Source organism: Dromiciops gliroides, chromosome 4, assembly GCF_019393635.1.
Source record: "Dromiciops gliroides isolate mDroGli1 chromosome 4, mDroGli1.pri, whole genome shotgun sequence".
NCBI classification, from domain to species: Eukaryota; Metazoa; Chordata; class Mammalia; order Microbiotheria; family Microbiotheriidae; genus Dromiciops; species Dromiciops gliroides.
Window position 1 is genome coordinate 214,339,793 of NC_057864.1, and position 54,168 is coordinate 214,393,960.

At 41.2% G+C, this 54,168-nt stretch overlaps 2 protein-coding genes across 2 annotated transcripts in view; both read right to left on the reverse strand.

Moving 5' to 3' along the window:
* MRPL12 (mitochondrial ribosomal protein L12) overlaps positions 1 to 9,154 on the reverse strand; it is a 14,798-nt gene extending 5,644 nt beyond the window's left edge. Inside the window, exons 1-3 of the mRNA XM_044005404.1 lie at positions 9,008 to 9,154; positions 7,337 to 7,526; positions 6,337 to 6,420 (exon numbers count right to left, since the gene is read on the reverse strand). Of these exons, the coding sequence (XP_043861339.1) occupies positions 6,337 to 6,420; positions 7,337 to 7,526; positions 9,008 to 9,081 (348 nt within the window). The 5' untranslated portion in view covers positions 9,082 to 9,154. The remainder of the gene's footprint in view (positions 1 to 6,336; positions 6,421 to 7,336; positions 7,527 to 9,007) is intronic.
* A 14,117-nt stretch (positions 9,155 to 23,271) lies between these two features.
* Positions 23,272 to 46,096, reverse strand: LOC122726477 (mitochondrial dicarboxylate carrier-like). Its single transcript, XM_043964194.1, has 11 exons — positions 46,007 to 46,096; positions 39,182 to 39,301; positions 38,594 to 38,708; positions 38,340 to 38,388; positions 38,126 to 38,167; positions 37,306 to 37,349; positions 36,274 to 36,344; positions 35,434 to 35,526; positions 32,333 to 32,407; positions 31,776 to 31,832; positions 23,272 to 23,722 (listed from the first exon to the last, which is right to left on the reverse strand). The coding sequence occupies exons 1-11, from the start codon at positions 46,094 to 46,096 to the stop codon at positions 23,606 to 23,608; spliced, it is 873 nt and encodes a 290-aa protein (XP_043820129.1). The 3' UTR covers positions 23,272 to 23,605.
* Positions 46,097 to 54,168: the final 8,072 nt, after the last annotated feature.

Below are 54,168 nucleotides of genomic sequence, written 5' to 3' on the forward strand. Positions count from 1 at the left end.
GTACCCATTTTTTACCTTATTTTAGCATACAGTGTGAAATGTTGGTCTATAGCTAGTTTCTGTCATCCTATTTTCCAATTTTCCCAGCAGTTTTTGTCAAATAATGAGTTCTTGTTCCAAAAGCTAATACCTTTGGGTTTATCATATTACCAACTACATTTACTACAGTCATTTACTATAGTATAATTTACTATATACTAAATGTATACTATAGTATACATTTACTACAGTCATTTACTATAGTATAATTTGTACCTATTCTATTCCACTGATCTACTTCTCTGTTTCTTAGTACAAGATTGTTTTGATTATTACTGCTTTATGATACAGTTTTAGGTCTGGTACTACTAGACCACCTTCTTTCATTTTTTTCATTGATTCCCTTGATATATCCTTGAGCTTTTGTTCTTCCAGATGAATTGTTATTATTTTTTCTAGATCTATAAAATATTTTTTGATAGTTTGATTGGCATAGTACTAAATAAATAAACGTAGGTAAGATTGTCATTTTTATCATATTGGCTCAGCCTACCCATGAGCAATTAATATTTTTCCAATTGTTTAGATCTGACTTTATTTGTGTGAAAAGTACTTTACAATTCTGGTTATATAGTTCCTGGGTTTGTCTTGGCAGGTAGACTCCCATGTATTTTATATTGTCCACAGTTATTTTAAATCGAATTTCTCTATCTGTTGTTGCTGGGCTTTGTTGGTAATATATAGAAATGCTGATGATTTATGTGGATTTATTTTATATCCTGCAACTTTGCTAAAGTTGTTAATAATTTCAAGTAGTTTTTTAGCTGATTCTCTAGGATTTTCTAAGTATAATATCATATGATCTTCAAGGAGTGATTGTTTTGTTTCCTTGTGTATATCCTTTGACCTACCAATACCACTAACCAGGCACATCCCCCAAAGAGATCAAGGAAGAAAGGAGCTATATGTTCAAAAAATATTTTTAGCAGCACTTTTTGTTATTAAAAAAATTTGAAATAAAGGAAGGCTAAATAAACTATGATGTATGCACATAATATTATGTAGAATGTTACTGCAAGAAAATTATAAACATGACAGATTCTGAGAAATTGGAGAAATCTTGTATGAACTTTTCCAGAGTAAGCAGAAACTGGAGGACAATTTACACAATGAACACAATAATTTAACAAAAATAATTTTCAAAGTTAATTTGAAAGACTTCAGAGCTCAAAGTGTTAATTATCAATTGACCAAGGTAAGGTCAAAATGGGTACATGATTCAGACATAAAGGGTGATATCATAAGATAGGGGAGCATGGAAAATTTTTACCTGTCAGATCTATGGATAACAGAAAAATTTAAGATCAAACAAGGCATAGAAAGCATTACAGAATGTAAAATGTCTAATTTTGATTACATTAAATTAAGAAGGTTTTGCACAAACAAAACCAATGCTACCAAGATTAGAAGAAAAGCAAGAGGGGCAGCTAGGTGGCACAGTGGATAGAGCACCGGCCCTGGAGTCAGGAGTACCTGCATTTAAATCCGGCCTCAGACACTTAACACTTACTAGCTGTGTGACCCTGGGCAAGTCACTTAACCCCAATTGCCTCACTAAAAAAAAAGAAGAAAAGCAAGAAACTGGAGAAAACAATTTTATAACAAGTTTCTCTGACAAAGGCCTCATTTCTAAAATATAGAGAGAACTGAGTCAAATTTATAAGATTATAAGTCATTCTCCAACTGATCAAAAGATACGAACAGGCAGTTTTCAGAAGAAATCAAAGCTACCTATACTCATGGAAAAATGCTCTAAATCACTACTGATTAAAAAAATGTAAATTAAAACAACTCTGAGGTATCATCTCATACCTATCAGTTTGGCTAATATGACAGAAAAGGAAAATGACAAATATTGGAAGGGATGTGGAAAAATAGGGATGCATCTACTGTTGGTAGAATTATGAACTGATCCAACCATTCTGGAGAGCAATTGGAACTATACCCTTTAACCCAACAATACCACTACTAGGTCTAGATCCCAAAGAGATCAAAGTAAAGAGAAAAGGTCCTCCATGTATAATATTTATGGAGGGGATGCCTATCAGCAGGGGAATGGCTAAACAAGTTGTGATGGAATACTATTGTGCTATAAGAAATGACAAAAAAAAAAAAGAAAAAAAAAAGGAATGACAAGCAGGATGCTTTCAGAAAAACCCAGGAAGACTTATACAAAGTGAAATGAGCAGAACCAGAACAACACTGTACAAAGTAACAGCAATACTGTATAATGATCAACAGGGAATGACTTGGCTAAGGCAGTTCGGTTCCAAAGGACTTAGAAAAAAAACTATCCACCTCCAGAGAAAGAACTGATCGGAGTCTGAATGCAAATTTTAGCATATCTTTCTTATTCTAGTTTTCTTAGGGGTTTTTTGTGCTTTCTGTTGTAACATGGCTAATATGAAAATGTTTTTGCATGATTGCACACATATAACCTGTCAAGTTGCTTGCTTTCTCAAGGAGGGAGAAAGGAGGAAGAGAATGTGAATTTCAAATTTTAAAAAATGAATGTTAAAATAAGAAGGGGCACTGCAAAAAAAGGCAACAAATTCAGAGATGATCAATGTAATGACTAATCATGAATTTTCACAGCTTGGCAAAAAGGTGATGGACTAAAAGCTATGGAATAAAACATTTTTAGGCATAGCCAATGTGTTGTTTTGCTTGACTGTACTTAATTATTAAAAATGGAGGGGGTGTGCAGGGTGTTGAAAAGTGATAAAAAAAAAGGAAAATTAACATAATACACACAACCCCCTTTTCTGTTCTTTGTATATCGAAATGCTCATGTTTGCTAAACTGACAATGAAAGTAAAATTTTAGAAGAGAGGGACAAGATAGATTAAAGGAAAAGATGCCTAAACTTTATGGACCCAAAGACCTGGGTTCAAATCCTTCCTCTAATATATAGTATTTGTGTGAGCAGAGATAAATCCTTTGACTTCTCTGGGTTGCATTTTCTTCATATCAAACAGGAATGACAACTGTTGTGTAGCTCAAATGATGTAATGATGTGTAAATTCTTTGCAAACTTTAATGTTATATAAATGTCATTCTTTCTATTTGTACATATGCCATATTTTCCCCAGCAGAATCATAGTCTGAAGAGACCTAAAGTTGTTCAAGGTGTCAGTCAAACAGCTTATGGGCTCCATGTAGCCCACACCATTCCCCAGTGCAGCCAGAACCATATTTAAATGCAATTTTAAAATACTTAACAAAATAAATAAAAATATAATAAGATATAGATCACATTATGGGTTGGGTTTTTTTGGTGAGGCAATTGGGGTTAAGTGACTTGCCCAGGGTCACACAGCTACCAAGTGTTAAGTGTCTGAGGCCAGATTTGAACTCAGGTACTCCTGACTCCAGGGCCAGTACTCTATCCACTGCGCCATCTAGCTGCCCTGATCACATTATGTTTTAAAACTAAGTAAGTCGTCTGCACAGATCCTGATGTATGGCTTAGTGGCCCCTAATATCTATGTGAGTTTGACACCACTTGTCTAGTCCAACCCACTCATTTTACAGCTGGGGAAAGAGTCCCAAGAATCACCCCAAAATCACAGCCAGTGAAGAGCAGAGCTAGAATGTGAAACCAGCCCTGACTCCAAATCCAACACCACACTGTTACTTTTACAGAAATGATCAATTCCTGAAGCTAGTCTTTTTTTTTATTTTTTGCAATCCTATGACCTTGCATTTTGTTCGAATACAAGGCAGAATCCTGACAAATGAATTTTTTTAAAAAAAGATTTAGATACATTCCAACATCTCTTCTAATCTTGGTTAATTCAATTTCAAATCAATGCAGCATTTATTAAGAACCTGCTACTATAACCAGGATGAGATGTATGTGTGTGTATATGTATGTATTTAGAAGTTTATGTATATATAGTCATAGAATCAGAGAGGGAAGGGACAGGGCACCTAGTCCAAGCTATACACTAAAGGAATCCCTATCATAACACAACCAACAAGGAGTAATATTATCTAACACTTACTATATGCCAGGCACTGTGCTAAGAACTTTCCAATTATTATTTCATTTGGTCCTCATAATAACCTTGTGAGTAGATGCTATTATTATGCTCATTGTATAGATGAGGAAACTGAAGATAGCTAAGTGACTGAGGCTAGATTTGAACTTGGGTCTTCCTGACTCCCAGCCCACCATGTTATCCACTGTGCAAGTGGTCATCCAGCCTCCACCTGAGCCACCTCTAAGGCAGAGACACAATATATCTTGAAGCAGCCCATTCTACTTTTGAGAGGGGCTCTGACTGTTAAGATATTTCTTCCAACATCAAAACTAAATTGGCCTCTTGGCAACATCCACCTGCTACTCCTAATTCTGCCCTTTGGAACCAAACAGAACAAGTCTAATCACTTTTGCATAACAGTCATTCTATTCCTCTTGAGTCTTCTCTTATCCAGTCTAAATATACCCAGTTCCTTCAACCAGTAGAGGTACCACAGGATTAGAGAAAGGCATAGCTAATACACTGGATGAAAAGATCCAGAAAGATTTAGATTAGAAAACTTGGCTGAAATTAATATGACAAAATTTAAGAGATAAATCTCTCTCTTTTTTTTTAAATTTAAGGATAACTGGTACACTAAAGCACCGTGGGTAGGGTTGTGAATTGATCTGACCTGTAAAGAATTGTTATTTGAGGTTTTTATGACCCCATCTTTTGGCTAGAATTAAAAAAAAACAAAACACCTCAGCATGCGCACTGGCCTCTGGGGCTCTGCAAATGGCATGGTGCTCCACCCACTGGTTATAGCTGTCGCCATGGTGTTGGCACCTCACATCATCACCACTCGCTGATGCCTACATGGGCCTGGCAAAATTATAATGATTGGAAGCCTAGTGAGGGCAGTCATTTGACTGTCAGAGCAGCCATCCAATTGGCTGGGGGCTGTGTGTGGTCAGCCTGGGATCTGCTGGGAAGGGAGTTTTTCCGCCATTCTAGCTTGCAGCTGGAAGGCAACAAGACTGTGTGTTCTCAGCTGATTCCTGGGCAGTGGTGTTGTTCAGGTTGTATAATTTCCCTTTCCCCATTTTATTTCCTTTCCCTTAATCCTACTGATCCTGTTTGTGTTTTTTAAAGTTCATTCTTGTTAAATAAATCCTGCTCTGTTTTGAGGGAGGCTGCCTGTCTCTTTCCCTGCCCAATATTGCGGCGAGCCGCTTAGCTAGCACTCCCCAATTAAAAACTGGTACCCAGGGGCGGCTAGGTGGCGCAGTGGATAAAGCACCCACCCTGGAGTCAGGAGGACCTGAGTTCAAATCCGGCCTCAGATACTTAACACTTACTAGCCGTGTGACCCTGGGCAAGTCACTTAACCCCAATTGCCTCACCAAAAAACAAAAACAAAAAAAAACTGGTACCCACAGACCATTCTGGAGAGCAATTTGGAACTATGCCCAAAGGGCTATAAAACTGCATACCCAGCTCTTTGATCCAGCAATACCACTGCTAGGTCTATATCCCAAAGCGATCAAAGAAAAGAGAAAAGCACTTATATGTGCAATATTTATAGAAGCTCTTTTTGTGGTAGCAAAGAATTAGAAATTCAAGGGATGCTCATCAATTAGGGAATGGCTGAACAAGTTGTGGTACATGATTATGATGGAATACTATTGAGCTATAGGAAATGATAAGCAAGATATTTTTAGAAAAACCTGGGAAGACTAATATGAACTGAAGTGAAGAAAAGTGTGCAGAACCAGGAACACATTGTACATAGCAATAGCAACATTGCTCAATAATCAATTGTGAATGACTTAGATATTCTTAGCAATGCAAAGGTCCAAGAAAATTCTGAAGAGCTTATCAACCTCCAGGGAAAGAACTGATGGAGTCTGAAGGCAGATCAAAGCATACTTTAAAAAAAAAAAACACTTTAGTTTTCTTGGGGTTTTGGTTTTTTTGGTCTCTTTTTTTTCACATCGTGACTAATATGGAATTATGTTTTGTATGACTACACATGTATAACCTTTATCGAGATTTTTTTTTTTTTTTTAGTGAGGCAATTAGAGTTAAGTGACTAGCCCAGGGTCACACAGCTAGTAAGTGTCAAGTGTCTGAGGCCGGATTTGAACTCAGGTACTCCTGACTCCAAGAGCGGTGCTCTATCCACTACGCCACCTAGCTGCCCCCTATCAAGATATTTTGAACAGTGCTGCTAGGCCACAGGACATAATGGAAGGGGAAAGACAAAATGATGGCCAAAATCATACAGCATCAGAAGGATACTTCAGAAGAGTTGGAGAACAAAACTTACATCAGGGGCTCCCTTTGCAGTGGCAGCACTTGGTATCATGCCACCCATTGGCATGAGTCCCACATCCTGGATCTTCAGTGTTTTCTGTAGGAATATAAAAAGGAACAAAGTTTAACAACTGGCATTCTATTCTCTAAGCTAAGTAATTGATGGGAGAAACTTCCCCAAACCCAACATTCTCCCACTCATGTCTGGGAAAGACATTAATTTAACATTTACTCAATACCCCAATCAACAAATACACGGCTAACTCCATTCTCTAGGCAGTGCAACTGGGTGACATAGTGAATAGAGTATTTTTTAAAATTTTATTTTATTATTTTCCATTTACATTTTACATATAAGGATAGTTTTCAACATTTGTTTTCACTGGATTTTTAGTTCCAAATTTTTCTTTTCTCCCCCGCTCCCTTCCCTCCCTCCTCCCCAAGATGGAAAACAGGTTGTATATGTACAATCACATCAAACACATTTCTACATTAGTCATCTTGTGAAAGAAGAATCAGAGCACAAAGGAAAAACCTCAAACAAGAAGGAAAAAAAAAACCAGTCCAAAAGTAAAAAGAGTATGATTCAATCTGCATTCATAGTGAACAGAGTGGGGCAGCTAGGTGGCACAGTGGATAGAGCACCAGCCCTGGATTCAGGAGTACCTGAGTTCAAATCCGACCTCAGACACTTAGCACTTACTAGCTGTGTGACCCTGGGCAAGTCACTTAACCCCAATTGCCTTACTGAACAAACAAAACAAAACAAAACAAAACCCATAGTGAATAGAGTATTAGACTTGAAGTCAGGAAGATACCCAAATTCAAATTCTGCCTTTAGATTCTTACTAACTATGCACCCTCAAGAAAGTCACATCATTTCTCTCAGCCTCAGTTTTCCCCATCAGTAAAATGAGGATAACCTACCTCACGGGGTTGGTGTGAAATAAAATAAGGAAAATTATTTGCAAACCTTAAAGTACTATATACATATGAATAACTATTATAATTACCTTCAGTAACTCGTTGAGATCAGAGATTTCCAATAGAGTGAGGCCAGCGATGTCCTGTACTAACTGTTGAATCTTAGGAGGGTACTGCTTGGGGGCATTGTCCAGAGTGGCTCCAGCCAGAGTTTCACTTCTTCTTTGATGACAGCTGCTTCTCATTAGCCTCAGGGCACAAATACCCAATAATGGCAGCCTACACCCAACCCCATTCAAACAAGACACTGTCACTGCTCAGCAAGTGAGCAAGCGGAAATTGTAAACAGGGCCAGAATCCAACAGTTGTGCCATAAACATAGCTTTAAAAGCTAGGAGGGACACCAGGTCCAACAGCTTTTGAGTCATGGATTCTTTTGGCAGTGTGATGAAACCCACAGACCCCCTTTCAGAATAATGTTTTTACAAGATATGCAAGGTGGTGCTGGACAGGTTCAAATCCAGCCTCAAATATTTCCTAGCTGTGAGATCCTGAGGAGTCACTTAATCTCTGTCTGCCTCAGTTTCCTCAACTGTAAAAAAGGGGAACGATAACATTTACCTCCAAGGGTTTTTATGAGGATAAAAGAAGGTAATACTTGTAAAGTTCTTTGAAAACCTTAAAGTGCAATTTAAATATAAAATAAAATTTAACTATAAATGTATAAATAAATAAAAGTAGGGGCGGCTAGGTGGCGCAGTGGATAAAGCACCGGCCCTGGATTCAGGAGTACCTGAGTTCAAATCCGGCCTCAGACACTTGACACTTGCTAGCTGTGTGACCCTGGGCAAGTCACTTAACTCCCATTGCCCGGCAACCCCCCCCCCAAAAAAAACCAAAAAGTGAAAGATACTGGATTACAAAGGAAACCAACTGTGTTCAACTAAAGATGGAATTTTTCCTCCAGCAAGGACCAGAAACCTCCTAAAGTCTTAACCTGAACCCCCTCATGTTACTCAGGAGGAGAAAAAAACAAAACAAAACTAGGCATAGAAAGTTACAAACAGTACCAGCACAGTATCTTACACCCAACAGATGCTTAAGGCAGCTAGGTGGTGCAGTGGGTAGAGTCTTGGGCCAGGAATCAGCAAAACCTGAATTCAAATACAGCTGTGTGACTCCGGATCAAGTCACTTAACCGACGTCTGCCTCAGTTTCCTCAATTGTAAAATAATAACAGCACCTACCACACAAGGTTATGGATCGAATGAAACAAATGTTCCCTTCAATTTCCCTCACCCCCTTTAAGGACTGGAGAAAAAGCGCGCGGCCCAAGGTCACACTGACAGAGTCTAGAACCTGGTCTCCCGCAGCAGGAGCCCCGGGGGGGATAGGACCCCTGGCCGGGTGGTACAAAGAGTCAAAATGGAAAAGTGTCACCCTCGCCCTTTTCCTAGGTGAAAGCAAAGGTTGCCCCTCCTTCATTCAAATCACGGAGGGGGCGGGGCATGAGCTTCAAAATGGGGAGGGGGTCCAAAGTGGGGGTCTACGGGCTCCAGAATATGGCGGGGGGGGGGGGACAAGGGCTCCCAACTACTAAATTTTAGGTCGCAGGCTCCGAGAGAAATCTCCCTTGGCAAGGGAGTGAGCAGCCTGAGGCACCCCTCCCGGCCTCACGCTTCCAGGCCGCAGCTCCTATTTCTCCCCGAGGCCCGCAGGCCCAACCCCACCGGTCCCGGTCCCGGCCCCGGTTCGGGTACCTGGTCTGCAGCAGGGCCGCGGCCCGGAACCTCAAGCAGGGACCCCGCAAGGGGCGAGCAGCCGCGGCCAGCATCACGGTGGGCGCCAGAAGGTCACTCACGCGGCTGCACGAGAGGAAGGAGACACTCTAGCCCGCCCAGAGGCGCTCTCGCTGACCCGGAAGTGCCTGGGCGAGGGACGCTCTACCATGAGAGCCGGCCTCCGTCTCGTTGATTGGGGGGGGTTCTCCCACAATTCCCCAAGAATACGAGAAGGCGCCGGGGAAGTGGAGGGAGGCTGTTCGGTCGCTTCGCTTTATGCGTTCTTAGTCCCGTGGGCGTCTCGCTGTTGGGCATCCCTTTGCCGTTAAGTGTTATGTTGAAGATAAAACGTATGAATGATTTTGTTTAACATATTTTTTACTTAGCCAGCATACTAAAGTAAATGTAGTAATGTTCCGAATGTGCTGCTTTGGGCAGATCGCTCAGGCAACCATATTTTAAGGGCTTTCTACGTGCCGAGCACTGTGCTAAGTGCTGGGGACACACCCTGCCCCGGCCAAAAACTAGTCCCTCCCCACCCCCACCCCCCAGGTGACAGCTTAATGGGGGAAGACAACATGGGAACTACTAAGTGCGAGTCAAATCAAAAAAGCATTTATTCAGCAAGAGCATACGAGGGGCCAAACTGTGCTAAGCGTTGGGAACACACCTGTTATCAGAAGATAACCTGCAGACTACTATATGAACCAAGGCAAAAAACATTTTTTAGGCAAACGCCCGACCACATTCTAGGCACCTTTCTAATTCCCAGGGATACAATGGTGAATCCTCCTACCCCTTTAATTTTTTTTTTAAAGAAACAATTAAAAAGGGGAGAAAAGTCAGCTTTCAGGGAGCTAACAGCCTAATGGGGAAGACAGAATGAAAACTTTAGTTTGCTGATGTAATGGGGGGAATTGGGGTACGGTTTGGGGTAGGGGTTGGGGTTCTTGGGGTTCTTAGGAATTCCTCTTTAAAGAATTACACCCTCGCACACAAAAAATAGTTAGAATAAGGTGGTAGTTTATTTAGGAGCAAGGGAAGGGAAGGGTGGGGGGAGGGAAACCATGAAAGAAATTCTTGGACTTCTCATGGGAAGATAGGCACAAAGCATGTGGCTCAGAGGTACCAAATCTCCTCGAACAGGAGAATGGCAGGTACTTTTATAGAGGACTGATGGGGGTGGACCATCTGCCTGTGTAAAGTTCCTTTAGTGGGGGAGGACCATCAGCCACTCTTGGTAGCTGGGGGAATTGGGTGAGGAGTGGAGGACCATTCCCCCACGGGTAGTGACTAGAGGAATTGGGTGAGGGGTGGCTACAGACCTCTCTTCAGGACACAAAGGCCGCAGCCACACCCAAATTTATCTCCCCAGAGTAAGGGAGACCAGAATGAAGAGTAGGAATCCGAAGCTAGCTCAGTCTGATTTGGTTCAACTTATCTCTCTAGGCATTATCTGTCCTCTGGTTTAGTCTCTCAAGGAAAAGCTTCCTTGATATACCCCAGAGAACTTCTGGGGTGCTCTGCACCCCATGACACTTGCTTCAAAATAATATTTTATTTTCAGTTCCAAATTTTGTCCCTCCCTAGATCTGATGTAGGAAGCAAAAAGCGGTTAATAGAAAAACCTAAGTAAGACCCAAGCTCTAATTCAGATATGAGCTCTAAAAGGGATTCAGACCCCAGTTAATGGATAACTTACAAGTCAGGATGCTAAATTCTCTTACCCACATAAATCAGTACCCACAAGGGAACAGAGGGAGCGAGGCCATGAAGACCTTAGACTAAATGACAAGCTATAGAAATTTAGACTAGAAATAAATGATAAATTAAGATCTTTTGAAACTAGTCATGGGAACCAGAAAGAGACATGCACAGAAAAGGCCAAATTTGTCCCCAAATTCACCTTATGATATGTAAACCCCCAAAACGCACCTCCACAGAAAAAGGTACCCTCCTCTGGGGTTGGCTTAGGACTCCAGGTACTCCAAATTAGGATAAACCCTCCCTTGTACCTCCCAAAGGTGGAGATTATTATAACGAGACTGATAATCGATTTATCCATACTATAAATATAACTCTTTCCTTACCTAATTCGAGAGATACCTTTCCACTATTCTGGTTCTCTCCCTGTGGTCACTCACAGCATTGCAATAAAACTTGGGAAACTGAGTCACTGAGTCTTGTAATTCTTTTGGGACGACTCATGATCAATTTGACCCTAATTCCATCCCACATCAGATCCCCTCTTCAACCCACTGAAAAACAAGAAAATAAAACCCATTACAAATATGTATAGGCATGCAAAAATTCTGGGAGGAAAAGAGGGAGGAGGGAGGTGCTTCATTTTGCACAATGAATCTATCATTATCTGGAGTTTGGATAGCATGTTTTATCACGAGGTTTTTTGTTTGTTTGTTTTTGGTGAGGCAACTGGGATTAAGTGATTTGCCCAGGGTCACACAGCTAGTAAGTGTTAAGTGTCTGAGGCCAGATTTGAACTCAGGTCCTCCTGACTCCAGGGCCGGTGCTCTATCCACTGTGCCACCTAGCTGCCCCAATATCATGAGTTCTTTGTAATTATGGTTGGTGATTGTATTGACCAGAGTTACTAAGTCTTTTTTTTTTTCCAGGTGACGCAGGATCTTTTTTTTCTTTTTGCGGGGCAATGAGGGTTAAGTGACTTGTCCAGGGTCACACAGCTGGATTTGAACTCAAGTCCTCCTGAATCCAAGGCCAGTGCTTTATCCACTGCGCCACTTAGCTGACCCTATTTAAAGTTTTTAGTTCCAAATTCTATCCTTCTCTCATTCCCTCCCTCCCTCCCCTCTCTCCTCCCCAAGGTTGCAGGCAATCGGTATAGGTTATACATGTGCAATTATGTAAAACATTACCATATTAGTCATTTTGCATAAAAAGATTCAAATAAAAAAAGAGAAAGCACAAAATAGCATGCTTCAGTCTGTGTTCAATCAATATCAGTTCTTTCTCTGGAGGTGGATAATATGCTTCATCATTAGTCCTTTGCGATTTTCTTGGATCATTGTATTGCTGAGAGTAGTTGTCATTCACAACTGCTCATAGAACAATACTGTTGTCACTATACACAATATCCTCCCAGTTCTGCTCGCTTCACTATACATCTGTTCATGGGTCTTTCCAGATTTTTCTGAAATCATCCTGCTTGTCATTTCTTACAGCACAATATATAATATTCTGTTACAATCACATACCACAGCTTGTTCAGTCATTCCCCAATTGATGGACATTCCTTCAATTTCCAATTCTTAGCCACCACAAAGAGTTGCTATAAATATTTTTTGCACATTTTTCCCTTTTTCTCTTTTTCAGTTACTATTGTTAACTGTTTCCCTCCATCCTATTCCCTTCCCCATAATATTTACTCTATTATCTATCTTCTTTCACTCTATCCCTCCTCAAAGTTACTAAGTCTTTCAAAGTTGATTATCTATACAATATTGCTGTCACTGTATAAATTTTCTCCAGGTTCTGATTTTTTCACTTTGCATCAGTTCATATTTTTTCCCAGAAATCATCCCCTTAATTTCTTACAACACAATAATTATCTACCTTCATAATGACATGAGGCTAAATTAGAATATTAGGATAAATTAGGATATTGGGATAACTCAGAAGTTTTCTCCTTGAGAAGCAAAACTAAAGGAAGGACACACCTAAGAAGTAAGGGGAGATAAATCCAACAGGTGTGGCCACTACTTGAGCAGCCCCCTCCCCCAAGGGGCACAAAGATAACTCCAGAAGTCAGGACCACCACTTCTCATTCAAGCTTCTCCCCTCCCCCCCAATAAGGAACACTCCATTGTGGGCACCCCATCTATCCTCTATAAAAGCTTTTGCCTTTCTTCAGTTCTTGGAGGAAAAGGTTTCTAAGGGGTTTCCTACCTTTGAGGTTGTCTTTGACTTCCCTCTTGGTTACTCTCTCTAGTACAAAATAAAAGACCATTTTAATCCTAACTGGACTGTGTGTAAGAGTGTAATTCTTTACAGAGGAATCCCTAAGGACCCCCTGCCACACACACACACACACCTATTTCCCCCGTGACAATAACATATTGTATATTCTCATAGTGTATACAACATAGTGTATATTCTCACTTCTCTCCTCTGACACTACCACCATCCTGATGGAGGCCCTCATCACCACATGCCTAAACTATTACCATAACCTTCTGATTGGTCTCCCTCCTTCAAGTCTTCCCCACTCCATTCTATAGGAGCCATTGCCAGTAGTCTTGATCTATGTCTTACCACTGGATTCCAATGACTCCGGGCCAGAGAATGAGGCTGATGACTTTGCCCAGTTCAGCTTCACTTAAATCCAATTCACTTGAAAGCCTGAATTCAGGAGAGAGAATGAGACCCTGACTTCCTCTACCTTTCATGTCTTTTTTTTTTTTTTTTTGGTAGGGCTATGAGGATTAAGTGACTTGCCCAAGGTCACACAACTAGTAAGTGTCAAGTATCTGAGGCCAGATTTGAACTCAGGTCCTCCTGAATCCAGGGCCGGTGCTTTATCCACTGGGCCACCTAGCTGCCCAAATCCAATTCACTTGAAAGTCAAGACATCACCCTCCTGATGTCCATGGTTCTTTGGGAAAGAAGGACAAACACCACCACCACAAAAATATTCCACTACATTTATATGCCATAATATGTTCAGCTATTCTACAGTTGATGGACACCTCCTTAATGTAGTTCTTTGCCACCACAAAAGGTACTGCTATAAATTTTTTGTACATATAGGTCCTTTTCTTCTTTCTTGGATCTCTTTGGGGTATAAACCCAGTAAGGTATCAATAAGTCAAGGGGTTGTTGTTGTGTCCCACCCTTCATGACCCCATTTGGAGTTTTCTTGGCAAAAAAGTGTATGCACAGTTTAATAGTTTGGGGGGCATAATTCCAAATTGCTTTCCTCATTGAACAGTTTGACTAGTTCACAATTCCACCAATTAATTTCACCAATAATGCATTAATGTACCTGTTTTCACTAGTACTTATCAGTTTCCTTTTTTGTCATCTTAATCAATCTGATTGATGAGTGTGAAGTTCGACCTCAGAGTTGTCTTAATTTACATTCCTCTGGCTTCAAGTCCCAACTAAAATGCCATCTTTTAAGGAGAAGCCTTTCTCAACCCTTCTTAATTCTAGTGCCTTTCCTCCCCCCCCCACTCCTTTATTTCCTATTTATCTTGTCTATAACTTGATTTGTATATATTTGTTTTCACATTGTCTTCACCATTAAATTGTAAGCTCCTTCAGGACAAGGATGGTCTTTTGCCTCTGTTTTATCCCCAGTTCTTAGCACAGTGTCCATGAGGAAGTAGGCACTTAATAAATGCTTATTGATTAATATGGCTATTTATGTCTTGGATTTCTTCCTGAGAAAACTGCCTATTCAGATCCTTTGAGCATTGATCAATTGGGGAATGGCTCTTTTTCTGATAAATTTGATTCAGTTCCCTATATGTCTTAGATAATGAGATGTTATCAGATAAACTTGCTGCAAACATTTTCCCCCAGTTTCCTGCTTTTCTTCTAATTTTAGCCACATTGTTTTTGGCAAAAAATATTTTAATTTTATGTACTCAAAATTATCCATTTTGCTTTCTGTGAACCTTTCTATCTCCTGTTTGGACATGAACTCTCCCCCAATCCATAGATCTGATCAGTAATTTCTTCCATGCTCCACTAATTTTCTTATGTCACCCTTTATATCATGTACCCATTTTTAGCTTATCTTGGTATATGGAATAAGACGTTAGTCTACACCTGGTTTGTGACAGATTGCTTTCCAGTTTTCCCAACAGTTTTTGTTGAATAGAGTTCTTTCCTATATAAAAAAGTAAACTATCTGTCCTTATTTAGTCCTTCATGATTGCTCAATCATGTTTTTTTTTTTCATTTTATTTATTTTTAAGTGAGTCAATTGGGGTTAAGTGACTTGCCCAGGGTCACACGGCTAGTTAATGTTAAGCGTCTGAGGTCGGATTTGAACTCGGGTACTCTTTTTTTTTTTTCCGGTAAGGCAATTGGGGTTAAGTGACTTGCCCAGGGTCACACAGCTAGTGTCAAGTGTCTGAGGCTGGATTTGAACTCAGGTCCTCCTGAATTCAGGGCCAGTGCTCTATCCATTGCACCACCTAGCTACCCCACTTTTTAAAAATTTAATTTAAATTTTTTATGTTTCTTTTTTAATGTTTCCTTTGAATCTTGTGCTTGAATGTTAAATTTCCTACTCATCTCTGATATTTTCATCAGGAATATTTCAAAGTCCTCTGTTTCATTAAAGATCCATTTCCCTCCCTGTCAAATTATCCTGTTTTGTTTTGTTTTGTTTTTTTCTGGTAGATTATTCTTGATTGTAATCCTAGATTCTTTGCTTTCTAGAATATGTTGCAGGCTGGTGGCTGTTAAAGGTGGTGGCTGCAATTCAGAGTAAATACTAATATGAATGGGGTGGGGGGGGTGAAATGACCGAATAAACAAAGGTTTGAATTTCCAACTATATTGATTTATTAAGCAATGCATGCCAATTGCATAACAAATCAGGACCAGGCCTCCTCAGCTTTGCCACTGAACCCTGAATACAAGGGAAGATAGATTTTAATGCATTAAAAACAATTAATTAAATATAACCAATTAATTAAAGGAAAACAATGAACTAGTATGCAAATTTAGGTAATCTGATTTCTAATTGGAGGAAAGATTAGGGAGTTTCCAAGTTGGGAGGGGAAGAGCAAAAAGAAGTGTCCTCCTTCCCCCAAATGTCTGTATTCAATCAAATGAACATAAAAACAACAACTGATTGACCATTATGGGGCCAATTTTCAGTGGTGCTTGAGATGTGTAATTATGAGAAAACTCCTTGCATCAATCTTCAGATCTGGCTGGGTTTCTGGTTAGCATAACCTATGTCCTCAATTAAGGGTCTCGAAAAGATGGCAGCGAAAAGGCAGGAAGTTGCCTGAGCTCTCTCCAATTTCCCTTGAAACAACTTCAAATCAAACCTTAAAATGAATTCTGGAGCAACAGAACTCACAAAAGAACAGGGTGAAACATTTTTCCAGCCCAAGATAACTTAGAAGAACTGCAGGAAAGATGTCTCCATTGGGCAAAAGGGGAACACAATCCAGTACAGGTAGTGTCTGGGCAAGGCAGTGGGAGGCCCCCAGCCCCAGCACACATCAGTCCTGACTCTGTAGACCAGCAGCATAGCAGGCCAGCTGTAAGGACCTCACCCAGGCATAGCAGGCTAGTGGCCAGATCTGGCAGGGCCAGAGGCCCTGTTGCAGCTGGTAAGCTGCCACATCTAGAAGCCCCAGTGCAGCAATTATGACTAGGCCCAGTGATCTGCACTGCAGCGAAGCTGCAGCCCTAGAGGCCCCTCACCCAGGAAGCCAGTGACCAGACCTTTACCTCTCCCCGATCCCAGGATAAGAAGCTTGGGACAGTGTCTCGTGTGCCCTAGGAGCAGAGCTCAATGTCAAAAATCACAAAATAGGCTAGAAAATAAGAAAAACTGCCAAAGCCCTGAGCACAGAATGTTACTATGATAACAGGGAAGATCAAAACACAAACTCAAGAAGACAACAATGTCAAAATGCCTACATGCAAGGCCTCAAGGAGAAATATGAATTGGTCTCAGGCCCAAAAAGTCTTCCTGGGAAAGCTCAAAAAGGATTTTAAAAATCAAATTAAAAAGGAAGAAGAAAAATTGGGAAAAGAAATGAGAGTTATGCAAGAGAATCATGAAAAAAGAATCAGCAATAACAACAACAAAAAAGAATCAACAGCTTGGTAAAGGAAGCACAAAAAATGGAAAAAAGATGTACAAAAATTCACTGCATACAACTCCATAAAAAGTAGAATTGAGGGGGCAGCTAGGTGGCGCAATGGATAAAGCACCGGTCCTGGATTCAGGAGGACCTGGGTTCAAATCCAGCCTCAGACACTTGACACTTAGTAGCTGGGTGACCCTGGGCAAGTCACTTAACCCTCATTGCCCTGAAAAAAAAAAAGTAGAATTGGCCAAATGGAAAAGGAGACACAAAAGCTAACTGAAGAAAATAACTCCTTAAAAATTAGAATTGGGGAAAAAAATAGAATTGGGCAAGTGGGAGCTAATGATTTGATGAGGCATCAAAAATCGATCAAACAAAATCAGAAGAATGAAAAAAACAGAAGAAAATGTAAAACACCTCATTGTAAAAACAATGACCTGGAAAATAGATCCAGGAGAGATAATTTGAGAATTACTGGACTACCTGAAAGCCATGATCAAAGAGAGAGAGAGAGAAAGAGCCTGCATAGCATCTTTCAGGAATTATCAAGGAAAACTGCCCTGACATACTAGAACCAGAAGTAAAAGAGTAATTGAAACAATCCATGATCTCCTCCTGAAAAAAGTACTGCAAGCAGCCAGAAAGAAACAATTCAAATATCATGGAATCACAGTCAAGATTAGATAGGATTTTAGTAATTCCTACATTAAAGGATTCAAGGGTTTGAAATTGTTTTGCTGTTTGTCCTTCATTCTCAAAGAGGACCAATAACATCAGGAGGGTGATATCTTTGCTTCTAAGTGAATTAGATTTAAGTGAGGCAGAGCTGGGCAAAGTCATCAGCCTCACTCTCTTCCAGAGTCATTGGAGTCCAGTGGCAAGATATGTGAATCTGAATGCAGATTGAAGCACACTATTTTTGCTTTTGTTTCTGTTGGTTTTTTGGTTATGTTTCTTCTTTCTTGTGGTTTTCCCCTTTTGTTCTCATTCTTGCTTCACAACATGACTAATATGGAAATATGTTTAATATGATTGTAATGTATAACCTAAAAAAAAAAAGACATAAGACAATTGGTGATGGCCCAGAATGCAGTGGGAGCTAAGGTTTTTCTCAGGTTTCACCCATTCACTGATTAAAGACTAGGTGAAAATTGAGACAAAAGATGACCTACTTTCCCTTCCCAAAAGAATCAATCTGGGAGGGGAAGCCCCTCAGAGTTTCTGGCCTGAGCAAAAAACAATTGCTATTTTCACTCACTCTGAGCCATCAAACTCCAATGAGCTAGTGAGGTTTGGGCAGGGACCTAGGATTCAGTGAAAGCCAGAGTGATTCAGGGTTTAAAGGCATAGTCAAGAAACAACATTTGAATCACAATGGCCTTTTCCCAAGCCTGTAAAGTCCTAAAGTACCAGGGGCCAGTAACCAGTACCTCAGTTCCAGATGATATTTTGCTTTTGCAAAGGAACAATTACTTCAAAGAAACAGCCAGAACAAAGTGGAGACATTTTCTCCCCTGGGAGGGGGGAGCAGGCTTGAACCTAGCCCACCAAGTTCATGTCCAAAGGTGGCATCACAGCCAGATGAATCCTTGTATTAATTTGCACTGGACTAGGGTCCAGAAGTCACTTCCTACCTACTATGTGCCAGACCTTGTGCTAAGCACTTTATCATATGTGATCCTTCCAACAATCCTGAGAGGAAAGTATTGTTATCATACCTATTTTAAAGCTGAGGAACCTGAGGCCAGATTTGAACTCAGGTTCCTCCTGACTCCAGATACTCTATCTGCTGCATCACCTAGCTGCCCTGCCATGGTACTGGAACCCAGACTCTGGAACAAAGAAACACTGGTAAGGCTCCTGATCTTTTGAACTCATGAGGTTCTTGGCTTCAATCTCCATCTAAACTGGGAAAGAACATAGCAGAGACTAAGAAGTGAGGTTCTTTTATGAGACAAGGAAGTGGTTGAGGTTTTTCTGAATACCTTCATAGCCAATCACAGTGCCTCCTTCATATGCAGAAACAGATTTTGAATTCCAAATTCTCTCCTCTCTAGCCCCTCCCCCGCCCATTGAGAAGGCAAGAAATATAATATCGGTTATACATGTAAAGTCATGCAAAACATATTTCCATATTAGCCATTTTGAAAAAATAAAAATAAAGTGAAAAAGTAAGCTTCAATCTTCACTCAGAGTTCACCAGTTCTCTCTATATATTTGGATAGCATTTTCATCATGAGTCCTTTGGAATTGTCTTAGATCATTATGTTATGGGGTTAGGACACGGGTCTGAGGTAATTCTCCTTGAGAAGCCAGACACATCTTGAAGGAAGAGAGATAAGCCCATTTGGTGAGGCTGCTGCCTGAGTGGCACCAGGGGGATAGAGATGGTTCTTGCCCAAATTTTCCCAGTGGGGGACGTTTCACCCTTGGGTGATCACCCCTGATAAGGGAACTTTCCACAGTCATTGATTACCCCACCTGTCCCTCCACCATCCATCCTCCATAAAAACTATGGCCTTTCTCCTGTTGAGGGAGATAGGTATCTCAGAGAATTATGTCTCTGTGCCATGCCATCTCCCCTTGAGAGAAGTCCAAAAACTTTTCTCTTGGTTCCTTTCTCTAGCGCCAAATAAAATATTGTTTTATTCTAATTGGATTTATTTGCAAGAGGGTGTTTTGTTTTTTTTTGGTTTTTTTGCGGGGCAATGGGGGCTAAGTGACTTGCCCAGGGTCACACAACTAGTTAAGTGTCAAGTGTCTGAGGCCGGATTTGAATTCAGGTACTCCCGAATCCCAAGGCTGGTGCTTTATCCACTACGCCACCTAGCTGCCCCAAGGGTGTAATTCTTTAAAGAGGAATACCTGGGGCAGCTAGGTGGTGCGGTATATAGAGCACCGGCCCTGGATTCAGGAGGACCTGAGTTCAAATCCAGCCTCAGACACTTAACACTTACTAGCTGTGTGACCCTGGGCAAGTCACTTAACCCCAACTGCCTCACACACACACAAAAAGAGGAATACCTAAGGACTCCCACGACAATGATTCCCCCCCTACATAGTTTTGGCACCCCATAACAATTGTATTGGTTAGAATAGCTGTCATTCACAGTTGATCTTTGTTGCAACATTTCTGTTACTGTTCTCCTGGTTCTGCTCACTTCACTTCATCAGTTCATCTAAGTCTTCCCAGGCTTTTTTGAAACCATCCTACTCATTTCTTACTATCACAATAATAAAACCGAATTTGCTCAGCCATTCCCCAATTGATAAGCATTTGGGGGGAATTATTCCTGAGTCAGGCACTTTATCTTGGTTCTTCTCTTCAGTTCACATGCCCATACAAGGAACCCTGTCTTCCTTTGGAAAGTTAAGGCTGCCCCTCTGACAATATCTTTGGGTATTTTGGGGTCAGCTAGGAGGCAAGTGTTTACTTTTTAGGAAGTAGAGGGATTGTAACAGCTGATGCTAAGGACTCTCTTCAGTTAGAGCATATGGTCAGGGCTGAGTTTAAGCTGATGAAATCAAATGAGCAGATCAAGGAAGCATCTGCAAAATACTGGCCCTCTGATGGAGATCTATTATCACTCTCGAGAGCTTCAGTCTGTAAAACAGCTCCTGTACCACTGGCAGTCAGAGTACCCACTGTGTGTCTAACACATAGTGTTTGGTGTGCAATGGAGTATTATAAAAGGAATTAGAAGACGGTTCCTTTCTCCTTTAGTAACTCACCATTTCGTTGGAAACCAGCACAGTCCTATAATTCTGCATTTCATTTTGCCCACTTTCCCCCAGATCTGCCAAAATCTATGGTTGCTTTGTAAAGAATACTGATTCATATTAATAGTCCCTACATTTGCAAAACTTATGTCAGAGACTCTCTCCTGACACAAAGGGGTTGGGTAAACTTTGGGAACCTATCAGTTCTCTGACTCTTTGCCCCTATCCAGGTGCAACATGGGAACTTTGGTGTCTGATACTTTGAGGGGAGGCATCAGTTCCTCTTATAATAAGTGTTCAGGATTACAAGGCTTTGAGCCCCAGAACAGATTTCTTTACATAGTGAAGGCGACAGGAAGAACTTGTTTTTGAGCTCATAATCAAAAGATTCTGCTGCCAACCAGGCTGCCCTTCCCCAGGGAAGGGTACAAACCTTGTGACTTATAATATTGTCTCCTGCAAAAGGGGCTGGTGCTGAGGTTTGCTACTTCATGTCCCTGTTCAGGGGCACATTGCTTTTTGAATCAGTACCTCTTCCCTACTTGCTGCTACCTGTAGGTGTCCTACCCTTGCTGCCTTCTAATTCTGGCAGGCCCTTCTTGGGGTTATCATTATTTACTTTCCCTTGTGACTCTCCACTGTTTAATTCTCTTCCACCAGATGGCATGAGTTCCCTCCTCTCCAGGGACCAGCTGCTCTGAAGCAGCTGGACCCTTGTAGAAGTTGCAGTGCAACCTTAGTTGATGAGACTAGCCCAAGTGCTCAAGCTTTTTAAACCTGGGTTTTTTTGTTTTTGTTTTTATAATTTTTTATTGCATTTTTTTTTAAGTGAGGCAATTGGGGTTAAGCGACTTGCCCAGGGTCACACAACTAGTAAGTGTTAAGTGTCTGAGGTCGGATTTGAACTCAGGTCCTCCTGACTCCAGGGCTGGTGCTCTATCCACTGCGCCACCTAGCAGTCCCTAAACCTGTTTTGTTTTAAACGACTCACAGCCCCAGGGATGGCAACACTTCTTAGACTGAACACATGGATTTGTTTCCTGCTCCAGATCAGCTCATTGTAATACCATTCCATTTATTTCCTCTTTCTTCCTTCCTCCAGCATTTGGGGGAGAAGGGAATAATCCTACTTAAATTGGTCCCCCTCACTAAGTGTTTTGGGATTCAGAGAGGCCCATGAGTTACTTCTTGAAGGTCTCCAAAAAGGAAAAGGCAAAACAGACGACTGATCCTAGCATTGGGTACCTGAGACTCAGAGCAGTGGGAGTTACCCGACTCATTTGGTCCTCACAATAGTTGTAGGGGGTTGAGTTGTGCAAATATTAGCATCATCCTTATTTCACAGAGGGGAAAACTGCCTTTGAGAAGCTAAGCCTCTCCAAGTCCTCCTCAATCTTAGTACCTTCCCTCCAAGACGACCCCCAATTTATCTTGTCTCTATCTTGTTTGTACATCATTGCTTATATATATTGTCTTCCCCATCAGACTGCGATCTCTTGTGAGCTCAGGCAGGGGCTGCCTTTCACCTTGGTATCCCTTAGCATATCCTTGCCTTGTCTTGTAGTGAGAGCATCAGTTCACGGGATCACAGATCATCTTTTCATATCCCCAGAGCCTGCCCCCATATCTTGCACATAGCAGGTACTTAATAAATGCTTACTGAATGAATTTAGTTCAACTCCCTCATTTTGCTGAGTGAAAAGACAAGAAATGACTTGCAAAAGGTTTCAGTTGAATATGAAACATGGCTCTGTGACTTCAAATTCAGTACTCATTCTGCTCTGACACACTACTTCACCAGTTCTGAGTTCAAATCTTGGCACTACTGTTTCACTGTGTGACTATGGGCAAATCCCAAATTCCCTGCACCTACTTTTCCTTATTTATTATATTCAAATCAATGAATTAATGAACAGTTAATGCTGGGATGAACTTATACTCAAAGGATAAGAAGTCAAGATCATTAAGTTCTAGCTGAGTTCTCTGATGAGAGGTATATGTTATTAGATTAAATTAACTTTAATAGGCTTACTGGTAAATTGGATCATACCTGGAAACCAATGACCCAAAGGCCCAGGAACTCCTGTGGCTCTTAGGCTCATTTTTATGCACATTTGCCTTTGGTTTGAGCAGGAAAGCTTCATACCAGAAGTCCAATCCACCTGCGCACCAAGAGGAAGCCCCACAGATAATTCAAACAGAAAGCACAGCTGTGGAAAAGGCTACCATTTCTTGGCCTGCTTTAGGTCCCAGTCCAACAATGACAAACACCAATGAGGACTTGGGGGAAAATATATTTAGTGTTTGAATAGACAGAATGAAAATGGTTCAAATGTCAGAGACGAGCATTTAAAATGCAAACAATTTTAAGTTTGCACTCCCCAACTCCATGCATCCCTGCCCCTACCCATCACCCCAAACATGTACACACAGTTTGCCTCCAGGTCCAAGGCAGCTTTGGATATGCTGTGGCTGTGATGGGACCAATCATGACAGCCAAGATTCAATCTTCACAGCCTCTGAAGGCAGCAGAGACCCAAGCTGAAGATGGGGTGGGTTGGGGGGAAGTAAGATACCTGTCTAAAGTACATTAAGAAAGGTAAGTTAAGAGCACCCCCCACAAGTACCCAGGACTGAGAACAACCAAACTCTGTGACTGACCCTGGAACCCCAGAATTCAGCCTCTCATACCAGGATGTGATATTGCTCTCTGCAGCACAGCCACTGCAGGTTACAAGGAACCAAGGCTACAAAGGCCACAAAGAAAAAAGGCCCACCTGGGTAGAGTGTTGCACTAAGGTAAGTAGGTGGGGGGGGGGGAAGAGAAGGATCAATGGACACCATAGATTCCCCTAAGAGGCTATAAGTGTACTTGTACACCAATGAAGTGCACAAGCCAAGGCGTGGGAAATCATGCCAGGTCAATGAGCTTCTTTTTATCCTGAAATGGCAAAGTCAGAGGTATCTGGGGGCCACTCTTGGTTTTTTTGATGGACATCTTCAGCAGACTTAGGTCCAAAGGCTCTTCTGGACCTCAATCTTGACCCAAGTCACTTTTCACTGGGATTCCGAAGTTTAATCGAAGTTGCTCCAAGAAGACAAAGGTTAGAATGGTATGTGGTATCAGGCGGATAGCAGCAGGGAATGTACCCTGAAATGAGAGGGAAAAAAGATGAGGTGGAAGCAGGAGCAAGTATTCATGTATGTGATAGAATCCTTGATACTAATCTAGGGGACCCATACCCCTCAATGGCACCAACAAACTCAAATGCAATGAGACTGCTATGACCTATAGAATTATACAAGGTATCTAAGTCTTAAAATACAAAATTCTTAGCCTAGCACTTAAAACTATTCATAATATAGTTTCCACCTACCTTTCTAGTCTTACTGCATATCCCTCCCTCCCATTAACACTGTTCCTCCCAATGAAACTAGCTGGCTAGTCCATCTCCCACCTCTGTGCACCTCTGTCTTTCATGTCTGGAATGTACTCCATCTTCATCCCTGCTGCTTAGAATTCCTGTTTGTTTGTTGTTTTTTTTTCAGTTGTGTCTGAATCCCTTTGGGGGAATTTTCTTGGCAAAGATACTGGAGTGGTTTGCTGTTCCCTTCTCCAGTTCATTTTACAGATGAAGAAACCGAAACAAACAGGGTCACATGGCTAGTAAGGGTCTGAGAATTCCTAGGTTCCTTCAAAGCACAGCTCAGTTATCAGATTCTACTCTAGGTTTCACTCCTTTCCCCACTTTCCTCCACCTAATTCCCTCTACAACCCACCCCTCAACCCAACCCTCCTTATTAGGACTCTCTCCTTCTTGAAGTCACCTTGTATATACTTATTATGTGTATGTAGGTAAACATTTCCAGCAAGGAGGGTTTTTGCCTTTTTTATTCCTAGCTCCTAGTACAAGGCTTTGTAGACTTTTAATAAGTTTTTAATTTCTTGAATTCAATAAAGGAAACTCTTAACCACATTACAAACTATATATGGCACATAGAGGTTAAGGGTCACACAGTTAGTATGTGCCAGAGGTAAGGATCTGAATTAAGCTATCCACTGTCCACTAAACTAGCCTGCCTCTAACTTGTTTGCTGAAAGTATACCTCTGGGCTAACTTCCCAACTCAGACCTACAGGTTGGATCCTCCAAAGTGGGGTGATTTTCATAGGTCTTAAGATACTCTGTGTATCTATGGTACCCAAATGAGTCCCTAGAGCTGAGCTAATTTAAAGTCAGCCAGAAGAGTCTTCTGGGTAGAGGCATTTTGATCAAAGCCAAGGCATTTAATAAGATGGCACAGTAATAACAGAAGCTATAAAACTGTCCCCCCTTCCCCTAAACCTGAGGCACATTCTCCCACTAATAAATACCCAGCAGTGGGGAAAATGAGCATATACTTAGAGTCCAAGTGGTGGTGAGACAGACGCACGGAGCACCCACTCAATAGGGAAATTCCTACCTCTGGTACCGCAGAGCTCCAACATGCTTTCTTTCCCCATGGAGTTTAGGCACTGCTTCCCTCCCCACTCACATGGGCTCCCCAGCTTTGCTCCAATCAGCAACTTGACTCTTCACAGCCAGGGAAATAACTCGAAGCTGCTTCCGGCCTTAAATGCTGCTCTCTGTGTCCGTGTTTGTTTAGAGAGCGCTCCCAACTAGTGTACTGTCTCATAATGGGTCAGAAGCTCTGTTACAAAATGAGCCAGGGAAGGAGAGGAAATGCCCCTGCTAGAAGACAAGGGGTAAAAAGGGACCAGATTCCACAGAACAGTTGTCTTGAACTGCTTCCATCACTAACACTATTGTTGCTCTTAGATGCTAGGCTGGCCGTTAAAGGGCCGCCCACCACATGGTTAATTGTCTCCCAATGGCCAGCTGCCCTTCTAATTCTACCAGACCTTTTTCACAGCTCAGAAAGGGATAAAAGTCATACAAGTCTTTGCACTTAGTTTAACAACTTATAGGGGGTAGCTAGGTGGTGCAGTGAATAGAGCACCAGCCCTGGATTCAAGAGGATGTGAGTTCAAATCTGGCCTCAGACACTTGATACTTAACTAGCTGTGTGACCCTGGGCAAGTCACTTAACCCTCATTGCCCCTCCAAAAAAAAAGAAAAGAAAAAGTTTAACAACTTATATGACTTTTATTTTCAGTAATTACATCCTGGACTGGGGGCTAGGTCAGGTAGCAACTTCTCCCCACCTCAAACATAAGTAAAAAAATCAAACAAAAATTGAGTCAGGCAAATAATCGGTCAGTTCTTCTTCCTCCAACCCCTTCATTTTATAGATGACAAAAAACTGAGGCCTACTGACGATAAGTGACTTGCTTAAAGTCATGAAAGTGGTAAGTTACCAAGATAAGATTCTGTAACGATTGGAATGATGCCACCTGCTGGAGACTTACTGTAGCAAAACTCCGTCATGAGGAGAAGGCGCCTGAAGGCAAGACATGTAGCTCTTTGGCGTCAGGGAGTGACGTTTGCTTGTGGGAGGAAGAGGGGGAGAGGCGAACTCTCTCACTCTCTTTCCTCAGGACTCCGGTGGAGAAGGGAGTGAGAAATGCGCTCTCCCTTTAATAGATAGATGAATCTAGGCCTTTCTTTTTCTCTTCACCAAATTCTTCTTCTTCTCCTCCTCTTCCTCCTTCTTCTTCTCCTTCTCCTTCTCCTTCTCCTTCTCCTTTTAGTGAGGCAATTGGGGTTAAGTGCACTTGCCCAGGGTCACACAGCTAGTAAGTGTTAAGTGTCTGAGGCCAGATTTGAACTCAGGTACTCCTGACTCCAAGGCCAGTGCTCTATCCACTGTGCTACCAGCTGCCCCATTCTTATTCTTCTTAACAAATGCTTAAAAAAGTCTAACTCTTGCTAAAGCTTATAATTTATTGGCAACCACTCATTAAATATTTTAGACAGATTAGCTAGAATTTTAGCCCTTACAATTCAAACCCATTTTCTTAAATTCACAATCTTATTCCATTAAATCTCCTCCCTCCACTTGCTCCTTTGAGTACAAACATACTTTGAAGGCCTCATTTTTCAAATATATAGAGAACTGAGTCAAATTTATAAGTCATTTACAAGTCATTCTCCAAATGATAAGTGATTAAAGGATATGAACAGGCAGTTTTCAGACAAAGAAATCAAAGCTATCTATAGTCATATAAAAATGCTCTAGATCACTATTTATCAGAGAAATGCAAATTAAAACAATTCTGAGGTATCACCTCACACCTATCAGAGTGGCAAATATAACAAAAAAGGAAATTTGGATGTTGGAGGGAATGTGAGAAAACTGGGGCAATAATGCACTGTTGGTGGACTTGTGAAAAGATCCAACCATTCTGGAGAGCAATTTGGAACTATGCCCAAAACTGTGCATATCCTTTGATCCAGCAATACCACTGCTAGGTTTATATCCCAAAGACATTCCCAAAAAGAGAAAGAGACCTATTTGTACACAAATATTTCTAGTAACTCTTTTTGTGGTGGTTAAGAATTGGAAATCAAAGGAATGCCCATCAATTGGGGAATGGCTAAACAAGCTGTGGTATATGATGATGATGGGATATTTTTGTGCTATAAGAAATGACAAGCAGGATGATTTCAAAAAGGCCTGGAAAGACTTGCATGAACTGATGTATAGTGAAGTGAGAAGAACTAAGAGAACATTGTGCACAGAGACAGCAATATTGTTTGATGAGGAACAGTGAATGACTTAACTATTCTTACCAATACAACAATCTGAAACAATCCCAAAGAACTAATGATGAAGCATACTATCCACTTCCAAAGAAAAAACTTAATTTGATTGAACACAGACTGAAACATACTATTTTTCACTTTCTTTCATTTTTTTTCTCTTATTCAAGTTTTCTCATACAAAATTACTAATATGGTAATGTTTTACATAATCTTACATGTATGATCTCTATCTGATTGCTTACCGACTCAGGGTGGGGGTGAGGAGGGAGGGAAAGAGGGATAAAATTTGGAACTCAAAACTATAAATAAAAATGTTTATTATTAAAAACAAACAAACAAACACGGGGCAGCTAGGTGGCGCAGAGGATAGAGCACCAGCCCTGGAGTCAGGAGTACCTGAGTTCAAATCCGGCCTCAGACACTTAACACTTACTGGCTGTGTGACCCTGGGCAAGTCACTTAACCTCAATTGCCTCACCAAAACAAAACAAAACACAAAAACAAACAAACAAACATACCTTCAAAAAATCTTCTTTTAAATATATTTCTTCCTTGGGCTGCAGTCCTTTCACAGCCAACCTTCCTTCCCAAAAGGTGGCTCTACATTCACTACTTACATTTCCTTGCTACCTCTTCATTCCTTATAGTCCTACAGTTAGGCTTCTACTCCTATCGGTCCATTGAAACTGAACTCTTGAAGGTTACCAGTGGCTTTCTAATCGCCAAAACAAGTACATCTTTCCTCCTTGTCCTTTTTTGTAGAAATTGATCACCCCCTTTCCCTTTTTTTGAAAATTTGCCCCCTTGACCACCACACTCCATGGGAATGCCTGCTGGTTCTTCTGCCACATCCCTGTTTCTTTCCTTTCTTTATTTTTTCTTCCTTCCTCTTTATGTTTCAATCCACCAATGTTCAATTCTTGGCCTTTCTTCTCCTTAGGAACCCTCTTCCTCAGAGAACACATCCATTCTCACAGCTTCAGTAGTATTTTTATCAGATGACCCCCTAATCTTTATCTCCCATCCCTGACTTCTCAAGTGACAGTTCAACACTTCCAGTTGTCCACTGAATATTTCCATTTGGACATCCCAGTTGTCACCTTAAACTCCGGATATCTAAAATCAAACTCATTGCCTCCAAAATAGTTTCTCTTTTTGACTTCCTAATTCTGTCAGACATACTGTCACTCAATCAGTCTGAGTCACCTTGATTTCATTTCTCTACAATTCTCAGTCACCTGATCATGTTAATTCTTCATATATTTCCAATCCTCATAGGATCAAAGAATTTAGACATAGAAGAGACCTAAGAGACCAACCCCTTCATTTGATAGATGAGGAAAAACTGAGGCCTAGTGAGGCTAAGTGACTTGCTCAAAGTCATGCAAGTAGTAAGTTACCAAGATAAGATTCAAACTCAGTTGTTTTTTTTTTCTGGGTGGGGCAATGGGGGTTAAGTGACTTGCCCAGGGTCACACAGCTAGTAAGTAAGTGTCAAGTGTCTGAGGCCAGATTTGAACTCAGGTACTCCCGAATCCAGGGCTGGTGCTTTATCCACTGTGCCACCTAGCTGCCCCCTCAAACTCACTTTTTTTTGGGGGGGGAGCAGTTGGTGAGGCAATTGGGGTTAAGTGACTTGCCTAGGGTCACACAGCTAGTAAGTATTAAGTGTCTGAGGCCGAATTTGAACTCAGGTCCTCCTGACTTCAGGGCCAGTGCTGTATCCACTGTGCCACCTAGCTGCCCTTTTTTTTTTTTTTGACACTAGCTATTCTTTTTCATTTGTTTGTTTGGGTTTTTTGGTGAGGGAACTGGGGTTAAGTGACTTGCCCAAGGTCACACAGCTAGTTAAGTGTCAAGTGTCTGAGGTCGGATTTGAACTCAGGTACTCCTGATTCCAGGGCCAGTGCTTTATCTACTGCACCACCTAACTACCCCCAAACTCACTTTCTTAAATTCAAAATCCAGTTTTTAAATTTTAAAAAATGGCCTATGTTAATTTAAGGTTCAAAAGTTTATAAGCATTATCTTATTTGATAAGCTGATTTGTAAGATAGGAGGTATTATCCCCTTTATTTTTTATTATCTATTAATACGATGAAACTGAGGCTCACTGAGATAAAGGTATTTGACCAGAGTCTTACAGCTAATGTGTCTAAAGCAGAATTTTAACAGGTTGGCCTGACTCCAAGTACTCTGTCCACTAGCATGCTGCCTTCTATTCATCTCTTTCTGTCACTATCTCTGCTGCTATTATGTGGTGTCTGGTCTTCTAACTGGCCCAGTTCTAACTCCTCCAATCCATTCTATATACTTCTGTCAGATGCATCTACCTGAAACATGTTACCCTACACAATAAAATCTTCCATTGGCTTCCCATTGCCTACAGGATAAATTCCAATCTCTTTACTCTTGCATTTCAAAGCCTGCTACCAACTGGCCCTAAGGTAGTTTTCCAATCTTATCCTTCTCTCCTACTAATTCCCTACATAAGCTTTTCATTCCAGTCAAATTGGTCTGCTCACTGCACCCTGAATATTTTCTATGTAATCCCACCTCTTCAACTTTTCTCATGCTCTCTACCTCCCCTGGAAGAAGGATGACAATGACAATGATGTTGACTGAGCAGCTAGGTGGTACAGCAGACAGAGTACCGAGCCTGAAGTCAGGAAAACTCTTCCTGAGCTCAGATGTGACCTCAGACACTCACTAGCTGTATGACCCTGGGAAAGTCACTTAACCCTATTTGCCTCAGTTTCCTCATCTGTAAAATGAGCTGGAGAAGGAAATGGCAAACTACTCCAGTATCTTTGCCAGGAAAACCCCAAATGGGGTCATAAAGAGTCAAACACAACTGAACAACAACAATTATTATTATAGTTAGTATTTATATAATCCTTTAAAGACTTGCAAAGCACACTACAAATCTGATTTCATTTGGTCCTAATCACAACTGTGAGAGCTAGGTGTTACCCCCATTTTATTTAATTTTTTTTTATTAAGTGGGGCAATGACTTGTCCAGAGTCACACAGCTAGTAAGTATCAAGTGTCTGAGGCCGGATTTGAACTCAGGTACTCCTGACTCCAGGACCGGTGCTCTATTCACTGCGCCACCTAGTTGCCCCTACCCCCATTTTAAAGGTGAGGAAACTAAGGCAGACAAAGTTTAAGTGACTTACTCATGGATCACACAGTTAATGAGTATCTGAATCCACACTTGAATTTTGTTCTTCCTGACCCCAGGTAAGTCCTCTATCTACTATGCCACCTAGCTGCTACCCCCAGAATGCCATTTATTTATTTCTGCCTATCCAACATGATGCAGTGTGGGACAGTGAATAAAGGGCTATCCTTGGAGGCAGGAAGCACTGGGTTCAAGTCCTGCCTTTCACACAGAATAGTTGTATGATTGTGGGAAACTCCTTAGGGCTGTAAGTGAGAGATGAGCTGTCAATCTGAAGTGGTAGAGGAGTTTCCACACTGATAGTGTCTTATACCTATGAAATTATGGTTCTGTCCCCAATCTCCCAGGGGCAGCAGTAGATAGAGTACCTAGGCCTTCAGTCAGGCTTATCTTGAATTCAAATCTGGCCTCAAACACTCACTAGCTGTGTGACCCTGCACAAGTCATTTCACCCTGTTTGCCTCAGTTTCCTCATCTGTAAAATGAGCTGGAGAAGGAAATGGTAGACCACTCCAGTATCTTCACGATCCCAAATGGGGTCGTTAAGAGTCATACTTGACTGAAAAAACAACTGAATGACAACCATGCACAAAGCATTGTGCTAGGTTCTGGGGATATAAAGACCAAAACATAAGCAGTTCCTGCTCTTAAGGAATTTTCATTCTAGGTAGGTGGTGGTGGTAGGATACAACACATATTCAAAACAAATAAATTAAGGGTGTCCCAAGCGTCTTTTAAAATGGCTTGACATTTAAAACGGCACTAAGACTTTTGGGACACCCTATACAAGGTCATTTGAGGAGTGGGAGACTACTGACCACTGAAAAACAGGTTTTAATTTGTGGGGTGGAGGATTATGATTGTCCTTGGCATCAAGGGTAAATGGTTATTTGTTAATACATTTTTAAAAATAATTTCTTATTGATAGCTTTTGTTTTTACATCATCTAAATTCTACTCATTAATTTAAATTCTTCTCAACGACAAGCTTTGGTTTGATAACATTTATTAAGTACTTACTATATGCATGCCATTGTCCTAAATGCTAGGAACAAAAAGACAAAAACAAAATCTGGCCCTCTTGGGGCTAGGAAGATGGTGTGACCATAACTGACAAGTGTGGATTGGATGGTTACTAAAAAACAGTACAAGCTTTTGAGGGTTTATATGAAACTGGTAGATCCTTAAAATTTTTGCCAAACTTTTTTTTTTTAAATCATTCATCAATTCTTCTTGACTCTTCTCTAGGGTAGGGACCCTTTCCCTAAAATCCTATTAATGACAAGTCCTTAAGCCTCTTAAAAGAATAAGTACCTTGTAAAAAGCCAGAGGTCCCAATTTGGCTGTCTCTGATGCACAATGAATGATACCCTGGAAGAGATAATAAAAAATTTCCCAAAGACGGTGTATTCAACAATCTAGTTGTAACTTAGTTCCTGTGCAGTTCTTTCTTCCTAACTTTATGATCTGCATTGCAGACAAAGCCAGGCAGCAAGCCTTTACTTGAAGAGAAAGCTTTCCCATTGACTAAGTTGAAAAAAATTGAGGTGTTCCCTCTCCCAGAGTAGGGCCCCCTCAAAAATAGCCTGTGCCAAAGCTTCTTAAACTGTGGGTTGCAACCCCATATGGGGTCACATAACTGAATGTGGGGGATGCAAAAAATTTGGCAGTAAATATTTGATTTGTATACCTACTTTATATATCTATATACCCAGGGTCACATAAAAATTTTATGGGCAAAAAGGCATCATGAGTGGAAAAAGTTTAAGAAGCTCTGGCCTGTGCTAATTCTTTAGTTTCATAATAGTAATGACATACTATTATGGGGGGGAAGTATCTTTAAGAGAAATGAAAGACCTCTATGAACTTACATCATAATCCTGGGCATTCATCATTCGAGTCTTGAGTACATCCAAGGGTTGACATAGCAAGGTGGCACATAAACCCTAGGGAGAGGGAGAACTTCAAGATTATAGGGGATATGGGACAACTAGTTGGCTCAGTGGATAAAGCACCGGCCCTAGATTTAGGAGGACCTGAGTTCAAATCGGGCCTCAGACACTTGATACTTACTAGCTGTGTGACCCTGGGCAAGTCACTTAACCCTCACTGCCCCGAAAAAAAAAAAAAAAAGAAAAGAAAAAAGTGGGAAGATTATAGGGGATAAAAGATCTCCCCTACTATTGTCCATTGGGCATTTCTTCTTCTAGAATTCTAGTATTCTTCTAGAATACTCTAGACATTTTCCTCATTTAAATCTCTTGATGCTTTAGTAAATAGAAAATACCAGCAAGGTGCCTGAGAACTAAATGGTCACATGATAGATAGGACTTATCACACTGTCCACCCCCTCCTGTTTCAGAAATCTTGGCATCATAGTTATTCATCAGAGTCTCCGAGTTGTTGACTTTCAGATTCTTTAATAAAAACCCCGGAGAAGCTGCTTCTGTCCAAGAGAGCAGTTTCTATCCTCAGAAATGTGTGTGCCCTTTCCAACCATAGCATCAAGAAAGACTTGGTTGTTTTTTTCTTTTTTGGGGGGGCGGGGTGTGGTAGTGGTATTGCTGATTTGATTTCTTTTTCCTAATAACTTGACATCCCTTATTCAAGGCATATGGGAGTGGGCATCTAGAAGAATGAATGGGCTGGTGGCCACCCAATAATGCAGTTGTACTCAACAACAACAAAAAAGGATTATATATAAATCAAGTGGCAAAACATCTGACTGGACTTAGTGCTGTTCATTATAAGAGCTAAGATTATGAGGGAAATTGACACCGCATCATGAACAAGGAAGGAATAAAAAAAATCTTGACCTTGTGAGAAACTTCTAGTGAGAAAGGAGCAAAGGCTTACTTATGGCTTGCTAGAAATCCTAACAGGAGTTCAGTGGGCATCAAACAGTCCAAATTTACATAGATAAATCTATGATTTAAGCATGAGATAGCTAGCATGTCAATAAACATAAAGAAACTTTTCAAGACTAGGCAGATCAAACTTATTCAAGGTCAAATTAAATTCTTAGGACAGAAAACCTGGTAAAAAGGAGACAGTCCATAGGAGAAAAAAGGTGGTTGTAAAAAAATGTAGATATGACGAAAGGGAACACTGACTAAGGAAAGGAGGGAGGAGAGGAAAGGGGAGGGGGAGGGAAAAGGAAAGAGAGAGGAAAAAAGGGATGGAGGGAGAGAGAAAGGGAGGGGGAGAGGGGAAAGAGAATAAAGAGAAAGGAGAGGAGAGAGAAAAAGAGAAAGAAAGAAGAGGGGAAGGGAAGGAGAGAAGAAAGAAGACGAGAGGAGGAGAGGAGAGGAGATGATGTGGTCCAAACCTGGAATTCTCCTCAGTAGCTTGCTATTGATGGACAGAAATTTGAGTATTTCATTTCTATTCTCCTATCTCTGTTTCACTGCTGCTTTATCAGGATAAATGCAGAAGAGCCACAGTCCAAGGTAGAAAAAGCATAGAGTTGAGTAAAATTAAACATTTCTTCATGAAACACCAGATTTAAGCCACTTCATGTTCCTTCCTACAGCCATATTAAACCACAGCTACTGCACTAGGCCCCAACTTGAGGAATGTCCAGCAAAGGGCACTAGGGATGGGTGTGAGACAAGCCAGAGACAAAGTTCAGAGCTCCTTTTTCTTTTTACTCTAGTTAATATAAAGACTGGGCTCATTCGAATCCGGCCTCAAACACTTGACACTTACTAGCTGGACACTTACTAGCTGACCCTGGGCAAATCAACTTAACCTCATTGACCCACAACAACAACAAAAAAGAGGATCAGGATTTGTTGTTGTTGTTGTTAATGGTAGATATTCATAATAAAGGAATGTGATTCAGGTTCTTCCTTGAGTCTTCTGTCCTTGCCCTAAATTCATCTAAATACAAATCAAATAGGACATAGGGAGGAAGGAGGATGGATGTTTGGGATTTTGAGGCTACTGGCTCACAATCAGAATGGAATACAAGGAATTTCCTAACCTTGAGATAATTGTTTGGGAATATAAATTTTGTAGCAGGACCTAACCTAGTATATCAAAAACACGATTATAGCAGCATTCTGCTGGCTTTTGTTAGCTTTCTGGTTAAGTGTGGAGATTCATAGCCATAAGCTCTGCATGAAAAGAGCTATAGCTCTCCCTATCAAGACTTTTTTTTTTTTTTTTTTTGGCTGGGCAACGGAGGGTTAAGTGACTTGCCCAGGGTCACACAGCTAGTGTTAAGTGTCTGAGGCTGCATTTGAACTCAGGTCCTCCTGAATCCAGGGCCAGTGCTTTATCCACTGCACCACCTAGCTGCCCCCTATCAAGACTTTCTAATCAACCCACCAGATGCTAACAGAGAACATCTCACTGACTATCAAACTAGAGGAGATGCACAGCACTGAAACATGATACCCAGCAGAGATGGCATCAGAGAGTAGTACAAGGCCATCATGAGATGAGACAGGCAGCTCTGCAGGGTTTTAGGGGTGAACTGCTAGGGGCATATATGCCCTGGCCACATATATCCTATTGTATACTTGGGTTTCTGGTCTGTGCCTCTTTACCTGTGTTCCCTAGTCATATGTATGCACTCTCTTCACTGTGAGCTTTACCTCATGTGTATATGGGAGGAAGGGTGTGAAATCTTCCTTTGTCACTTTATTTGCCATAATGAAATATCTTTTGTTCTGAATTGAGTCATCTGGCTGATGGATAAAAATACACATATTGGTTGGGGTTTGTGGGCTACGGTTTTGCAGGGGTGTTGACCCAAAGAGTACCTTGAAATGGGGATAACTTTTTTTGTGGATCTCAATGAGAGAGGGGAGACCATGGTACCACATTAATATTTTGGGGAGATTTCTCCTCAACATACTAAAGGCTCTAGAATTTTGTATTCTAAGATAGCAATGCCACATGTGTGTTCTACCATACATACAAGGCCATATATGAATATCACTTGGAGATTTTAAAAAGAACTTACAGCAATGAAACTGGCCATAACATGGGTGCTGAGACTGTCTGAGGAGCTATTCGAAGAGAGCACCAGTTGCTTGATTTGATCATAGCAGGATGCCTGCAGGAAGAGATTGAAATCAAGAAGAACCACGTCAGCAACTTCAAACCTCCCTGTAGCAGCATTTTTTTTTTCCGGGGCCATGGGGGTTAAGTGACTTGCCCAGGGTCACACAGCTAGTAAGTGTAAAGTGTCAGAGGCGAGATTTGAACTCAGGTACTCCTGAATCCAGGGCTGGTGCTTTATCCACTGCGCCACCTACCTGCCACCCCTGTAGCAGCATTTTATGCCTGTTCCTCTATATCACCTCTGCCCATCAGGAACTTTGCCTAGAAGCTTAACATGAACCCAGCAATAATTGTATACCATAGCATAATGAGGACAGAAGTCTGGAGAGAGTCAGGTTTGAATCCTAGCCCTGACACTTATTGGCTGTATGGCTATGGACTGAGACTCATTTTCTTCATTTGTAAAACTGAGATAATAATACCTGTATTTTCTATCTTGCAGGGTTGTTGTGAGGAAAGCCCTTTATCAATCTTAAAGCACTCCAGAAATGTAAGTTAATTATTATATATCTCATCTCACCAAACCCTTTCCCCCTGAGGCAGCAGTTCTGAACACTTTCTTCCAAATCTGTGACAATACATGGATAGGATTCAATAGTATTTTTACAGTTTTAAAGGTGAGATTTTCATTAAAACAGCATGAAATTCTGTGATCACTTCATTTCTGGCCTCATTCCATGACACTCTCACACCCAAAAGATGGGGTTAAAGCAGATCTGGGGGAAGGAACACATCCTACCTGTCCCACCGTCATCAAAGCCCCTCGACCTGATGACAGGGTAGCCCCAGAGAATAACGTAGAAAACCCCTCTGGAGGAAAGAAGAGGGGTAGGGAGATAAATAGAATGAAACTGAGTAAGTTTGGACCAAGGGTCTATAGGCCCAATCCCAATATGGAAAGCTATGCTGACAGGCTCCAATATGAACTCACCTCCATGATTAATTCAACAAACCTCATTAAATAGTACATGCAACGTGTATGGATCCCAAGGCAGGTGCTGATATACAAAAATTAAAGGTGACCTGGAGATCTCCAGCACTCCCTCTTAGAGAATCCTGAGCTTTATTTAATTCAATTCAATTTCAATAACCATTTACTAAGCTTCTACTAGGTGCTGGGCATTGTGCTACACACTGGGGGTACAAATAAATAGTTCCTGTCCTCCAAGAGCTTACATTCCCCACTAAGGGAAGAAGTATGCACACAGAAAAGTAAATAAAAGACATCTAAAAAAAAGCCATGGTCCATAGGCCACCCCCTTCCAGCCTTTCCTCATCTCACTCATCATTTGTCCTCTTCCCCTCCTCAAATTATTATGAATATACTTATATGTTTAGATGTTTCGGGCCCCTTGAAAGTAGGGACAATTTCTTCTTTGTATCCCTTCAAATGATTACTTGCATATTTTACCTATAATTACACCCCCTGGGGAAGGGGTGCTTGGGGGTCCTAAGGGTTTAGGTGATTTACCTGTCCAAAGTCACAGAGCTAGTATATGTAAGAGGCATGCCTTGGGCCCAGATCACCTTGATTCCAAAGCCAGACCTCAATCCCACTACTCCACGTTGCTTCTCACCCTGAACACAAGAGGGGCTTAATGTTTGCTTATTAGATCACATGAAATCCCTGAACTATGTGGCCCTTATTTCAGAGGCTTTATTTTGGTGGGCATCTAGGGCTCACTTTGTTCTAATAACCATGATTCAAAAAACAAGAACAGCAACAAAACAATAAACACATTTCTATTTTTTCCCCTTTAGGAGAGCCTACCTTCCCGAATTATACGAGTCATCCCGTCCAGCACATGAGAATAGCTACAGGATAGAAAATGTTTGTATACATAGTTATGTCTCAAGTACTGGTTATTTAGTTTGTAGATTTTCCATTCTCTGCTTTTTCCTTTTTGCAACCAGCTTCTTGAGTATTGTGGGGAATCAAGGATCATCTGTGGATTTCATTTATTGGGGCTATTTCTATTTCCTTTTAAGTCCAAATGATTCCTTCTCACATTTCTTTCTTTCTTTCTTTTTTTTAGTGGCTTCTCACATTTCTAGTCAAAGGCAGCACATTCTTGGGGAACTGCAGCTATCTGGTAACAGCAAGACCTACTGCTGTTTATTTCAGGGGAATAGTGGGACTTTTTTGCATGGTTTACTGGGCACAGATCAGCAAATTCATTTGCATCTTTCTTCAGATTCCTATTTTTCAGGCTTTCAGTCCTGTGGGCTGAGACTTCTCTCCTCACGTTAACCAGCAAAAGTTCCATTCTTTAGTTTGTGTGTTCCCCTGGGCAATCTGCCACAGTGGCTGAGATGGGGCTCAGTGTCCCAGGGGCTTTAATGATAGCTAGGAGGAGAGAGCAAGGAAATCTATTCCTGCCATAGTATGTTCAAGAAGCTTGGAACATCAGTCTGTTAGCTCCATCTCTATACACCTGAAAACTAAGGAACAGCTCTGAGTTTAAATGATCATTTAAAAGATCATTAGCTAAGCTGTTAACTTCAATTCAACTTTGGGCTTCAATTTGGATGTGGTAATCTGTCAGAGCTTCTATGAATTATGAACTCAATCCCTCTCCTTTGCAACTTACTTCCTCCTCAGGTGCAGTGGCATCTTCACATCATTCTGCATCCTGCTTCCAAATAAGATTCAATGATTAGAAGGGCCATTCACCCTTGTAGGACACAGGGATATGGGAAGGTTCAAAGGAATAGAGATGCCAAGGGGAAAACAGTAGAGGGAAGGATCACCCAAGAAAAGGAGCAGCATGAACAAGAGGGAAGGCAACAGGGGAGGTGACTGACCTAACATTCACCATTTCTGCTGGGCTCCCCACAAACCCTCCAATGGAACCTAAAATCAGAGGAAGAAGGGCACAGGATTTATAATCCTGCTTCAGACTCCAGGTAACTCCAGGAACTGCCCATTCTCTCAGCTCCCACAGTTTCTTATTTCCCATAGCCCTCTCAGGGAAAATGAACAACACTGAACAATCCTTTGTCTCTTGGGCAGGCCAGCTCCTCCCTACCAACCGTGAGCTCAGCTCCTCTTTACTTACCTCCAAGGGCTGCCATATATACCTTCTGATAGAAGGGTAGGTGAATCTTCTGGCCACGTGTCATATGGTCCTTCAGTGAGTGATAAATGGCAAAGCGAGTCACAGAATAGGTCAGCTGATAGAGATGGAAAGTTTCAAAGAGAAGGAAGGATGTCTCGGACAGCCAGAAAAGGCTAAAGTAGCAATCCCTAGATCCCACTGCCCTGGGGTGAACGTGCAAGATTTAAAAGGACAAAAAAATAAAAACAACCCTCAGAGCTACAGCATATGTTGACAACATTTATTTATGTGTCAGAACCTAAGTCCAGGGGATACAGAGACACAAAGGAACCTTCTAAGAGCTTATATTTTGTTGGGTAGGAAAAGAAGGTTTGGAGAGATTAAGTGCCTCCTATGCACTATTAGGTACTGGGGACAGAATGAGGAATTGAGGATAACAGCCAAGTCTAAATATGTCATCCTAGAGTAAGTCAGAACGCTGTGATATTGACAGGCATGATGTCAGCTAGATTGTTCACTTTCTGGACCTAGGATAGTGATATCCTGGATCATAGAACAAGATGGTAGGGGTCCCCATCTGTGACCTACCTGTCTACAGAGGGAGGCAGAGATCCCACTATAAAGTGCCATAAAGCCACTGACGCTAATCACTCTCACTGCCATGCCAGCAAAGCCAATATTCGCTTTGTGCTGAGTCTGAAGATGGACCTACACCAGGGAGACAAGGGGGGATGAATAAGGGGGTGGGATGTTCCAATGAGCTGCTGCATTGTGGGGTAACTAACAACGTGAAGAGAAGCCAGGGTTCCCAAATCTTTCACCAGCAGAGCATGAGAATGAGTGGATTCCATCCACATTGGAAATCCTTTAAGGACAGACCCAGAAAAAGGGGTGTATGCCTTTGATCTGAGGACCAGCCTAGCTAAGTTCAAAGAGGCACGTCATCAGATTGGCTGGGGTCAGGGGGTTGGATATGAGCAAACTGTCCACAGGAACTCTGGAAGACTGCCCTTCAACTTGTAATAGGACTGCAATCTGGGGTGGCAGAGGAAGTACTCAAACTGGGGCGGGGGGAACCCACCCACAATAGGCTTTTGGCGTATAAACGGTAGACTCGGACAGCAACCAGGCGAGTCAGGTAAGAGAATGTGAATCTCCTGATAGAGATGTCTTACCTGCTTATTTAAGCAGTAATGCACTAAATGTATTGGCAGATCCACTCAGAGTCCACATCCTACTGAAGTTGGCTCATTTGCAGCAGCATCTTTAGGTAAGCATAGAGGAAACAGACTTCCACCTTATTCAAGCTACAAGCTTGCTGAGAGCAAAAATTGTATATGTCCCAAGCATACAATAGAGCAATTGATACCTTGAATGTATTGAATCATGAATTTAGAACTACAAGAATTTGTAGGGTCACAGATCTAGGCTCTCTTTCTTAACGAATTGGACCTTATCGCTCCCTCTCCTGCTTAGAGATTACAGCTGTAATATCCCCTGGGAGGTCACACCTCTTTTATTTTGTATTTGGGGGGAAAGAGAATACATCCTCTTCCTTTGGTAGAGATTATTTGTTGGTTTCAATTTATGTCTCAAGGTCTGACCAAAGGCAGCACTTTTGTAAAAATGTAGTAGGCCGACTTTGTGAAGTTCCTCTAGAGAACACCTGAGCTAAGGAGGAAGTGGGTGAAGTGCTGGTGAACAAAAAGTGAAAAAGATTCAGGTATCCTATATGGAAATTCCAAGGCAGAGGAAAAGGCTGTAGTTGGCCCTCCAGAGAAGGAACTTCCGTGGAAATCTGGCAGAAGAGAGTCTATTTTAGAGCAAGAGAAGGATTCCAGCAGGGAACATGAACAGACAATCCAACCCACCCACTCATTTTACAGATGAGGAAACTGAGCCCCAGAGAAGTAACTTGCCCAGGCTCACAAAGCTAGTGAATTTCAACAGTGGGATTGTAAATGCTTGTGAATTCCTGACCTCAAATCTCATTCTCAATTCGAGTCTGTGGGGCCATGACCATGTGAGAGGAAAAGGGAATGAGGACATCTAGAAAAAGAATTCAGAGGAACTTTGTGCTATGACTGAAAAACGGTGACAGTTGGTGCACTGAAATTAATTAAATTTGTAAAAGAGTTCCTGAGCACATTTCTGTGGCTACACTGGTGTTCAAGTTTTGCAGGTTTTTTGGTCTGGATCTGTGACTTTACAGGAAGGGAAAGGTGAGGAAGTTGACCAACACAGACAGGTGCCTCATCTGCTACATATTCTGATAACTGTGCTTCAAAGTAATTGGTTTTCTGGGTGATATTAAGAATTGTATGCATTTAGCAACATTATTCTAAAAAGGGGTCTGATGTAGGAGGTAAAAAAAAAAAAGGGTTAATAGATAAACTTAAGACCGAGGCTCTGATTTAGATCTGAGCTCTAAGAGGGATTCAGACCCCAGTTCTGAAAGGGATTAATGGATAACTTAGAGACTTGGATCTTCATTAATACAGGTCAGGGCATGGGGGCAACTAGGAGGTGCAGTGGATAGAGCACCAGCCCTGGAGTCAGGAGTACCTGAGTTCAAATCCGGCCTCAGACACTTGACACTAGCTGTGTGACCCTGGGCAAGTCACTTAACCCCAATTGCCTCACCAAAAAAAAAAAAAAATACAGGTCAGGGCCTAGGCTCTTGTTACCTACATTAATCACCACTCATAACAAGAACATAAAGAGGCAGGTCATAGAGACCTTAACTATAACAAAGACGTAGAGACAGGCTATAGAAATTCTAATTGATAAATGAAAATATTTAGAAACTAGGCATGGGAGTGAAAAGATAACATGCATAGAAAAGGCCAAATTTGTCCTCAGATTCACCTTATGATGTGTAAACCCCCAAAACATACCTCCATGGAAAAAGGTACCTGCCTTGAGTGTTGGCTTAAGCCCCCTAGAACTCCAAATTAGGATAAACCCATGTACCTCCCTAAGGTGGAGACTGATAATCAGTTTATCCATACTATAAATGTAACTGTCTTTTTGATGTAGGAGGCAAAAAGGGGGTTAATAGAAAAACCTAAAACCCAAGCTTTAAATTCAGATATTAGCTCCAAAAGGGACTTAGATCCCAGTTAATGGATAACTTACAAGTCAGGATGCTAGGTTCTCTTACCCACAGTAATCAGTACCCATAACAGGAACAGAGGGAGCTAGGCTGTGAAGGCCTAAGAATATAACAATGATAAAATGACAGCCTATAGAAACTCAAACTAGGAATAAATGAAAAATGAAGATGTTTTGAAACTAAGCATGGGAATCAGAAAGAGACATGTGCAGAAAAGGCTAAATTTGTCCCCAGATTCACCTTATGACGTGCAAACCCCCAAAACACACCTCTACTGAAAAAGGTACCCGCCTCAGGGGTTAGCTTAGGATCCCAAGAACTCCAAATTAGGATAAGCCCTCCCCTGTACCTCCCAAAGGTAGAGATTATTATAATGATACTGATAATCAATTTATCCATACTATAAATATAACTGTCTTTCCTTTCAATATTTGAGGGATACCTTTCCACTATTCTGGTTCTCTCCCTGTGGTCACCCACAGTATTACAATAAAACTTGGGAAACTGAGTCACTGAGTCTTGTAATCCTTTTGGGATGACTCACAATCAATCTGATCAACTTACTCCATCCCACATCAGGTCCATAGGCTTCACCAGACTCAGTCAAAGGGATCCTTTATGAACAAAAGGTTAAGAATCCCTGTTCTAGAATAATGACAAGGTGGACTCATTTTCTTTTTGTGGTGGCAAAGATCTTGGAAACTAAAGGGATGCCCCTTAGTTGTGGAATGGATGAACAAATTATGGTATAGGAAGGGGAATACTACCATGTCCTAAGAAATAATAAAAGGGGTGGGTTCAGAGAAGGGAAGGCTTGTGCGAAGTGAGAAGTGAGAAGAACTGAGGGAACAATTTAGACAATAACAACACTATAAAGAAAAACAGCTTTCAAACACCTTTGAAAGATTTAAGAATACTGATCAACACAATGAGCAGCCACAATCTTTGAGGGCCAGTGATGAGACATGCCACCCAACTCCTGACAGAAAGGTGACAGAAGTGCCATACCCATCAAAGTACCAAAGAACTATTTTAAAGAACCAGAAATAATAACAATAAAATTCATGTGGAAGAATAAAAGGTCAAGAATATCAAGGGAATTAATGGAAAAAAACCCACAAACTACAAAGGACAGTGGCCTAGCAATACCAGATCTCAAACTACATTATAAAGCAGTAATCATCACAACTATCTGGTACTGGTTAAGAGATAGACTGGTGGATCAGTGGAATAGTAGACACAGTAGTAAACGACCATAACAACCTAGTGTCCAAAGCCTTTGGGATAAGAACTCATTGACAAAAACTGCTGGGAAAACTACCAAGATAAGGTCAAAATGAGTACATGAGGGACAGCTAGGTGGCACAGTGGATAAAGCACCGGCCCTGGATTCAGGAGGACCTGAGTTGAAATCCAGCCTCAAATCTAGTTCAGATACTTGATGCTTAGTAGCTGGGTGACCCTGGGCAAGTCACTTAACCCTCACTGCCCTGCAAAAAAAAGGGGGGGGGTACATAATTTAGACATAAAGGGTGACACTATAAACAAATTAGAAGATCAAGGAATAGTCTAACTGTCAGATCTACAGAAAAGGGAAGAATTAATGACCAAGCATGAGATAGGAACATGACAAAATGTAAAATAGATAATTTTGATAATATTAAATTAAAAAGCTTTTGTATAAACAAAATCAATGCAACCAAGATTAGAAGGAAAGCAGAAAGCTGGGAAACAATCTTTATAGCAAATGTCTCTGATAAAGGCCTCATTTCTCAGATATATAGAAAACTGAGTCAAATTTATAAGAATACAAGCCAGGATAGGAACAAGGAGTTTTCAGATGAAGAAATCAAAGCTATCTATAAGTATATGAAGAAGTGCTCTAAATCACTTTTGATTAGAGAAATACAAATTAAAACAACTCTGAAGTACCACCTCACACCAATCAGATTAGCTAATATGACAAAAAAGGAAAATGATAAATGTTGGAGAGGATATGGGGAAATTGGGACAATTAATGCATTGTTGGTGGAGTTGGGAACTGATCCAACAATTCTGGAGAGCAATTTGGAACTTATGCCCAGAGGGCAATCAAACTGTGTGTACCCTTTGATCAGTCAACACCACTACTAGGTCTGTATCCCAAAGAGATCATAAAAAGGGAAAAAGGACTTACACGTGCAAAAATATAGCAACCCTTTTCATAGTGGCAAAATATTGGAAATTGAGGGGATGCCCATTAAGGAATGGCTGAACAAGCTATGGTATATGAATGTAATGAAATGCTACTGTGCTATAGGAAATGATGAGCAAGTTGATCTCTGACAAACCTGGAGAAACTTGTACAAACTAATGCAAAGTGAAATGAAAAAACCAAGAAAACATTGTGCATAGTATCAGCACCACGCTCTTCTCAGCAACACAATGATCTTACTGTTGTTGTTTGTCCATTGTTCTCTAAGAGGACCATGACATCAGGGTGATGTCATGACTTGCAGTGAATTGGATTTAAGTAAGGGAGGGTTATGCAGTCACCAGCCTCACTCTCTCATCTGGGTCCAGCGACAAGATGTAGATTAGGACAACTGGAGACGGCCCCAGATGTTTTAGGACAATTAGGGTTAAGTGACTTGCCCAGGGTCACACAGCTAGGCAGACAGCTAGTGTCTGAGCTCATGTTTGGACTCAGGTCCTCTCAACTTCAAGGTCAGTGCTCTATCCAGGACTCACAAAGGAAAATGCTATTAACATCCACATAAAAGAACTGATGGACTCTGAATGCACATTAAAGCAAACTTTTTTCACTTACTTTATTCTTTTTTTGTGTGTGTGTTTTTTTTCCCTTTTGATCTGTTTCTTCTTTCACAACTGTGACTAATATGGAAAAATGTTTTAAATGATAGCACATGTATAATCCATATCAAATTGCCTACCATTGCCTTCCTAAAGGAAAGGGAGGGGAGGAAGAGAAGGAAGAAGAAAAATTGGGGAAAATCTTGTAAAAATGAATGCTCAAGGGGCGGCTAGGTGGCGCAGTGGATAAAGCACTGGCCCTTGGAGTCAGGAGTACCTGAGTTCAAATCCGGTCTCAGACACTTAACACTTACTAGCTGTGTGACCCTGGGTAAGTCACTTAACCCCAATTGCCTCACTTAAAAAAAAAATGAATGCTCAAAATTGTTTTGACATGTAATTGGGGAAAAAATAAAATACTATTTTAAAAAAGAAAGGTGACTGACTCAGGGTACAGATTGATATGACCAATGTGAGAATTTGCTTTGTTTAACTATGCATGTTATAAGAGTTTTGTTTTTTATTTTGTTCTTTAATTAGAGGAGGGTAGCAGAAAGAAAATAAGTTTTTGTTCATTGAAAAACATTTAAATAACAAATGAAGAGAGGTTGAACCTAGTGATGGACTGTGTGTATTGTCTGAGGAACAGCTTGGTTAATTTCATAGTGGGTCATCACCAGGTTGGGGTAGGGTAATGACATTTTTGGCCACAGCAACTATTATAAATGGATTGTGATCTAAATTAGTGAACAGAATCCCATAACAAAATTACAGGGAAACTAGGAGGAAGGGAGACTCATCTTCCTAAGTTCAAATCTGGTTTCAGACACTTACTAGTTGTGTGATCCTGGGCTTCACCCTGTTTGCCTCAGTTTCCTCATTTGTCAAATGAACTGGAGAAGGAAATGGCAAACTATTCCAGTATCTTTGCCAAGAAAACCACCAAATAGGGTTACAAAGAGTCAGCCACAACTGAAAAATGACTGAAGACACACATAAGAAAATTAGAGATCCTTGAAGCATAAGGCATAAACTAAATTACAGAGGGGTTGTGACTTGCATCTGTGGAGGAAGTACTGACATGACCAAACTGCAGCTCCGTTAAGTCTGTCTTGCCTACTACAACACTCTAAATTATTTTACTGCAAGGATTCTGTCCTGTTCATCCTTTGTTTCTCTCCCAGGATCTGACATGGCACATTGCTTATTTTTTTACCCCCTTTCTGCACATGTGACTTGATTTTCATTAGGAATTCTATCTCCACCAAAGTGGATCAATAGCTCATCTGAAATTTTAAAAGTCTCAGTATTGCCTGGGGGCACTGAAAGGTTGAAAGACTTGAGACCACACATCTAAGTAGGTGTCAGAGACAGGATTTTGAACCAAGGTCTTCCTGACTTCAAGGCATTTTGTGCTCTACACACCACCCCAGGAATGAAGGCTTGAACTCTAGGAGAAGACATCTTTTTCACCTATTCTTAGGATTGGAGATGACGGTACCCACCTTGATCAGATCCAGTGGATGGGTCAGACAAGTGGCTCCAGCAGAAGCCAGTCCTCCAAAGTACCATCGGAACGTGATTTTCTTGTCCATGTTGCTGCTCTGAGGGTTTCCACAGGCACTGGGTGCAATCACTTGCAAGGGGCTCAGTGAGGGTCTTGGTTATCAAGATGCTATTTTACAGGCCAAGAAATTCAATCAGAGGTTGCAGCTGTCACACACTTTTGCTCCTCCAGGAAGTAAGGAGATGGAGACTGTCCACATTGGGTACGCCCAAGTGTTCAGGGATTCTATGTTAACTGATAGATCTGGGAGGGCTACACGATGGGGCACTGTCCACAGGGCATTTGCCAGGTGTTGGTTGTTCCATTAGCACTTGCTCATTTGACTTATGGAAGATTCCTGGAACCAAGACCTGAAGGGATCAAAAGATGCATGGAATCAGTCAGAGCAGTAGTGGGTGCAAGGGATGGGAAGAGAGGGCTGGCAGAAATAGATACAGAAAGTTTTATGATGAGCATAAGATAGTCAGTTCAGCTTAATTCTACAAACATTTGCCAAACACCTACGAGCCTGGCATTGTGCTAAGTATTTGGGTCTACCAGACAAAAACGAGACAGGCCTTTGAGTATCTGTCAGATCCCATTATTTTCTCACACAGGACTGGAGAAAAGCAGTAAGCCTGGGAAAGTAGGATGTGCTAAACCCCTGAAATGCATTTAGAAGCAGAGTATGACCTCCAAAACAGAACACTGCCCACTACATACTAAACTGTGAGCTCCTTGAGGGCAGGGACTGTTTTGCCTTTTTTTTTTTAATTCCCAGAACTTAGCACGTAGTAGGTGCTTACTAAAAGCTTACTCATTGACATTATAGAGGCAAATCAGACCATTTTGTGAAAGCAGAGATGTTCCCCACAGGATCCCTTGGACTAAAAAGAGAATCAGAGGTTCTACAGAGCTGCTTCACTTAAACTCCTAGAAGGTGTCTTCTGTAGGGGACTGTCAATCATCCCAATTTCCAAGAAAGAGAGGGGAAAAAACCCAAAGGTTCTTTGGAACAGATCCCTTAAGGGAACTGATACCAGTGTGTAGCACATAGTAGGCACTTAACAAATGCTTGTTGAATGAATACATTTATTAAGCACTTATGATACACAAAGTCCTGTGTGGAGCACCAAGGATACAAAAAGAAAAGAGAGTCCTTGTTCCCAAGAAGGTCATATTCTAATGTTGAATGACTGACATTCCTTTTTTGTCTCCTATTTAATTACTGATATGTAGTACTTCAAAGTTTACAAAACAATGTGTATATGAACATAGATGTATATGTACACCTACACATATATGTACATATAGACACACACAACACATATATTATCCCTGTATGTGGGACATCTGTAAAATGGGAACACACTGGAGAAGGAAATGGCCAACCACTCCAGTGTCTTTGCCAAGAAAACCCCATGGATTTGTCCATGGGGTCATGTAGAGCTCGACACTACTGAACAACTTCCTTATCAAAACACCTCTGCCTCTGTGAGATTGTGGATAGTTTCCTTCACCTGGCTAGGGCCTCAGTGTCTTCATCTGTAAATTGAAAGGTTTGGATTAGAGTACTTCTAAGGCCCTGTCAAACATAGATCTATGATCCTACAATGTTAGGATTCCAAGCCAAGCCCCCATCTGCTCCATGTGGCACACTGGTGAGAGAAAAGACTATATTTGGACTCTTCTCAGAGCCCTAAAGGCAGAGAATGAGGGTTAAGTGACTTGCCCAGGGTCACACAGCTAGCAAGTGTCAAGTGTCTGAGGCTGGATTTGAACTCAGGTCCTCCTGAATCCAGGGCCAGTGCTTTATCCACTGTGCCACCTAGCTGCCCCCAGGATAATATATTTAATAAAGTAAAATACATAGTATTACAAAGCAAACCAATTATATTGAAATAGTTATAGTTTTTTTCTAATTCAAGGACTCCATGTTGAGAATCTCTGCTCTAAGGGTTGCTAATTTAGTTTGGATCAATGGATGTGCATCATAGAAAGGTAGATTTTGGTGTTATATTGTACAATTTGTTGAGGGTTCAAAATGGATCATAAAATGCATACAATAATTTTTAACAGCCTCCATGAAGTTTTCCTTGACACCCTCTTCTCCTTTGTTTTTCTGCCCCCAGAGAAAGGGATTTCTTCCACCTCAAATTTCTCAAAGTCCTTTGCCTGGCTTACTCTTTGTCATTTAGTATACTCTTCCATGGGGACAGCTAGCTGGTAAAGTTGCTATTGAGGCCTACTCTGAGCCATTAAGAGGCCAAACAATGGCAAAATGAGGCCTGGGTTGGAACCCGTTTTTGGCCAATCAGTGAGGGCCAGAGTTATTAACTTTAAGAGGAGGAGCGGTGTTTAGAAGACATCTTGCTGGGAAACCCAAGAAATTTCGTCCTCACTTAAATCCAATTCATTACAAAGCATGAAGTCTGTCATGTTCCTCTTGGAGAATGAAGGAAAAACAACAAACCAACATTCTGTAAGTAATAGTTGGGTGATTTAGCTTCTTTCTTTTCTTTCTCTTTCTTTTTTTCTTTCCTTCCTTTCCCCTTCTCTCCCAAGGCCCAAAGGAATACAAATTTGTCTACAGAAATCTCACAAGATTTCTTTCTTCCTTTTTTTTTTTTTTGCAGGGCAGTGAGGGTTAAGTGACTTGCCCAGGGTCACACAGTTAGTATCAAGTGTCTGAGGTCAAATTTGAACTCAGGTCCTCCTTAATCCAGGGCTGGTACCTAGCTGCCCCCTACAAAATTTCTTTAGGTCAGAAACCCTGAGGGTCTTTCTCCCCCTTACCCTGTTCATGTATTTAAAAAAAATTTTTGACTAGGTAAAAGAGGCCTTTCTTTTCTCCTTTCTTACCTAGCCTTAATCACTCACTGAATGGGTGTTACCTCAAGCAAACAGATCAGGGAAAGGTCTTAGCTTAAAAGGCGAAGGTCTCCCACAGTATCAGGGCCATCTCCAATTGTCCTGATAATATATTTTGCCACTGGACCCAAATGGCTCTGGAGGAGAGATTGAGGCTGGTGACTTTGCACAGCTCTTCCTCACTTAAATCCAATTCATTGCAAGTCATGACATACATCACGATCCTCTCCAAGAATGAAGGACCAGGGGGCGGCTAGGTGGTGCAGTGGATAAAGCACCGCCTCTGGATTCAGGAGGACCTGAGTTCAAATCCGACCTCAGACACTTGACACTTACTAGCTGTGTGACCTTGGGCAAGTCACTTAACCCCCATTGCCTCACTAAAAAAAAAAAGAAATAAAAGAAATAAAAGAATGAAGGACCAACAACAAACAAAACAACAAAACAAAAACAAAACAAACCTGGTCCATCGAATAGCAATCAAATCATGACTGGAAGTGGGTTATATTAAAATGAAGTCCAGGGACATGTGACTCAGGTCACTCAATGTGACATCAGAGAAAGAATGTAAGGCCCCTCACCCCAAATAGTTTCCATCTGGTTGTGGTTGTACAGGCCAAAGTCCTTTAGCTATCTAGTCAAAAGGATGTCTCCACCCAAAGCTCCTTGGTAAGCTTGGTTTGGTCTTGACCCAGATGAATAAATTGGAAGGAATTTCTCAAAGAGAGGTTGCTTTTGAATGGGAGGGGGTGAGGGAGAAAGAACTAAGAAAGAAGGGGACATCACTGGGTCCCCCAAGATATTGATTATTAAGAATTATTCCTCACAAGCCCTAAAGTTCTTCCATTCTCTCACTCTCTCTCTGGGCCTCCCCAAGCCAAGAATGATAATTGCATTTCCCTCTCTGCCTTGATTTATACATTCAGGCTGGAACATTTGCTCCAGGCTTCTGTTCTGTGTGTGGAAGGAAAGATCTCACTGGTGAAGCTGCAATTGTGAAGTGAGGTGAGCTTGAATCAGGAGCACCCAAAAGCTTCCTCCCTACCAACACTAGGTGAACTGCTGAGGACAGTAGTGGGGGTGATGATTTGTAATGGCGGTAGCAACATTTTATTTTGGAACTCAATTTCAATTTATATAACTGTACCCAAACACTTTGAGGATACTAGAGATACTGTCAGAAAGAAGCCTTGCTTGGGGGCAGCTAGGTGGTGCAGTAGATAAAGCACCGGCCCTGGATTCAGGAGGACCTGAGTTCAAATCTGGCCTCAGACACTTGACATTTACTAGCTGTGTGATCCTGGGCAAGTCACTTAACCCCCATTGCCCCACCAAAAAAAAAAAAAAAAGAAAGAAGCCTTGCTTAACCACAGAGCAGATCAAGTCAAATTTTGCTTCCAGAGGTGGCATTTGGGAATTTACTGAAATGATGCCCAGTGACCTTTGGGGAATGATCCTAGAGAGAGCTAGGGAAAATGACAAATACTGGGGTGAATATGGGAAAGATATGTACGCTAATGAACTGTTAGTGGAGCTGTACACCGACCATTCTGGAAAGCAATTTGGAGCTATGCACCAAAAGCTATAAACCTGTATACACCCTTTGACCTACCAATACTATACTAGGTCTTTAACCCAAAGCAATCAAAGAAAGAGGAAAAGGGCCCATATGTACAAAAATATTTAAAGTAGCTCTTTTTGTGATAGTAAAGAATTGGAAACTAAGGGAGGGGAATGGCTGAACAAGTTATGGTATATGAAAGTGATGGAATGCTGTTGTGCTATAAGAAATGAAGGGGAGGGTTTTGGAAAAACCTGGGAAGAACTCATCTGAACTAATGCAAAATGAAGTGAGCAGAACCAGAAGAACAATTTATATCATAACAGCAATATCATAAAGGTAATTTACTTTGAAAGACTTAGTAATTCTTATCAACACAGTGACCAACCACAGTTCCAAAGGATTCATAATAAAACATGCTATCCACCTCCAGATAGAGAACCGATGAATTCAGAGGGCAAATGAAAGCATATTTTCTCATATTGTTTGCTTTCTTCCTTCCCTCCCTTTCTTCCTTCCTTGAACATGTCTAGACATATTTGTAATGCATTTTATTTTCATTGCCTTCTTCATAAATTGGGAAAAGAAGGGAGGAACTTTGGAAATGAAAATAAAATTTAACTTAATTAAAAAAAAAAAAGAAAGCTAGGTAGTAAGTACCCCTCCTCCAAGTAGAGTCCAGCTGAAGCAAAGACTGAAATACAGAGGAGGCTACTGTATTAGAGACTATACATCAGATGAAATCTGATACTGGCTTCCTTGCAGTTTCTAATATAATACATGACACTCCAGCTCCTTAATCCATGTTTTTACTGACTGTTACCCATGCCTGGAACCCTCTCCCTCCTCCTCTGTCTCCTACCTTCTGCAAGAGCCTTTTCCAGTCCTCCTTAAGCTTAGTGCCTTAGTGGATATATTTTGGTAGTACATGGTTATTTGCATATTGTCTCCCCAGTTAGATTGTAAACTCCTTGAAAGCAAGGACTATTTTTTGCCCTTTTTTGTATCCCCAGAACTTAGTACAGTACCTAGTATGCAGAGGGTACTTAATAAATGTGACTTGACTGATTGCTAATAGAAAACAATGATATAATTATAATTTTAAAATCTGTATTATGGGGGCAGCTAGGTGGCGCAGTGGATAAAGCACCAGCCCTGGATTCAGGAAGACCTGAGTTCAAATCTGACCTCAGACACTTGACATTTACTAGCTGTGTGACCCTGGGCAAGTCACTTAAACCCCATTGCCCAGCAAAAAACAAAAAAACCACAAATGAGGAATCTAAGGTTCAAACAAGTTAAATGACTTATACAGGATCACACAGTTCATGTCAGATGTAGAATTTAAACTCAGGTCTTCCCGACTTCCTCTAAACCTAGTGATCTTTTAAAAACAATAAGAAAAATATATCTGGGAATTTATTATAGACAGGCACTAATTCAGATGTCATACCTTCTGGATACCTGCCATAAATAACTCCAGAAAATGTATAGCTTTTTTAAAAAATCACATTACAATGATAGCTGAGGCAGCTAGGTGATGCAGTAGATAAAGTGCCAGTTCTGGAGTTGGGAAGATTCATCTTCCTGGACAAGTCATTTAACTTTATTTACCTCAGTTTCCTCATCTGTAAAATGAGCTGGAGAAGGAAATGACAAACCACTCCAATATCTTTACCAAGAAAACCCCCAAGGGGGTCATGAAGAGTCTGGCATAACTAAATAACAAAATGATAGCTTACATTTCTAGAGCTCTTTGTGCTTATATGTTGTACATACATCATTTCATTTGAGTGTTCACAGAAATCCTGTGAGGTAAACACTATAACAATTATTATTCCCATTTTATAGAAGAGGAAATTGAAGATCAGAGATTAGATGACTTGCAGTTATGGAGTGCAAATGGCAGTCATATCCAGATCTTCTGAGTTAAGTGCTCATTCTACTAAATTGTGTTTTCTCTATGTTTAGGGATCCTCTGTCTAGTAGGGTTTCAAGATAATTGCTGGATTTATCAAATAGGCTGGGACGAAGGAATCAAGCTATGTGATACAAACCATACTTTTCTCTAACAATTAATTTCAGTTAGGTTTGTACAAACAATAAAAAAACCACGGGCTGGAACAGATGCCTACCCCTGTCCACCTTGTATCTTTGCTCTTCAGTACCCCCTGACTTCCCCATACTGAAAGTTTCATGCCCACAGGGCAGTGGTGACTAGGAAGGACTAGATGTGTACACAGGACTAAAAGCTAGGGATTCCCAAGTTCCACCCCAAGTTGTAACACGGTGTCCCTAAGGGGCACTTTACATTCAGTTTGTGAGAAACAGGTGCAGACCACCTTCTCAAAATAAGTTCTTGCAGAGGCAACTTTGGTATGACAAAAGCTTTTTATTGCATTCTCATAAGAATGGGCACCCTGGAGTCAGGAGTACCTGAGTTCAAATCCAGCCTCAGACACTTAACACTTACTAGCTGTGTGACCCTGGGCAAGTCACTTAACCCTAATTGCCTCACTAAAACAATAAAATAATTAAAGACAATTATTAGATCCAAAGGAATTGATGAAGTTGGGGAGAGAGAGAGAGAGAGAGAGAGAGAAAGAAAGTGAAATGAAAAGAGAAGCAGGCCCAGGATAAAGACATGTGATATATCCAGAATAAGGGGATTTGATATTGATGATGATGCAACAAAGGAGAATGAGATAGAGCAACCAGAAAGGCAGAAGAATCAGTCAAGAAAACCCAGAGAACGATGAGTATCTAAGAGAACAGGGTGCTCATAATCGTCACACACTTCAGAGAAGTCAAGAATGATAAGGACTGAAAAGGCAAATGGATTTTACAAATAAGAGATTTGAAAAAAGATGACCATGGGGCAGCTAGGTGGTACAGTGGATAGAGCACTGGCCCTGGAGTCAGGAGGACCTGAGTTCAGGTCAGGCACTTGATACTTACTAGCTGTGTGACCCTGGGCAAGTCACTTAATCCCAATTGCCTCACTTAAAAATAAAGTTAAAAAAAAAAAAGAATGGGCACCCACCGTAAAAACAATTAGTGAGTGCCAGTGCTAAGAGTGCTCGGCCTGTATTTATCCTAAACTAGGACTCAGTAAGTCCCTCCCCATAGCCACTATAGGTTGCTAGGCTCAGATTCACAATCTTCCTAGAAGAGTTCTAACTAAATTCTCCTTGCTGCCTCACCACGCCCAGCCACATAGACTTTCATGCAACCCATGATCAAAAATGGGGTGGAGATTTTAGGCAGGAGAGGAGAAGTTCATATTCATAAGTCTATTAAACAGGGCAGCTAGGTGGTACAGTGGATAAAGCACTGGCCCTGGATTCAGGAGGACCTGACTTCAAATCCAGCCTCAGACACTTGACACTAGCTGTGTGACCCTGGGCAAGTCACTTAACCCTCATTGCCCGCCCCCCCCCCCATAAGTCTATTAAGCAAGCACAGTAGTGACTAAGGTTGAACTTTTACTAGGATACCATCAAGAGCCAACTCAAACTGGTTCCTATCTCTAACCCTGAAAAACTTTTCTCTTTCTTGAGTTGGCATAGTTTACTAGATAATATGCCTTCTGAGAAGAGTCAACTCTTGAATCAGGTTGAAATTGTATTTCTCACAAGTTGAACAGGGCTACCAAGTTAACACAAGATCATTGGTGTGCACAGCAGGAA

Excerpts from the sequence above, each read along its gene's own strand:
- LOC122726477 (XM_043964194.1), bottom strand. The coding sequence starts at position 46,096 with ATGGACAAGAAAATCACGTTCCGATGGTACTTTGGAGGACTGGCTTCT. Across the intron at positions 38,709-39,181 it reads CTGCCTCCCTCTGTAGACAG|CTGACCTATTCTGTGACTCG; the intron begins GTAGGTCACAGA and ends CATCTCTATCAG. Across the intron at positions 31,833-32,332 it reads TGAATGCCCAGGATTATGAT|GGTATCATTCATTGTGCATC; the intron begins GTAAGTTCATAG and ends TATCTCTTCCAG.